At 35.7% G+C, this 72,089-nt stretch overlaps 2 protein-coding genes across 3 annotated transcripts; both read right to left on the minus strand.

Annotated features, from left to right (window-relative positions):
• Nucleotides 1–16,599: 16,599 nt before the first annotated feature.
• On the minus strand, nucleotides 16,600–18,092 carry LOC113352507. The gene is made up of 2 exons (XM_026596319.1): nucleotides 17,522–18,092; nucleotides 16,600–17,093 (listed from the first exon to the last, which is right to left on the minus strand). Exons 1-2 carry the CDS (start codon nucleotides 18,090–18,092, stop codon nucleotides 16,600–16,602), a joined length of 1,065 nt encoding a protein of 354 aa, XP_026452104.1.
• A 2,022-nt stretch (nucleotides 18,093–20,114) lies between these two features.
• Nucleotides 20,115–25,495, minus strand: LOC113350022 (acylamino-acid-releasing enzyme-like). 2 transcript variants are annotated; one of them, XM_026594084.1, is made up of 18 exons: nucleotides 25,327–25,495; nucleotides 24,821–24,996; nucleotides 24,399–24,708; nucleotides 24,080–24,298; nucleotides 23,760–23,996; nucleotides 23,574–23,651; nucleotides 23,309–23,447; nucleotides 22,947–23,098; nucleotides 22,779–22,858; nucleotides 22,578–22,687; nucleotides 22,400–22,478; nucleotides 21,643–21,820; nucleotides 21,470–21,530; nucleotides 21,243–21,365; nucleotides 20,767–20,967; nucleotides 20,566–20,634; nucleotides 20,376–20,452; nucleotides 20,115–20,302 (listed from the first exon to the last, which is right to left on the minus strand). In XM_026594084.1, the coding sequence occupies exons 1-18, from the start codon at nucleotides 25,452–25,454 to the stop codon at nucleotides 20,239–20,241; spliced, it is 2,481 nt and encodes an 826-aa protein (XP_026449869.1). In that variant the 5' UTR covers nucleotides 25,455–25,495; the 3' UTR covers nucleotides 20,115–20,238. The 2 variants fall into 2 exon arrangements, with proteins under 2 accessions (XP_026449869.1, XP_026449870.1); XM_026594085.1 differs by having other exon boundaries at nucleotides 24,821–24,992; nucleotides 25,327–25,421.
• Nucleotides 25,496–72,089: the final 46,594 nt, after the last annotated feature.

Below are 72,089 nucleotides of genomic sequence, written 5' to 3' on the forward strand. Positions count from 1 at the left end.
ATCACCTAATTTTCTCATCCAATCTGCTACCAAGACAATATCACAACCTCCCAAAGGTAAAAATCTCAGATCTTCTACAAATTTGTGCCCTTGCATACTTCATTGAAGTTGAAAAGATATTCTGGTGCTACTTGTTTTGTCCCCATTAGCAATAGTGACTAACATTGGAGCAGTAGGAGTAATAGTACATTGAAGTGTAGAAGCTAAATTGCTATCAATGAAGCTAGTGGTGCTGCCAGAGTCGAGTACAATTGATACCTTCTGCTTGTTGAGAATACCAGGAATTCTTATGGTGTCGCCTGTAACAATGCCAGTGAGAGCAAGAAGTGAAATCTCAATATCAGAGTTGAGAGGAGACTCAACAGCTTCCTCAAATACTTCTTCCTCATCTTCAGTATCATGGGACTCAGAAGTGTCCATTTGGAGCATACATATTGTTTGTTTTCCTTTGCAAAAGTGGCATGGCCTATAAATTGCATCACAGTTGTAGCACAAACCTTGATCTCTCTTCTTATGCATTTATTCTTGAGTTAGTCTCTTAATGGTAGGGCTTGCAGAATTGGATTTGGATTGAGAAGGAGAAAAAGATTTTGGTGTCACTGGTGCAGATTTTGGTGAAGTGAGAATTGTCTTAGGAGGAAAATTGGGTGAGGAAAATTGTCTGTTATGTTGAAAAGAAGTATCGAATGATCTTGTGAATGGCTTAGTAGCTGTAGATGCAATATTAACTTTCTACTCTTGCAATCTAGCTAAAGAAAAATATTCAGATAGAGTGGAAGGGTGAAACATAGAAAATGATTTACCAATCTCCTCCTTGAGACCATTAAGAAAACTCATGATAAAATAGGTCTCGTAAAGTGAAGGATTCATGTTCAACATCAATACCTTCAATGATTCAAATTGTTCATAATAATCATCCACTGTTGAACCCTGAATAAGTTTATTAAAACTGCCAACAAAATTTTCCTCAATGGGATTTTCAAATTCGAGCAAAAATATGAGAAGCTAAGTCAGGCCATGAAATACGAGGTCGATTGACCTGAAAATTTATAAACTACCTCTCAAATCTACCTTCTAAGTAAATTAAATCAATATTTACCTTTAAGTGCTCTTCAATGTCATTGATTTTGAAATACAGCTGACGTTTCTGAATCCAGCTTCTCGGATTATCACCATCAAATCCGGGGAAATCTAGCTTTGGTATATGAGAGTGGTGATATTGAGGATTTGGGATATGTTGAAACTGTGTATGATTATCATTGTGAGATCCAAATGGTTTCTCAGTGTTGTTTTGAAGAAAATTCGATTTCTCAAGCAGATTCATAAGATTATCAAATTTAGTAGTTAGAGCATCAACTGAACCACTTAGATGTGTGATTTGAGTGTGAAGAACAGTATGAGATATCTTCAATTATGCGACTTCAGTTTCAACCTCCTTCAAAGTCATGGTGAAAAAAAAATTGATGATTTTTTTAGGTGGAAAAAACGGCTCTGATGCCAATTGTTGTATACTTACAACAAATTAACAACAGAAATGGTAGAAATGATGGATAAAATGAATTTAGTGGCTCCTAAATCAGAGATCCAGGCAAATCTGGCTGAAAAAAGCGCAACCAACTTAGTTCATTTATTTTCTCATAATCTTAGATAAGGTTTCTTACAACATTTGACCAATCCACGAAACCCTAAGAGGTGCAATGGATGGATGACACGTGACGAGTATTAAATTGGCAGAACTGATCGTACCGAGGCACTCATACAAAAGGATAAGGGCAACCTAGTTCTAGCCGTTACATCTAAGTATGCAACACTTTATCAGCATGAACTCTAGATGCACTAGTGTTCACAATTAATTGCACCTCAGCTACCCGATCAGAGTCTAATAGCAAACAAGAACAAAATCATGCATAGCAGAAAAGATCAATTTAAGTTCAGAAACATGAAAGATGTAAGCAAGTTAAGTTATCACCAGCTTTCTTTTTAGTCTTTGTTTTCTTTTCTGCTTCAGGCTTAGGTAAACTAGGCTTATGTGAACTAGGTGATACCTGATCTTTCAATCTCTGCGACTTCCTTGATGAGGTTGCTTCATGATCTTTTTGACACACAAATAAATAAGTTATTCATATCAGGTTATGCAGTAACTTTGGTAAGCATAACCTGTCATGCACATTTAATGTATTATGCATAACATGTTATTCAAATTTTGTTTGTTGCATAACATGTGGTCTTTTCTATAGAATTTGTTATGCAGACATGAATCACAGACACATGAAGAAATGTAAATGCATGCCATAGACTTTCTTTTTCTTCTTGGCAGCGTCGTACTTTGCGTTGGTTCTTGTCTCCTTTTGGTGCTGGTCACCATCAGTTTACCATTTTCCTCTTCTAAGTTATCATCATTAGCAGGTAAAAATGATGTTAAAACTGAAGTAGATTAAAATTAAAAAGTAAAACTTAAAAATGTGTACTATGAAGTGTTTTTTTGCATATTAAAATGTTAGACAGGGTGTTATGAAGTGTTTTTTTGGTAAGCATAACTTGTCATGCATCTGCATAACAAGTTATGCACATTTATTTTATGCTGCATAATTTGTTATTTTCGGCAGATTTTGTTATGCAAACATGAATCACACATGAACTAATGAAGATGCATATCAGAGACTTTCTTTCTCTTCTTCACAGCATCGTGCTTTGCCTTCATTTTCATCTGCTTCAGTGGTTGGTCACTATCAGTTTCTCCTTTTTCATCTTCAACATCAACAGGTAAAAATGATGTTAAAATCGAAGAAGAAGAAAGTGATAAAGAAAAACAAATTATGGATAAACACATTTATTGGAAAAAAAAAATTGAATAATCTCACCAGAAAGTGATTTGCTATTTTTTCCGGATTACCGGCTTCTGGTTCATCATCGGCAGTTACTATAACAAAACTTAAAATTTAAAAAAAAAAAATTGGAAAAAACAAAATCAAACACTAACAGATGAAGCTAATGATAAATCTCACCGGTTTTTTATGTTTCTTCGACTTGATTTTTCCTTCGGTTTTCCATTCTTCGTCTTTTAGGTCATCACCATCAAGAACAAAAGTTAAAATCGAAAAAAATCAAATCTACTGAATAATCGAATAAACTAGTTTTAATACCTGATTTCTTCTCTTTTGACTTCTGAAGACGTGTTTTTGTTGGTGTTTCATCCATTTTTGTTGAGATGAATTCTAAGGTTTGTACATTGTAAGTAGTTTCTAGGGATTTTTAGAGTTTGAAATTTTCTAGGGTTTAATCAACTTCAATCATCGATTTAAATGATCAAGTTCTTTGAATGATGGGGAAAAAATTCACTGCAGATCCGTTATGGAGTTAATGGACGAGGAGAAGAAACTGGTGAAGAAGAAAAGAAACGGGTGAAAAGGAAATAAACGTTGTGACCATTCAGGGAGTTAATAAACGTTTTAATATTTAAATATAGTAGCTCTGCGCTTTTTAAATATTTTTTAAAAAAATTGGGTGCGACTGGATCTGAAACTAATTATGGGCCTGACAGTAAGACAAAAAAATTGGGCTTGCGCCTAATTAAAAATTTTCACATTCTTTTTTCATTGGTAAAGAAATTTTCAATTGGGCGGTATAAGGTGTGTCACCTCCCTACGAAGTTTGTTTTTAAATTTTTTTAATTTATTTTTTTTCTTCCGTAAGAACACTCCGACATATTCTTACCTAATTCTCAAAGTGGCCAAATGATGAGTTATAGCCCTTGCTCTGAGTGTTTTTCTAATTGATTCAAGTAGAAAAAGAATTGGTTGTGTAGAAAAAAAACTAGGAAACGAAAGAAATAATTCATCTACATTATTCAGTCTCTAGTCATGCCACCAAACAATGAAAAGTTGAATTATAGATCAGAAGTGGTCACTTGGGGAAAAAAACTCGTATCAGACAAATGAAATCTGCCACAAAAAAATATCGAATGTAATAGGAGTGTGAGTCTTCTACAACAACTCTGTTACGTTACCTCGTATAGGAGATTGCTTTCAGCAACTCCACCAAATTTCATGAAAAACACATGCTACTACATTGTGCCTAACCGATGATCTTCTAATCATAAACGTCAAAAAAAGAAAGAAAAACAAATCTCTTGAAAGTCTCACTCATATTATGATCTTGCTTTTCAAAGGTAGCTTGTCGAAAGAAAAAGAAACTAGAAAATCAAAGAAGGAAAAATCTCATTCAATTTAGTGAAGGAAGATCAAAGTTAGATTTTGATCCGGTTCTTCTAGCAACTTTTCCAACAAAGGAAAACTTACTTATTCTCGTGGAGGCCATAAATTCATCTTATTTAGTCGAACATCAAGAAAATCAGTCAATCACAAGTTTTCCGCCATAAGAAGAAATGTGGTGTGTTCGGAACAAAATGGGATCACTAATCCAGAAGCAGGTGATGGGTTGTCAGTCTGTCATAATTAATTATTACATATTTATATTCACAAATACTTTAATGAGTATAGTGATTAGTAAGAGTGCACTACACATTTTCACTCACAAATCCTTTAACGAGTATAATGATTAGTAAGATCGCCCTAAATACTTTTACTCATCGCGAGCATATCCATGTAAAAAAATCCTTATACCATCAAGTAGTGAAAGAGCCACTACCTGAGTTTTTTTCACTTAAAATTTTGGCACAAAATCCACTCAAGTTTAACCTAGTGAGAGTGATGATGATTGTAATTAGGTTGTTCAAAACAACCTGGCACAAGAGTCTCTCAGGTTATGTATCCATGCAAGTTCATGGTGACATTCATTTGTTAGCAGCTACATTATGTTAATTGTTATTTGGTTTTTCGACGTTTACATATCTCATACCCTACTATTCTTTCTATTTGTAGATTATTAGTTGTTTTAGTGTATCACCATGTATGTTGTGTGGCATGATGATGTTTCTCGGTGAAGTCAACAACTAATGAATCCTTGAATCGGAGTAGCGGTAGATAGTTTGATCTCAATGAAATAATACCAATTATATATCAAAACAACCATCTTTCTGGACAAACTGTTTGATATTGTACATTTGTGGCCCAAAAAAAAGAAACCGTTGGAATGTGAAAAATGGTTTATTTTTCCAATGGAAGATTTAAGGGGGAATTTTTGTTCGCGAGGCTAGTCACTGGATATTCATTATCATATTCCAACATGAATATGAGATGCACAATGTTTTATCCTTAGCTACTATAAGAATATTTGGTGACCTGGTCGACTTCAAGAAATGAGAAGCTTCTAATGACCTACAAAGTTGGTATCTAAATAAGAAATATTCTTCATTGCAATTCACAACCTATATCCTGCTTAAGTTTTAAGTGACAATTGATATTGTCTCTTTCTCTTATCATATCAACGGAAGTTTCTCTATCACAGTTAAAGCAAACATTATATTTAGACAACGACTTAGATTCAGTGCCAATTCAAAAAATGAGAGGGTTTTGTTAATGGTGTTAACTTTGAATTCCACAATTTTCTATTAAATTCCTATAGATTTTGTGATTTCATTTACATAAGCTCAAGACTATATATATATCCAATTTGACATTGTAAAACATTAAACTCAAGTTCCGCAAGCTGAAGCTGATGTGTTCCAAGCTGTTATGCAACATGAATCTTCTCAAAACCATCCTCAGCCTGGAATGATACACCAGGACATGGAACTTTCGGAGAAAATATTTCTAGTTCATCATCTGAGCAACCTGCTTCCGAGGTAAGTTGCAACGATTATTTGAAATAATTAGAAATGATAATGCTAGTCAACCAGATAACATGAGTCTGAACCTAAATGATCCTGTAGATATAACTTCATCTAATTTTCTTGAAGCCTTGGCACAACCTTTCCACATAAACATTGATGCCCATAATAATGGACATATGTGGAAGGTTATGCCTAGGAGAGCTATACCTGGTCAATTGTTCAATTTTATATCTTACCAGTGGGATGAAGCTTAATCATTTTAGCAACAACTTGTCAACAAGTGAATGTCTAAGAAACTGGAATTTGATATTGTTTATACCTAAATTTGGTTTCAGGGTAAAATAATGTACTGTCGAAGTACTTTATTTAGGTTCGGGGATCAAAATCGTACAAGACGATCCTAAACCAAGATGGGTTGATCTTAGGGGAGGGAAAGCAGAGAAAGTTGAGGAATCATAGTGGTGATGAATTGTGTGTGCGTGAGGTTGTCGATATCTATGAAGAAGCAGAGCTCTCTGAATGGTTGTAAAGTCTACTTATAGTTGTAAGGGTCGACTGTTTCCTCGTAAATAGTGGAGGTAGTGAAGGAATGGAGAGATGAAGATCGTGGATATAATGGAAAATTCATGACCGCTATACTAGGGAAGTTTATAGACTACCATTCCATCATCTTTTCAACTGCTTTAAATTGTCACCACTCGTTACTTTCTCATAATGGGATTTTGCCACGCCGCATGTTATTGTAAATCACTAGACCAATACCCCATGAATAATACACCCATGTAACATGTTTTTATTTCTCGTAGGAATTAGTGGAGTCATAGAACACTTCTTGTTTTGGATGGCTAAGCTCGGACAAGGCCGAGGAGGACGGGCTTGCTAGCTTACCCAAGATAGATTGTTCCCACGGACATCACAAATTGGTCCCACGGACACCATAGATTGTTCCCGTGGACGATATGGGTGAAAGCATGGGCCTTCTAGCGCTAGTCAAGTTGTCTTAGCAACTTGGCCGTGGAAATTTGGGGCCAAGCATGGCTGCTGACTGGTGGGAACGACCAAACTAGCTGCTGGCAGGAACGACCAACGTGGATGCTGGAAGGAATGGCCATCATGGCTGTTGGGGACGCAACAAGCGTTCGCTTCCAGGTACGGAGCATTAACGCTGCCATGGACGGGGTGAGAATTAGCGGTATCAGGTATGCGACAAGCATTGGCTGTTAGGGACGCGACAACATTGGCCCCGGGGACAATGCCCAAGTTGGCGCGAGGAATGAACAACACTGGCCCCAAGGACGCTGGCCAAATTTGCTTGGCAACTTGGCCTGGCACCTTGGCCATGGACATGTGTAGTTGGTGTTGGCACTTTGTTAGTACCCTGGAGTGTATATATATGAACATGTTCTAGGAAGTTCTGCAGCTCGAGACGATGTTCAACATTACTCAATATATCATGTATAATCAGAGAACATCTGGAGAGTAATTGCAACCAGCACCAATGGTATTCTGCGACGAGATCGATGGAAAGTTTTTGAATTTGAATTTTCCTCATGATTTTCTGTACTTCCCCAGCCTTATTCCATAAAGATTCTAACAATTATGTTGACGATCAAGATACCTCTAGCTTCCTAAAGCATTAGAACACTTACTGTAAACACCATTAACAATACCGGATATAAGGCAAATGCCATTTACATGAAGAAAACTTCGCAAACTCAAAGAGAACCAAGAAAAGAATGAGTTAGCCACTAAAGATCAAAGAATATCAAAAACAATGAAACAATGGAAAAACTCAACTGAAAGTGCTAAAATAAACATTTAATAATGCACTAGATACTGAAACAGTCTTTAATATCATGTATCAAATGAAAAGATCCAAGAAATTATGAAAAGAGGGGATAAATTTCATAAACACTTAGCACTGAGTTGACTCATTTTGTCGCCGATTTGCAGATAATAGAGAAAGCTTTTATCCTTTCCGTACCAAAAAAAAAAACAAACTACTGATAGAAATTTCACCAGTTCCAGATTTCAAGCAAAGAATGTGTGTCTAGCCTTCATCCACTAATTTGCAACCTTTCATCTCATCAAAGATTAAGTAGACGGACACCCGAAATTGTGGCTCTCCTACTGGAGGCTAGCTTAGCTGCTCAGAACCTAATTACTGAATCAGGTCTTAGGTCTCACCAATTGGTTTTTTTTTCTCCTTGTTCTTCCTTCTCTTCAAATTTGAAAACCGGGAGTAGAACTATGTACAGACTGCCATCCAAAGGGACAAGCTTCGCACATTCGAAAAGTTTTGTAGACATGTTATTCAATAACTGGATTTCTTAAGCTTTATTGAGCCGACCAATTGGAGGACCCGAAGGGAGGGAGTCCCTCTTGTGGAAACATTTTTATAAAATGTAACCTCACATAAATTTTTAATTTTATAAAAAGATTTTCGTAGTGTACACTTGATAATACCAAAATATCCTTCCCTTTTAGTCTAATTCAATGTATTGAAAGCATGAAGCGTTTTTCATTTTTAGGAAGCGATGCGTATTTCGAAGCATGGAGCGTCGCTTCATGATTGATGTTTGAAGCGGATGTTTTGTTATAAATAAATTAGTCGTAACTAGTAATTATAAATTTATTAGGAAGATAATATATATATAAATTTTATATAAGTCTATTATTATCAAAAACAAAGCGTGTGCACATCAATTCAACCTTCTCCAGGAGAGCGGGAGGTGGGGTGTTTGATTCTCCCTAAAACATTCATATTTTTCTTTTAAAAGCTTTAAAAATTAGGCGGGAAAGGAGTTGACTAAGTCAAAAAGCGCATTTCACATAACCGCTTCAGAGCGAAATGCTGAAATTTGAAGCGAAGCGTATGCTCCGTGACCGCTTCAGAGAGAAATGCTGAAATTTGAAGCGAAACGTACGCTCTGAAGCGTGAAGCCTACGCTTTTAAAAACCATGGTTCAATTAGTACTATTGTGTATCTTATCTTTTAGGGGTATAATTGGCAACCAAACTTTAATATAACATATCTAAAAATCCGTGCCTTGGCATTTTACAAATTTTATCTCGTTGGAAAGGTTTTAAAAAAACCTACGCAATGAGTACAAATAACAATATCAAATTCCGAGTTTTTACGAAAAAATCGGAGGTATTTATCATTTTAGGCACAATTTTAGAAAATTAAATTTATCTCCATTATACAAACCACCACAAAGGATACATAATACTTTATGCAGCCATATCTTGGTTTGGGAAAAATATCGTTTGGTCCTTTTTTAGGTGGGCCCATGTCTGTTTAGTCCTTTGGTCAAACGCCTTTACTGTTTGGTCCATAATTAAAAAAAATACCAAACAGACAATAATACCCACGATCTCCTAAAAACGCGTCAACTGTCTCTCTCCTTCTTTTCAGTTTCATTTTCAGAGAACCACAACTTCTTCGTCTTCTTCACTCAAAAACCCAGAGAACGAACATCATCAAAACCAAGAATCCATCAAAATCAGTTCAACTTTCGCAAATCAAAATCAAAACAGTCTTCAAAATCAGAAAACCAAACCCAGAAAATCGAAAAACCCTAGAAAAATTGAAGAAATCAAAACCCTAAATGGGTAAATCGAAGAGGAAAGTAGTAGTAGATACATCTTCAGACGAAGAAGTTGAAGAAAGAGATAGCCAATTAGTTGTTTTTGAAGGAGATAGTCAAGAAGAAGAAGAACCAGTGACAAACAAATCAAAAGTAAAGAAAGCAGCGAAAGGTAAAAACACTAATTCGAAGTTGATTTTTGATCTGTTTGTTGTTGAATTGAGCATGTATTCCAATTTTTCTGTTGTATGCATGTCTCTCCTTTGGTGTTTGCTGGACTTCATTTCTATAATGAAGTCTAGAAAAATTGTGCTAAGTCCATGTTTCTCCTTTGGTGTTTGCTGGACTTCATTTCTAGAATGAAGTCCATAAAAATTGTGCTGAGTCCATGTTTTTCCTTTGGTGTTTGCCGGACTTCATTTCTAGAATGAAGTCTAGAAAATTGTACTGAGTCCATATTTCTCCTTTGGTGTTTGCCGGACTTCATTTTTAGAAATGAAGTCTAGAAAAATTGTGTTAAGTCCATGTTTTCCTTTGGTGTTTGCTGGACTTCATTTCTAGAATGAAGTACAGAAAAATTGTGCTGAGTCCATGTTTCTCCTTTGGTGTTTGCCGGACTTCATTTCTAGAATGGAGTCTAGAAAAATTATACTGAGTCCATATTTCTCCTTTGGTGTTTGCCGGACTTCATTTCTAGAAATGAAATCTAGAAAAATTGTGCTAAGTCCATGTTTCTCCTTTGGTGTTTGCTGGACTTCATTTCTAGAATGAAGTTTAGAAAAATTGTAATGAGTCCATGTTTCTCATTTGATGTTTGCTGGAATTCATTTCTAGAATGAAGTCTAGAAAAATTGCGCTTAGTCCATGTTTCTTCTTTGGTGTTTGCTGGACTTCATTTCTAGAATGAAGTCTAGAAAAATTGTACTAAGTCCATGTTTCTCCTTTGGTGTTTGCTGGACTTCATTTCTAAAATGAAGTCTAGAAAAATTGCGCTAAGTCTATGTTTCTCCTTTGGTGTTTGCTGGACTTCATTTCTAGAATGAAGTCTAGAAAAATTGTACTAAGTCCATGTTTCTCCTTTAGTGTTTGCTGGACTTCATTTCTAGAATGAAGTCTAGAAAAATTGTACTGAGTCTATGTTTCTCCTTTGGTGTTTGCTAGACTTCATTTCTAGAATGAAGTCTAGAAAAATTGCGCTTCAAGATTTTACAGTTCATTATCTACATTCTTATACCTGCATATTCTACCTAGATTTTGTACAAAAATGAAGTAAGCCGGTGTTAACATTATCTAGATTCATTCTTGTGTTGGTTCTTCTTTGAAAGCCTCATTTTATTAAATGAACTTCGAAATGCTTGAGAGTTCACCAAGTACAAATAACTGAAGTATTGGTCCTTCTCAAGCCACACTTTATCTTCTTTTATAAGATACTATTTAAAAAAATGTAACCATTAATCTTCTTTTCTCTTGTCTTTAAAAAAATTGTAGATAAGAAGATAAAGTGTAGCTTTGCTGGAGCCATTGCTCTTGTTGCTAAGATTAAAGCTCTTCCAAAACATGAGGCTTTGAATGAAGAACAGAGAGATGCTTTGTATAGGAGTCCGTTGGGGAGTGTAGCCAAAGTATTTCTGGAAGGGGAGATTGTTGCTACTTAATGGATTAAGTCAATACCTGCTATCCAAGTTGTCTACGATGCACATCAGTTCATTCCTGAAAAATGACCATACGTTCGTTTTCAAAGTAGGGGAAGAAACATATGTGCTAAGATCATCACCTGAAAAGTTGTCATTAGTGTTTGGAATACCATGTATTCCTGGAAATAGAATAGAAGAATCTTTCTTGGATACTATAAACGTAGCTAACTACACTACTGGAAGGTTCTATTGAACCTACGAATTTGTTCCACCTAAAAAGAAACTTTCTAATATAAAGAACACAGAATTGAAAGAAAAAATCATTGATTTGATTAGGAATAGAGGATCTACTGAAGATCTTGTAACCATGTTTGAGCTCTTTCTACTTTCCACTATTTTTCTTACTACTGGTGATGGAGGTTCCGTCCACACCAAGTACCTAGCCTGCCTAGAGACAATAGATAGAGTATCTCTGTCGCATCTCATACAAAAGTATTTGATGGAAATATTGAGAAGAGGTTCTTCTGAAGGGTGTTACCTTTACTTGTTGGTGAGATGAAAGACTGTTCATTTTGTCATTTTGAGGTTTGATGTTGAAATGAATTATTGCTGATAACTGACCAGTATAATTCTTCTCTTTTACAACCTCGGTTTCCTGAGCATTCAAAGAAATTAAAACCCAAGTGGCAGGTGAAGAAAATAATAGACTACCGTACAAGATTTGCAAGGTGGAATATCGATACCATTTCCAAACACTTAACGTCTAAGATGAATGTTGATGATTTTGGAGAGGTAAAAATTTAGTACCATTATATTTTATTCAATTTCATATAATGAACTATGCTGCTTTAAGATAAAACTGGGAATTCATTCCACAAAATGAACTCTGACTGTTAATGTCAAATCATCTGATGTTCTGGTTCATTCTCCTTGTATTGTAATGGATACCTACAAGGAATGTTTAATGAGTGTGTTCATTGTGTGTAATGAACTCTTTTTTTGTGTGTGTGCAGCTCTCGGATATGTTCTTGGAAGAATATACCGATGCTGAAAACAATCTCCTGCAAAAGAAAAAATCCAAGACAAAGGCTGAATTGCTTGAGGAAGAATTCAGTCAAATGAATGCCCATATAGAACATATGAAAGCTACACATGTTCAAGAAATAGAGGACCTGAGAGGTAAACATGCTCAAGAGATACAACAGTTGACAAAGAAGCATACTGAGGAGATGTTGGATCTTTTGTTAAGGCAGGAAGACCTTGACAAATCACTTGCAGAATCCACAACTTCGAAGACACTCTTTGATAGAAGATGGAATGCCTTGAAACATACTTGGCTTCAAATAAACCTGAAGTTGATGCATTGCTAGCTCAAGGAGGGAATGTGGAGAAATTCATGGAAGACCAAGGATCAGAGTACATGCGTACTAAACTTTTCACTAATGAGCATAAGACTGTTAAAGATATGCAATCAGATGTTGTTGTTGATGAGGACGTGAAAGATGGTGTTGGAAATATGAATGATGATGTTGGAATTTCAAACCCAGATGTTGCTGTGGATGATGGAATGCAAGCAGTACTAGATGTTGTAAATGAAACTGTTGGAGGTTCTGATCATCTCTTTCCCTCCTTATCTGTTGGAGATCCTTCTGTAGAAGTTGATGCAATTGATATTCATCAAAAGCTCCTTGATGAGATGACTGAAGTAGAGCTTCCTTCAATTCCAAACAACACCGCAGATCCTTTGAGTATTGATCAATGTGTGAACCTGGGTAAGAATTCCAATTTTTTTTCTTCCTTCTGCAAATATTTTCGTATTACTTTTCAAGCAGAGGTTGGAGTTCATTCTCATGGATGAACTCTGGCTACAGTATATAAGTTGGACTTCATTCTGGAAATGAACTCCGACTTTTCAAGCAGAGGTTGGAGTTCATTCTCATGGATGAACTCTGGCTACAAATATAGAAGTTGGAGTTCATTCTTCTGAATGAAGGTGTATACCATGTTTGATGTTTGATGAATAATACCATGTTTGCTGGACTTCATTTCTAGAATGGAGTCTAGAAAAATTGTACTGAAAATTGTTGTTTGAGTTCATTCTTCTGAATGAAGGTGTACACCGTGTTCTATGAGTTCCTTCTTTATAATGAAGGTGTATACCAAGTTACCTCTTTTATGTTTGCTGGACTTCATTTCTAGAATGAAGTCTAGAAAAATTATAAAGAGCTCATTCCTATAGTGAACCAAGTTTCTCCTTTGATGTTTGCTGGACTTCATTTTATAGAATGAAGTTAGTAGATCTATATGATGATGTTGTAGAATGAAGTTATATCTAATTATGAGTTCATTCTTTAGAATGAAGGTGTATATTTTTTTGATTTATGCTTCTTGAATTACTTGTAACAGCAAGTGACACAGATGATATATTAGATAGAGAAGAGCATGTGAGTATGCAGTTTATTGATGACAAGAATGAGAAGAATGAGGATTTGAATGATGAAGAAGCTGACACCGTCATCAAAGCTACACTAAAGGCGATCAATAATGACTGTAGTCCTCCTAGTTTCTCGATTGGGATGACGCAGTACCAGCCCACCCCTGTGTCACAAGAAGCAATTGTAGTGGTTACTAGGTCAAACAAAGCAAAGACAATTGCCGCAGATGTGGAAACAGTTTCGCAAATAGTTGCAGAACTGAATGAAATAGGCCTTGGTTCATCGGAGCAGACTCAGAAGACACCTGTGAAAGTAGTACCGGAAGAAACTAGTAGAATGGCTACTAGATCAAACAAACCAGTGAAACCAATAGGGGATGAATTCATATCAGGATCAGATTACAGTTTAAAGAAAACAAGATTCAGACTGATGTTGAACAAAGAAAAGAAGGTAGTGGCAAAGGTACCACCTCAAGTTGATAGAGATAAAGAAGTGAAGAAGAAGAATGTACCACAGGCGCAGCAAGAGATAAAGAAGAACCCTGTTGGTAAGAGGAAAAGAGGATCCGAGCCTGCAAATGTTCAGGGAGCAACACCACAGGCGCAACAAGAACATCGGATTCAAGAAGCAGCACACAGGCTCCTCGAAGAGTAAGACAAGAAATCAAGCCAAATCTACCAGAACTGAGAGGATCTCCTTTGTACCACAGATTTGATAATGCTGCGCTGGCGGTATTTGGTGATTTCTTCGGCAAAGCTATGACTACGTATGTTTCTCTTACTAACTCTTTATATGTTTCTCTTCAATAATTCTTTTTTGGTATAAACTTTTGACAGTTCTTTTTTTTTTATTTTTGCAGTCAAGCAGCTTGGAAAGCAGAGAATCACAAGCAAATTCCAATTTCAGTTCAAGGGAGTGAAATCGTTTCTCTGTTGTTCAATGATTACTTGGATACCACCTTGCTGGACTACTATATATACAGAAAGTATAAAGCTGCAAACAACGATAGAATGCTCAATGATAGCGAGGACAGTGAGACTCGAAGAAAGTATATCAACTTCGAGATTATGAATTCAACAACATTCGTAAGTGTGTTTCTTCCTATCCATTGATAAAAAGTGAACTGTTTGCTTGCAGTTTGTCTGATTTAGAGAAAAATGCATGCCTATGAAGGTTATTTGATTTTATCTATTTGAACTGTATAATGAACTGTATAATCCAGCATGCATAGAATGAGAACTGCTTATCTAATTCATTTCTCTTTTTGTTTTTCAGACATTTTTTGCGTGGCACAATGAACTTAAGAGAACAGAAGAAGTTGATCAGTTTATAAAAGGCATGCCTGAAAAAACCGAAAAGCTGCTCATTCCTATGAATACTGACCCACACAGTGGTAATGCAAAATCAAAAGGGTCACTAGGTGAACACTGGCATCTGCTGGTTTTTGACGTCGGCAACTACACATGGGAGCATTACAACTCCATCAAAAAGGGAGAGCTTGGTAAGCAATGCAAAGCTGACGCAAACAGAATGGCTATGTACTGCATGAAACACATCAACTTGTGGCTACAAGCTCATGGTAGGGTGAGATGCAGCAACGTCAACTTTGAAAATTCCAGGAGTGCCAGATCAAGGAGCATATCCAGATTTCCTGCTGTACACCTGCTATTGGATCAAGAGAAGTGTCAAGCCAACCATAAACAAGTCGCAGAGTGTGTTGAAGAAAGCTGACATGATAGAGAAGATGCAAGCAAGAAGAGTTGGGATGGCCTACAAACTTCTTACTGCATCAGGAGATGAAGAGAGCTGGGGTGAATTTTCCAACTCAGAATACCTTAGCAATTGCTTACTTGGAACAGATTAAACAGACAAAACTCTTTTTAACTATAGTATATTGCAATAGATTAATTCTTATTGCAACAGAAAACTCTTATGTCTAATATCACCTGAATTACCTTCTAATGTAATTGATACTCTAGTGTTTTTATCATCTATCATATTTTGGATAGTATATAACATCAATGTTCTATCTTATGCCTTGTCTTTTTGTTTATTTTAGCGAATCTTTTTGATGTTTTGTGGATCATTCTGAATTTTTGATGTTTCTTCAATGAACTTTATGGAATTCAAGTCAGTTCTAGGAAAACTAGTGTTCATTCCTGAAAATGAAGTTCATTTCAGTAAATGAACTGATAGAGGGGCGGTTCATTCCAGATAATGAGAAATTATGCATTGTCTTACTATCTAATGGATACCTATTAACTCTAGTCTTCTGTCTTATGTATACCAGTTCATTTACCAAAATGAACTCTATTGGTTATAGGAAAACTTGTGTTCATTCCTAAAAATGAAGTTCATTTCAGTAAATGAACTGATACATATCCATGATAATGAAAAATACATATCCCATAGAGTTGATTTGGTAGTAAAAATACCATAACCTGCTACAAAATATCAGTACATACATATCCAAAAAGAAATAATATCTAAAAAAAGCATTTCTAAGGAAAAAAAGGGAGTTCATTACAGAAAATGAAGTTCATTCCAAAAAATTAAGTGCATATCAAAAAGTTTAAAAAAAAACTACAACCAGTGCATAATCAAACAGGTAAGAGAAGTTCATAAAAATATAAAAAAACATAAACTAGAAAAAAAGGTTCATGCATACTACTCCAGCATTAATACACGACAGGTAGCTTTGTTCTGGTTCCCAATCTTCTTGAAATTTGAGCACTTCATAGGCCTCCTCTCCTTCTCATAAGCACCACGGATGCGCTTCTTTGGTGGTCTTCCTGGAGATGGCCTTGGAATACCAGGTAGGACTCTCTCTTCAGGTTCATACGCTTCTGGCCTGTCGTAATTGGGAATGGGTCGAATTGCAGGAGCATACTTATGGAGAAAATGATTCGAACCAAAGTAAGGCTGAACAAACCTCAACATCTCAATACCACTCATAGTAATAGCAGCAGTGGCGTGAGCACAGGGGAAACCAAACACTTTCCATCTCTGCCAAGTGCACGTCATATGCATCAGATCAACAACATGAGAGCTAGGAGAGTGAACCTCATATATACCATTACCTGACTCCGTAACACTCCATGGACGCCCTATATCGACATGTGACTTGAGTAGAGCTTTATAGATGGGAGTCAAACTATCACTATAATTTCTACCGAGCTCACGCCTTTCTGCACTCATCCTCATAATCTTTATCCTAATATCATAACAAGAGCAGCTGGAGGCAGATCATTTTCAGGAAGAATCCAGTTATTGAAAGACTCTGCAATAGTTGACGAGTGTGTCTCATACCTACATCCTACGAATAAAGCATTTGCCCAATGCTTGGGATCGATATTTTTGATGTACTTGGCAACCCAACCACATCCTATGATACACATCTCATTTAAAGAAGACTCATATTTAGCAACATTGTAGAAGTATGCAGCTTTATGGAACAAATCTTGAACTTGGTTATACTTCTCATGTGATTTCTTGATGGGGAGGTTATTCTTCAAATGATGGAAACAGTAACTATTATAAGAGTTGGGAAAATACTTGGGAATACTTTGCTTCAGCCCTTCATGAAGATCAGTGATAAAGGTGATAGGACGAGAGTCGACAAAATGCTGCAAGTTCTCCATAAACCACTCCCACCCTTTAATGTCTTCTACAGGAACTAAAGCATACGCAAAAGGAAAAAATCCTACAGAATGAAAAGAGCACAAAAAAGAACTAAAAGTGTCAGTTCATTAAAAATATCTATAACAAAAATGAAAGTTTCATTCTTAAAATGAAGTCCATTCTGTAGCATGAACTGTATAATCAAAAAATCTATAACTTTTCTACACTTCATTCCAAAAATGAAGTCCATTCCGTAACATGAAATGTAGAATAATCAATATCTTTAACTTTTCTACACTTCGTTCCAACAATGAAGTTCATTCTATAACATGAACTAAGACCTTCTTCTTCAGAAAATAACAAAGTAAAACATAAACAAAAGCAGCAGGAGTTCATTCCCCCCTTATGAACAGCTAAAAAACTTAACAGAGAAACTTCATTCATTCACATTGCTCTTAAAAATCAAACAACAAACTAATATGAGTTATTCAGAAAAGAAAGAAAATTTACCTTGGTTTCCATTTACACCAGTGGCAGCCATCACTGTTCCCTTGAATCTCCCATTGAGAAATGTTGCATCATAGTAAAGCATAGGGCGAATGAACCGGTATCCTTCCATACAGGCAGCAAAACATATGAAAAGCCTCTGAAAACGTTTAGTCTCTTTATCATACTCAAACTTAATATAACTGCTAGGATTGGTAGCCTTTATTGCTTCAACATACCAAATAAGATCTGTATAATTTTTTAAATCATCGCCATATATCACTGCCTTAGATGCTTCCTTCCCTTTATAAGCATGATGGTATTTTATGTCAATACCATAACAACTCTTTACCTGAGCAACCATATCATTAGGCTTTATCGACGGATTTGACTGTATTTGATCCTTGAATAGATGCTTAATCAATTTCTTCTTCACAGGTGGGTACTTCAGCTTATAAGCACCACCAAATTTATGCTCCCCATTGAATTCCTTGATAGCAAAGACACTTTTAGCGGTATCGATTGGAATACAGTGCAGATACCAAGGACATTTTGGCATTCCTACCACACTTGCCTGTGAATCTGAGTCTGTCATTCTTAACCTTTGCAACTGTATAGCCAGACTTGCTGCAGTATTTGCTGACAACTAAGCGAACCTCATCAACACCACCATGAAAAACTTGACCAACACCTTTAAAAATATCCTCCCAACCTTCGGATAAAAGAGGTTTCAATTGCTCATGACCTTTCGTCAGGTATTTAATCTTAGACCTTGAAGAGAATAATCACAATTAATGAGAGCTTTATCACAACGACTAATAAATCTTATGCTCCGAGGAGTCAAGTTTCTCCAATAATCACAAACAGATATTTTAAAGTCACGAATCATAGTATCTAAAGAAACTTTCAACGGAATACCATCCCCTTTATAGTACACAACAACATAACAACTGGATAGGGCCATACTGAACCTGAAAAAAGAACACACACACACACAAAATAGTTCATTATTGGAATGAAGCTGAAACAAAATAGCTTCATTCAATAACATTCTAACAAAAATAAAGAGTTAATTCCACGAATGAAGCCTTAAACAGAATGATCTCATTCATTGACATCTTAACAGATAAACAGAGCAGCAACAATACTTCTTCCATGACAAAAAAAGAAAAGTTCATTCTCGGAATGAAGCCTTAATAGAATGACTTCATTCGTTAACATCCTAACAGATAAACAAAAGCACCAACAGTATTTCTTCCATGACAAAAGAAGAGTTCATTCTCGAAATGAAGCCTTAACAAAATAAAGATTCTTAACAGAACAACACTAATAGATTCTTCCTTAAACAAAATAAAGAGTTCATTCCAAGAAATGAAGTCTTAACAGAACAACACTAATAGATTCTTCCTTAAACAAAATAAAGAGTTCATTCCAAGAAATGAAGCCTTAACAGAGTGACTTCATTTCGTTAACATCCTAAAAAAGATAAAAAAAACAAAGCACCAACAGTACTTATTCCATGGTAAAAGAAGAGTTCATTCTTGGGATGAAGCCGTAACGCTATTAATAGCTTCTTCCTTAACAAAATAAAGAGTTCATTCTAACAAATGAATCCTTAACAGAACGACTTCATTCATTCTAATCAAAGAAAAACTTAGCTGATCTATAATTCAAGGAAAGGATTAACGTGAAAACTCACCAGCAACAAGAAGAATTCAAAATCAAACTCCAAAAAACACCGATCTACGAATCTGTAATTCCAAAAAATCAAATCCAACCAAATCAATCTTCACTTCAAAAAAGTCTTGAATCAAATCTTCAAAAAAACCTTGAATCAAATCTTCTGTAATCCAAATCTCGAATCAAATTCACTCCAAATCAAAACACCGTAATCAAATTCACTCTGTAATCAAATCAATCTTCATAATCAAGTCAATCTGCTGTAAATCGAATCGATCTTGGTATCAAAAACGAAATCGAGGAAGATTTTGTAAACCCTAGGAAAAAAAATCTGCAGCAAAAGAAGAAAAACGAGATTGGAGTAGGAGAGAGAAAATTTTCTTGAACCTGAAATTTATTGTTGTTGTTTCTTGTTTATATATGTCGGTAAAAGGACCAAACAATAAAATTTATGACCAAAAGATAATTTTTGCACGTGCATGGGTGTTTTGGTAACATAAAAAGAATATTCCGTGTGGGTGGACCAAATTATAATTTTCAGGACCAAACTATAATTTATATTGCTAAAATGGACCAAACAGTGTACTAGACTCGCTCTAATATATTATTCCTAGGACTGTATGGTATTTCCTTGTGTTGGTTTATGCATCAACTAATTTTTCGTTGCAACTAATAAAACGATGTACTCCCTCCGTCTCAAGAAAAGTGTTACTTTCACTTTAGGCACAATTCTCGAAAATTGAATACATGACCATTATGCAAACCACCACAAAGGATACATTATGCAGTCGAATTTTGGTAAATGCATCCACTAATTTGGTTATGAAACCACTAAAACGATGTATGTCTCTCAAAAATAACGGTGTTTCGTTTTTCTTCGGTCGGCCCTCTCCACCGTGGCAGCGGTGTTCTAGTCATATGTATGCCTATGAGAATCGGCAAAACATAACCCAATAACTTCATATTCACAATTTCACATTGTGTACAAGTATTTGACGGATCTGACATTAAATTTTGAAGATAACATGTATTTCAAAGATCACATGGATCACAACTCCCGCTTATTGAAAATGCTTATTGAACCAGACACCAATGTTTAGAAAGCTTTCAAAGTCAGATTGCGGCCTGCAGCAAAGAAACAAGAATCAGTTTCACGAGTTTTAGAACAATGTTATGGGAGTCAATGTCTGAAGTGAACCTGTCAATTCCATGGACGTCGTTCGGAAACACAATCACCTTAACCTCAACTCCGTTCTCCTTCAATGCTCGTGCATACTACACAATTTTTCAACCAATGATGTTAAAGACTTCTGGAATCATGTAATATCAAACTCCCGAGCTGCCAATTTTAACTGTGTTAGACTAACGGACTACATGTAAGGTCTTACTTGCAATCCATTTGAAACTGGAACACGCAGATCCTGTGCGCCTAGAAGGAAGAGTGTTGGTGTTTTGACCTGAAGCAAACAAGCACAAAGCTGAACCACCAAATATATGAAAAAAATGCTCTCTTTCTTACTACTCGAACATAGTATCAGCACAAATAAACTCGAAAGATAATCTCAAACTTTAATCATGATAGTAAGTACCTTTGAGAGGTGTGAAATAGGAGACTTGTTGTACAGCACATGTAGATGATCAAGTGAAGGTGCCTCTGTAAAGTAATTTTTTCCCTCGCTACCACCATATGCTTCCACATAACACCAATCGGGGATATCAGACGTACCAACCATCAATGCAAGATTACAAACAGGATTTCTCGCAGCTGCTACGACAAACCTATCTGGTGCCTACACCAAGAGAACCAAGACACGTATAATAAAGAAAGTGAGAACTCAAAACTACTCATATGAGCCGATAAGGAAAAAGAACTATTCATAAAAAATGGCTTAATTCTAAAGGTTAAAGAAGATGATAACAGCCAATAGTGAATTGGATTCTGTTGAAAGAAATGGTAGAAGCAATAAGTCTGGGCTACCATATATACACAAACTGATATCTAACTAGAGATATTCTAATATATGTCCTTGTCTCGGAATCCAGAAGATGCAAAGTGCCAAACTACCTGGCCGATCAAGTGGGTCGTTAAAAAGCCCCCATGTGAGCCTCCAACAACAGCAACTTTAGATGGGTCAGCAAGACCCATTTCAATGACATGGTCTAGAGCTGCAAGTACATCATTGACATCCTGTCCACATCAAGAAATATGTTATTTAGGTATAAATAAGGGAAGAGAGAAAAACCCTTTGATATCTAAACCAGAAAACATATCCGAGACATATAAGTAAACACCTGTGATCCAACTTTCCCTGGGAGTGATTGTAATGCCTCCTCTCCAAATCCCAGTGAACCTCTGAATAACTACCAGCAACTCAGCAAGAAATCACGATAACAAGGATACAGTAAGGGTGGTCGGTATCTCGCCTAACCCCAGAGTGACAGAGGAAAAAATATTTTGAGCTCACCTATAATTAACTATGAGCAAGCTGTAACCTAATGTAGATAGGAACGCATGATTTTTACTAAAGTTAGTCAACAAGAGAGAATGCGGTCCACCGTGAAGGATTACAATCAATGGATCACATGCACCACTTTTCCTGGTTTTAGAAGAAACAAGTATGGCTTCGTAGGGTGTCTTGGCACCTGAAATGAATTGAGTACACATATGAATTAATATTGATGCTACTTCCATCTGCTGCAACAAAACACATAAACACTTACAGTATCTTTCTCATCCAGAAATTTATTTAATAGGCAGATATACTTCCTACATTAACTAAATCTCTGAAATAATCAGTCTAAGTATTATACGCCAGATGTCTTCAATAACCTGCGACTGAAAATTTCTATAGGTACTAACAACCACAGAACACCTGTGATGCGCCATCACTTTAACTATTAATAACTGGAGATTATGCCTATGTTGTCTGAATCTTTATACAATCAAGTTAGTGTATATGCCTAAATTAATCCAATTGTTGGCGCTTACAAGTAACAATCACATGTAGGCATACAGAGATTGCCTTCTTAGTTTTTCGAAAACAAATAAGTGCGAGTTTTCAGTTGGGAAAACGTTACAGTTTGGATGTGCAAAGTCAACATAACTAGCTGAATTAGCTACTCAGACTTTTGATTGAGACCGAAGTGAGATATGCAGAAACTCATGCAAGATGGGTGGATCTGATTAACATTATTTGGTGTTAGTGAATGCCAAAAAATTACCGTCTGTAAGGTCTACAGAAGCATCGCGAACTGGAATCTTCATTACACTAAACTGGAGGGATGATAGCATAGATCTAACCTGTAGCAAATTTGAAGAACAAGAGGTATGTCAACTTAAGAAGGAAAAAAACTGAGGTGATTGCATGTATAACATGAATAGCAAAATGATGAGGCTAACCTTCATAGAGCATTTAGAAACAGGACTTGAAATATCTAGCCAATTCCATTCCTTCCTCTCAATAGAGTACCCATACTTGATTTCAGGAAGCTCTACTGGACTACTAGACACTTGATAGAGAAATAGAAAAAGAAGGAAAAATCATATACGAATGTCCGTTTGATTAATTTAAGGGATAAACAAGATCGGTATTTTATGTACCAGAGAGAATATTGTCCCCATCTAAGGCAAGAATATTCCACGAAGCACTTGAATTAGGAGTAACTCGAGATACTCTCCCACTATGTTGAAAATATGAATATATTTGTCAATTATATTAAGGGAACAAGGTTTGAGTAGAGCAGAAAATTAAAACTATGTTGATAGTACCTCAACACATTAACAGAAATTATTACTTGACTGCTGCGCCAGTAGGAAGACATGATCATTGTCTGTCCATCGGAAAGCCACGGGTTACAGAGGAAACTTGAACAGTAAAGTCCTGGGAAGCAATTCTCTTCGGCACACTTTACAACGGGGACCTAAACAACAAAGAAAATGTTCATTCATTAGTACACGTTGCTGAATCTTTGGCGTCAAGGTGAACTCACATCCATCTCATGACACAAGGGTATATCTGCCAAAGAAACTCTATGTCCTGGGCAGTGTGTGGATGCATCTGCCAACTAATTCTTTCCATCTTAAAGAATAACACAAATGAAGTTAATGCATAAGAAAAAAAAACAGCTTACCACGTCAACCAATTTAAGAGATATATGAGGCTTCCCATCACTAGGCCAATCAATCCTGTGGAGAGAGTCAGTGGCAGAATGTGCTCCAGTATCCACAGCACTCTTTGCAGACAAGAAAACAAGGAACTTCCCATCTGGGCTGTATATCATTTATATTCCCCTCAGCACTTTCAAAGTGTTTCGAATTTGTACAAAAGGTATTTTCTCAATATACCAGATTAAGTTGCACAATAACACAGCAAAAATTGGAAGTCATATAGTGCACCTGAATCGGGGAAAGAATGCACTACTTATGTCTTGAGTAAGATTGATGGCGGCAGTCATATCTTCAGTTCTGTCACCTCTGGAACATAATAACGCTTATGATCACAATCTAAACAACATCAGGTCTGCTAACTTAAAACTAGAACCAGGAAGGGTGAAAGACATTTAAATAGAAACTGAAACCTACTTGGTTTCAAGTTTATCGGTTTCTGGTTTGTGAACTGATGCTTTGACTGCATACAGAGCGCATGGTCTATTATAACAGTATTTTATACCAAGCTTTCTCACAATCTTTTCAGATCCACAATCTGATGGCCACCCGACAAAAACCAAGTACTTGTCCAAATCATCATTCTTCGGCGCCCATACAACCTGTCCTACACTTAAGGACTTGGAAATTCCATCAACAATGTGTACATCTCCACTGCAATCAAGACAATCAAATTTAATCATACCCAAAAATGCATGTGATTGTCAGTTAAAGTCTAGACTAGAAAGATGTGGGACCTAATAATATTGACAACAAATAGTCCAGGACGCCTTTTCCCCGAATAGGTTTCACCCCAGTCCTCTTCGAAATCTCCTTGCCCTTTCCAGCTATTACAGTCCTCTGTAGAACCTGTTTTCTTGTAGCCGAGACCATCAAACACTGGCTTGGATGGAAATGGATCCTCAGCAACATAAGCAATGAGAGTTTCATCCGAGCTCCAGGAAATTCCCTCAAACCTGTGAAGCAAACAAGCTTTGCGAATTAATCACAGCGATTTAATTCTCACTAAAACACCACTCACAAAAATAGAAACTGAAGAGGATCACTAGTAACCACCATCCATCGGTATATACTGAACCATGAACAGATTTTGGGATATGTATTTCCTTCTCCATCTGAGATGGTCCCCAGATTTCAAATTGTGTTGGACTATCATTTTCCTGATTCCGTATGACAAGCATTTTCTGTCCTGATGGTGATGGAACAATTGTTGATACGCCTGACATTTCAACAGGGAATGGAGCCCATTGAAAGCTTACAGAGCCATTACTTTCTTTTGCAATATGAGAAGATAGAACATGAGTGCGTTTTTTGTTTCCTAAGAGATTTGGTTGGCCTATTGAAAACATTGCCCGAGAACTACCTCCTGCAGTACAAACAAATAGTATTAGTAAGATAAACTTTTCATTATGATGGCATTATAAGAAAAATAAACTGTGCAGCTGAAAAAACAAATGACAGAAAAGAGATTTTCTTACCATTATCCGATTCAAAGACCCATGCCCTGTCGATGGTAGATAATGAGGCAAATTCTTTAAGTAATTTAGATTGGGAAGCAAGTTCTTCCTCATTTGCCACATCCAAACCCTGTGAGACTTCTTTGGTAGAAACAGAAATACGTGCATCCATAGCAATCAATGTCGAAAACTTCTGTCTATGTAAATAGTGTAACTAATTCAGTACAAGCAAGATAGAAAAACCACTGATTACAGATTTCATAATCGATATCAATGAGGACTTTTAGTGTAATCATCGGCAGTTTTATTAATTCAATTCAATAAGACATTTATAAGATAAACAACAAAACCTATTTCCAATCCTGTATCCAACCAAAAAAAAAACTGAATTTTTAGTTGAGTAAAACTTAAAAACCCAAGTCAATAGAGACAGAACTAAAGGTGAGTTTTAATTACTTTTATCACTAAAAATCGTACCCTTCGAAACATTTGCTAATCATGAATAAATAGAGCTGAGATAGACTTACTTATGGTGGGCAGTAGAAAATGGTGAGAAAGGAAGACGATTAGGGGTAACTACTGAAGGAGAAGGAGGGCGAAGAAAATAGGAGAGCCAAACTGAAGTGGTTGCAGTGTTGGAAAACACTCTCGTCATGGATCAATGTCTCTCTTTGGACTTATGGATAAATGCAAGCGCCTGGGTGCGTAATGTGCCTTATTCTCTAATCTAATCATTGTGGGTCATTCTACTATGCTATATAATCCGCGACAGATTTGGCTAAGACAATTTGTCACCTGGTTATACATTCTAGGAACATAACTCCATTTCTAGTTAATACAACTGACAGAGAAACATATCATCAAATGGGTTCAAATTCGATATCATATGGACTCTAAAGAAAAATTGTCTAACCTTATATGGATAGGGCCCATATAAGATTGTCCATGCATCCTCCCTCATTATATTTAAATATGACATGTGTGTTTGCCGGGGTTCACCATCTTTTGGTTTTTATCTTGGTTACGGTAAATGATTTTTTAACTAAAATCTCACCTATATTTTGAGTCATTTTCTCTGTTACCTATTCTGTTCTTAATTGACACTTCCTAGTCTTTGTTATACGATTGAGTTTACCAAATCCTACTTAATGTCTTTTATCTCAATTCTGTTGGATGTCTTCCTACTTGATTTCGAAATGCTTCCATCAAGTTAACTATCTGTGATAGTCAAATGGATTTTTGTATATTGTTTCTAAATTACATCTCTTGTTATAACCTTTGCAGGATCTTGTCTTTTCTAGTTAATTTGTGTTTCTCGTCTATAATCTAGATACATGAATTTGAGACTTCTGGACTGTATGAAAGTGTTCTTAATAGCTTGGCTCAACAAGATTTGATTTCAGACTTTAGCTGTTGCTTTGGAGTTCACTTATGTTGTCATAATCAATTCATTGAGCATATTTAGAAGGATTTTTGGAGGCTACGGGTGAGTTTGTTAGGCCCGTAGGGGCATCCCATTACTATGGCTACCTGCGGAAGACCTCCTAGAATGATGACTAATATCCTGACTATCTAGTCCGAGTTCAAACTGTATTCTTAATAACTGTTGGTGAACTATTTATGAAAATTGCCCTTTACGTATCGTTTTATATTTCGAGTGGTGGAATGAGAGGATAATCTTGTTGGATGGGTCTAAATCCAATCCGTTTAGAGGGTAATTCTGGTCCGTCACATGCGCTAGGTGAAATTTTCCGGTCCATACAGTTGCGCAGAATTGTGTTTGCGGCTAAGCAGGTCCAATTTATTTTATCTTTTTTATTGAATCTGTATTATAAGTTTCATTTATGTTTTATTATTCTGTTGTGTAGAATATAAGTTCATTAGCTTCTTTGCATCCTTGACCTCCTTTTTCATGATATTAGTGTTGACAGGTGATAACGATTTGCTGGTTTTTGAGGAAAAGTAGAGAGACAACCGATTCCTCGAACGAGCACATTGCCTAAACCTTTAGCAAACAAATGCACTGTACGGGAGTGCTTTGAGTTCGAGAGATCAATTTGTATGACTCCAGCCTAAACCAAGACAATGGTCGTTCCATAGTCAATTCGGTCACAAAGAGGGATGAAGGTCGATCTGTAGGAGGGAAGCTGAGAAGTGTGTGAGATCAATGATAATCAAGGACTGTGGATGTGTTGTACACTTTTGCAATTTTTCTATGAACTGTTGAGTTCGAATAAGATAAGTTATGATCGATTAAATCTGTTATGCTGAGAGTTCTTGTTCAATGAGAATGCTTGTTGTTCAATCGTGGATCGAGAAACCTATTTATATTGCAAGAGTAGTAGACACATTGATCCTAGTAAGTGTGACGGTTGCAAAAGAGTGGAAGAGTGGGGAAACAGAATCGTGTTTGAACCGGTTCCTCATCGTGTGGGAGACTTAGTTGATTTTCCATCCACTACTTTGCTAACTCCTTCAACTGCTTGCACGAATTACTCACATTTATCATTGTGGGTGTACACACGTGTTGTAGGCCGCCAGACCAAAACCCTAGTGAATATCCCCCATGTGACATGATTGATGTCTCATGAATTTGGAGTCTGCATGACAGACGTGTATTTAACTGGTCGATTTTTGACTTGACTAGACATGAGTCTTAGCCTTGGTGAGTCGATCATAATGGACAAATGTGATATGCTCTGAGACTCGTACGTGATAGCCGACCATTGATGATGGATTGGCGTCCGAGCATGCGGAGAAATGTCCCTGAACAAGGATTCGTTATTAGAGAATCCTGAAAAATATGAATTATTATTATTTAAAATAATAATGGAGAGACGTGGGACCGGCTGGCCATGATCGCCAAGGGACTGTCCAGGTCCGGTCATGGTGGTGCACGATCACCACGTCCCTCACGCATCAATTCCTGAAAGTTTCAGGTCTGTTGGTCGTTTGAGCGATTTTCTGAAGAGTTTGATATTGACTGAAACTTTCAATTTTGCACGAATGAGCAAGTAGGACTTTGCTCGTACGTCCAAAACTTTTAAGAATTATTTGTCGTGAGAAACCCAGACTGACGTGGGACCATTTGAATTTTTGGCTTTTTTGGAGATTTGAGCAATATTGGAGCAATACGGAAACCAAAAGTTTGCTCAAACGAGGAAGTTTCATGAGATGAGAGAAGAAATAATAATAAAATAAGGGATTAGAGAGGCGTGGGACCGGCCATGGTCGTGGCATGGACGGCTGGCCGGTGAGCCCGATCCTGTGACGCTCTTTCTTATTTTTTATTATTATTCTTCAACTTGTGTGGAGAAATATGGAAAACTAGGGGTTTTTCTCAAACGAGGAAGTTTGCTGAAAAAAGGGAGTCTCAAGAGATGAGGAAAATAATAAAATAAGGTTAAAAGAAAAGATGGAGGGGTATGGGACTGGCCGGTGGTCCTGGTCCCATTCGCGTCTCTTAATTCCTTCTTTTTAATTTTCCTTTCCTATTTTGCATAGGTATCCATGCTTCCTCGTTCGTCCATATTTTGGGTGCTCATTCGTGCATTATAGATAAGTACGCTCGCACCATTTTCTCGGGGCTTACTCGGTGGTGGCCCAAATGCCCGAAAAGTGAATATCTATTACTAATGCATGGAATTCAGCTGAGAAAATCCATGAAACAGAGTAATGAGATATTATGATAAAAATATTATTTTCTAGGAATTCAATTGATGAATATTGCGAATAGAATTAATCAATTGATGGCTTTATACTAGCAGACAATCTGTCTAGGGGCGTTATATTTATTCGAGAGTCGAGGTATGAGATAGTGGAAGCATCATACTCGCTCTGAATGTTTATTATGTATAGTCAAGGAACGTTGCGACATCCTGAAGACGTTATCCCTCTATACTAGTGGCCAATCTATCTAGGAGCCGTCCAATCATTAGGATTCCATAAATATGTATTCTATATAGTATATAGTCATGGAATATTGTGACATCCTGAAGATGCCACTGCTCTATACTAGCAAGCAATTTGTCTAGGATCCGTCCAATCATTTTTTGATTCTATATAGAAGTGAATACTGAATTGCTCAATTGATAAAATATGCTGAAATTTTAGTTGAGAGACTTTAGTGACTGCATATTCATGTGTACTCTGAGAGGTTTATACGCTCAGTCAGAGATCATGACATGAGATTTCACGTCTAAATCGTAAAATATGAATTTCGCACATTCGCTTGTAGCTAGGCCAGAATATACAAAATTATGATTTTACGATTTTAGCCTTTGTCGAAAATCCATCATCAACAGTTAGTTACATTAGTCATTATAAAACGGGATCCATATTCTCTTAGGCTTTGTGGTGTTAGCCATTCGTATCCTTATTGGATATAGATTTAAGTTTTTACTGGATCCTTTCGCAGTAGTTTACAGTAACCTTTAGTTCCTACTTATGGTAAGGTATTTAGTGGTGTCACTTGGTTTGTAGCATAAATTCTTGTACTAGTATTTCTTTCTCATATATTGCTATTGTTAATCAAATGTTGCTAGTTCTCGTTTTCGACTGATTTTCTTTTCTTAGATTGTATTCAAAAAACTAATATCAAGTACTTTAGTGATTTGATATCATCTTGTACATTGGTTTACAAGTTTTGTCTGTTCTTCTTTCTTTGCATTCTCATTATCTTGTAATTATTCTTATTGTTTTCTTAGTCAGTTAACAATATATGGTGTTAGTATTTCGTTTAATATACATGGTTAATTCATCTTTGTTAGGAATTATGAACGCGTTTATGAAAAGACATGATGTTAAAATCATATTTGGTTATGTATTATCTTGGTCCGGTTTTACAAATCGTTACTCATCTACTTGTACTTCCCGGAGATACATTTGTCATCTTTTAAGTTCTTGATTGCATAAAAGGCTAAGGCATCATTCCTAATCGCCAAAAGAACGGATTTCATATCTTATACAAATCATCTAACATTCTATTACTCATGTTGTTGATATAAGGGCTTAGGGCCATATATTGATAGTTTTATCACGAGAGAAGATGGTCAACTTCCACAATTTTCTTACAGTGACATATACACCGCCAGCATTAGAAGACACCGCATTGCATACGATGGAGAACGAATAATTTCTATGACATTGAAGAATTATGAATGCATTTTTCTCTTTTTAGGTAGTTTGAATCTAGTTGTTACGTTATACTCTTTTTCCTTCGTCAAGGTTTTACAACTATGGGTTTTCCTTGGGAAGGTTTTAATAAGGCAACATATGCATACCCAACTTTTTTCCTCAATTTTTTACATTTTCATTTTGTGTATTTCAAATAAAGCTGGTAATCTGGGAGGACATTGGAGGTACATCCCTGTCTTGGACAATTTCTCATGAGCTAGTTCTAATCATTTAACTAGTTCTTTTTTAATACAAAACACGATTAATTCTCAAAAATGAAAAACCATTGGAGATGAATTTTCATTAAATGAGAGCCTAAAATCCTATGTGGCGTACCGAAATCTATATTTAAACTTACGGTTGGAGATACTCTTAAATAAAGTCTAATTTTCGTTTTCCACGTTTGTCAACTAAGGTTTTAAATCCATATATTTACATAATATCATCTCCAATAAAAAGATTATGAAGACTAAGAAATGATGACATGGACAAAAGGTATAAGAAAACGTCTTATATGGACTTCAACATCCACGTCATCATTTTTGTTTAAGAACATAAACTAAGGAGATATTATTTGTGTTAAGAGACTTACCTATAACCTATGTAAAAATATAAATAAACGGCTAATCAGAATCTCCATGTGTGATTTTTTACACAATAATATATATGGTATGGTCTGAGAAATAAACAGAAACGAAATTTAGTTCAAGCTGGTGAAAACAATCTGAAACACTTCCATTGGATAGGGCACTTGGAAGCCAAAATAGTTTTAGAACCCATATCAGAGGAGCCGAGGAAATGTGACATATGCGACCACATAGGGTTTAGCTCTGACTAGGGCTTTTTTTTTTGCCGAATCAGGTACCTCATGTAAGTCTTGTAGCCCAATCCCATTTTTAAGGTAAAAAGTTGATTAAAAAACAAAAACATCATCTGTTAGGGTTCGAGCCATCCATTCTAACCCATTCGAACCACCCACACCCATTAGGGGTGAACAACGGATGGATGGATGCGGATTTGGTACCACCCGCACGCAATCCATCCAAGTGAATGGTTTTAATAATATACCAGTGTCTAATTCATTACCCGACGGCTACAATATCCGCGGGTGAGCTGAATAAGTGTGGGTGGATTTGCATAACACACCACTAGCAGACCTTAAGAACTAATATATATGATATGGATAACCTGAACAGTGATGTAACAGAGTAGTGCAGTAACATCAAAGGAAAAATCCGAAAGCGAGTAAGGGGTCAAGTCTAAGATTTAATAAGTATGAAAAGCTGCCAAAAGGGGCGACTAGGCCAGGGGCTTTATGAAACTACAACGGATCCCTCCTATTTCCTATAATATCATATATATTTATGAATAAAATAAAAATTAGCTTGCGGACCATGTATCTAGTGGATGGGTGACGTTTCACCGGCCTCCAACCCGTGAAAACGACCGGTTTTGAAAATTCACTCACGTCCAATCCACCCACATGTGAACCATGTATCCACCCACTAAATATTAGGTTGGGCCAGATGAAATCCGCGAATATGGTTGTTTTGCTCACCCCTAACACCCACACCCCACCTAGACCAAGGTGGAGAAAAACAGAGACATCATATGTTGATGTTCGAACCATCCATCTCATTCGAACCACCCATACCCACATACCCACCCAAACCAAGGCTGAGAAAAACAAAAACATTGTCATTTTTTAGGTTCGAACCATCCATCCGAGATCCTATTCTAACCACCCAACTCACCTCTTATGGTTAAGATCATGTACTAAACTGTTAGAGCACTTCTCGGACGAACTCGCAAACGTTGCTATCTCAAACTTGTTTGTCAAGTTTAGTTGATCAAAACTATAAACTTGATTTCTAGTTTACTTACAGCTATGTCTCGGATTAGGATAGAATGTGTAGTTGAGCTTTAAACTTCACGGCGTTAACCAATTGAAGACGAAAATCTACTGAGGATCTTGGAGGAACTTCATCAACAAAAGGTATGTGTAGACTAAAACTTATCTATCACTTAGAAGTATATTCTATTTTATCTTATAATAATACTAAGTCGTATATCTGTATAGATTTTTACATTATACACATTTGATATTTCTAGCCGAGTTTATCTCGCTTATCTATTTCACGAAATATGTGTTGGAAGATTTTTCTTTAGCTATGTTCATCATATTCTTGACGAGTTTAGTTGGAGACAATTTATTTGCTGGAAACTAAATATTAAGTAAAAAGATGATCATGTGAAAATTACCTTGAACATTTATATGATTTGTGTGAGACAGTCATTTGATGTTAGCTTGGGAAATTTTGTATTAATCATTCGATCACTTGAAAGTTACTTGAAGCTAATGGTATGTGTGAGATTACCACTATCATCTTCCAAGGATGTTTCAATGATTCAAATGAGAGTTTATAACAATTACCCATGTCTGGATACAACACAGTATGCATACCTAGTATGCGGACTCTATTGTGATGATTCAGGTCTGGAACTCTTGTTTGCGTACCTAGTATGAGAACGGGTTTACCTGAGTTGGGTCTGGAACGGTTGTTCGCGAACCGGGTTTGCAAACGGCTTGACTAGGCCAAGGTCCGGAGCTGTTGTTCGCGTACCCAGTTTGCGAACATAGTGGTTAAATTTTGAAATCGGTAATGTATGATTCTCTTACTCATAAACTAAAACGTTTATGATTTGAGGAATGCAAATTAACTTTGCAAACCGTGGCTTAATGTTCATGAATTGATTCTTGTATAAGTACCTTGTACGATTACGAATCAATCAGATTTCGTTTCAATTTTGTTCATGAATATTTCTATGAGATAGTGAACAATTGAACAACTCTATTTGAAACACAATTAGATTCATTTGATTATCTTTCATGACTGATTGATCATCATATTTTATCTAGAAGTGTTAGATGAATATGGTTAAGTTAAAAGTGTTCATATGGCTAACTTCGGTTAACTGTTATTGAGCCAACTCAATATACACGTTTAGGTATGGTTGCCCATATCTAAATATAAGTATATTTCATTTGTGTGTAACAAGGTAAGACCATCTAACAATGGGGATTGATTGCTTAATTTCTAAGAAGACTTAGCTTGAATCTTAAATCGGGAGTTCATTTAACGGTGAATATTGAATGCTTTGTTACTAAGCTATCTTAGCTTTGATTATAAGCAACCCTGATTTGAAGGCTATATAAGGAAAACTCTAGCAATTGGAAAACCTAATCCCGACACTTTCCTGTGTCATAGTTGCAAACTAGAGTCGATTCTCCTTTAACCTAGGTTTTTTCCAAAACCATTATTAGGTTAACGACTTGAAGACTTCATTTGGGATTCGTGAAGCCAAATCCAATTATTTTCTCTGTAGTTGCGTATTCTGATCTTACTTGTTCTATCATATTGAGTTTTATCTTCTCTAAGATTTACTCGAGATTTATCTCCGATAGGTAAGATATAAAAAGTAATCACAACAGTTCTTCGTCCTAGACTCTTGTGATTCCGCAATAACTTTTTTGTTTATCAGTTAGGTTATTGTGAGGTGACTGATATTTCTAGGCTGCTCTTCGGGAGTATAAGTCCGGGGTACTAGTTGGTTCATGTTCACCTTGATCTTTGTATCAAAAGAAGAAACAAAAATAATAAAAGATACACATTTCTGTGGGAGACATATTTGTTTATAAGTCGTCGACTTTGGGTCATAAAAACTCTTAGTTGTGGGTGAGATCAGCTAAGAGAATCAAGTGCGCAGAATCCGACGTGGTTTTAGATGCGTAAGGAACGCGGATGTACCTTAATCGGTGTGAGACTTTGTTAGGGTCTCCACTACATTCCAGTCTGAATTTAACTTGTAGTATGCTAGTGTCTGTAGCAGCTTAATACCGTGACTAGGTCCCGGGGTTTTTCTACATTTGCGGTTTCCTCGTTAACAAAATTTCTAGTGTCTGTGTTATTTTTTTTCCGCATTATATTTTTTTATATAATTAAAATATCATAGGTTGTGTGTATTTCAATCAGTTGATACATCCGACCTTGTTTGTTGGATAGAACTTGATTGAAACTTGGGCATTGGTCTTTGGTACCGTCCAAGTTATTTCTCATATCAATCAGGCTCACGGATTCCTATCTGTTCGACTTGATGATTGTATTGAGAAAGAGAGATAAAGCTCTTTGATACATTTCTTGATTGAGTCTCGCTTTTAAGTTGGTGCTCTCGGAATTATATTGGAGTTAAGTCCATACAGATTTCCGAACGAGTTATTGGGTGTGGTTGTTATACCCCCGTTTTTTCATAAACCATTAAGCTTAACCTGCTCACTCTAGAATGACTAGTAATGTGTATTTACATAATACATTTACATTAAAAAAATTCCTTATTTTGGTTTTCACCAATCATTCATTCATCGTGCTAAAAAACTGAATAGATTTAAGATACAAATCTCGTCACCATTGACGATTTTAAAATGAACAGGCTTGAATAATTTTGTTGCGATTAACGGTTTTATAGTGGAAGGATCTGATGCGTTATGCCAACATCTAGAAAACCGCTTATTACTAGTTAATTAATATATATAATTATGAAATTTTATTAATTTCAGACATCGATAATGATTATGATTCACGATTCAAAGTAATGAGTCTTGTTAGAATTGCAATACATCCTTAGCTACATTTTTTGAGTTTTCCTTATAAATTTTTTATTTCTATTAGCCAACAAAAAATAAAATAAACAAAACAAATTATTGCGTGAAAAAAATATTGTACAGTATAAAAGGCCCTATGAAACTCAAGATCCGCTCTGCATATCAGATTTACTTCTCTAACTATTTGCCTGTACTGGAAGGGTTCTGTTAGACCATTTCTCGGTTGAACCCACCAAGCATTGGTATGTCAAGTTTGGTTGTCATATTTTAGTGAATCAAAACTCATGTTAAGAGTCACTTGATTATGTACTAGAGTCAGCTACGTATAGGTTAGCTTGAAAGTATTAGGATATGAGACATTACAAGTATTGCGAAGACTTGAAGATGTGAAGAAGAAAGGAGCTACAACGACAACAATCATCCTTCCACTTGAGGTTAGTGATATTTGACTTGAACTGTTTCATTGCCTAATGTATCTTTCAAGTCGTGCATATTGAAAACATAACTACGAAGCATATTTGAACTCTAGATAGACATAGTATTAAGGAATACAATACGAGGTTTATTGCTTAACCGTTAAACTTTGTAGATAAGACATCCCCATAATCATTTGAATGCTATTGTGATTATGTATGGGTATGAGGTGAGGATTTCATCCAAGGTAACAATGTTTACATGTGTTCTAAGGAAGTAAGTTCATAAATTTGTTTGTGAACCGAAAAGGAAATTACCAGGTGTTATTGGTTTTGTTATTCATTGCATATCTTATGAACAACCAATATGTGTGATTGAGTATAACCGCTCACAACTTGTTTGTGTTATTGGTAGAACTATTCACAAAGGCCTGACTTATGTATTGGAATGACTTTTACTGGTGAAACCTATCTTAAGTAATCACCTGAGATGGTATGATCGGGTTTGTGTTATGTCTGACCAAATTTGGGAAAGGGGAACTGATCCTAGTAAGAGGTGCAGTACATCACAAAGGGGAACCGCTCCTTGTATGAGGTGCAACAAGGTTTATAGCAGAAAAGGGAACCGATCCTATGGATATGTGCAACACGTTTTTAGGCAAAGGGGAACTGATCCTATGGACATGTGCAACACATATAAGTTAGATACCATATATATGTGGAGAATCGATCCTAGTACCTAGTCAACTGAATTTTGGAAAGCTAGTGTGACTATGCACAATACTCACATGGAGGTAGAACTGAAACTTGTTTTGGTAGCACTGTTAAACCCATGATTGCGATTGAATGTTTGTTTGATCAATCACATAGTTCTTGAAAGTCAGATAAACCAATTCTAAACTTGTTTAGAAGTGTGGAAAATCGGTTTCAAGGTTGTAAATGTGAAAGAGAACTTACAAAGTATGGATGTCGACATACTTTGAGCACGTGTTGTGAATGTTTATTTCTTTAATTGTTCAAAGTTATTCCTTAATAGATAAAGGAAGAAAATCCCAGGATCAAAATATAAGTAAGTTAAAAATCTTTTAAATAAGGTTATTAATTTCATTTTGTAGGGAAATATAAGAATTAATAATGTGCATTTACTAATTATATTTTTCGAGAGATTTCGATCATTATTTTTGGACAAACATTTCCAGGAATTACGGAAACCGAATTTGTGCTTTAATGAATATCTTGAGAATATTTTCGGTTTTGGAAATTCCTTGGTGTTCAAACTTCCTTGTCTATAAATACTTGAAGTTTGCCTTTCTAGCAAACTAATCCTTCATAACAACAGACTTCCTCTTTTGTTGTTGTTAGTGTTGTAGCCGCCTATTCGGAGAGGAGAGTAACCTAGTTATGCGAAATCTCTTACGGCCGCTCAACTTAAAGTCTTCTTTGGGATTGAGAAGCTCTAGCATGTACCATTGGTGGGAAATTAGATAATTTCCGTATCTTTTGTTTTCGATTGATTTGATTGACTAACGGTGGTTGAAATCTGATTGCACCTAGTTTGTTTATGTTTGAGGATCTTCTCTTCTGATATAAGATTCACTCAAACTAGTTCAGAGTTTCGACAAGGATCTTTAGAATGTTGTTAGTTCTAAAGACAATCTTGTGATAATCCATTGTTAATAGACTCCGTTCTCTGTGTGATTGATCACAAGAGATTCAAGTGATTGTGTGTAGGATTTTATTGAAGATTTAAGAAGATTTGAGGAAAAAGAAGATATTGAAGATCTGACTTGGGTTTATAATCTTTGGTGTGCACAAACTATATGTTTTGGTAAAAGAGGATCCAATTAATAATCGTTTTATCCTTGTGGTAGATTGGATTGATTAATTGAGTAGATCGGCATCAATACAATTCTTTGGATTAAGAGTGTTGTTGGCTTAATCTTAAACGATTACTTCGGTAATTGAACATAAGATAAATCTAAGGACCTGACGAAGGAGTTTATGTTAAGATAAACGGAAGAGCCTTTGTCCGACTCATATCACTTGGTTGAATAGAGTTGATACCAAACAGATTTGTTGTTCCTTTACTGTTTGGAATACGAACCAAAGTAATTGTTCCAAGTACGTGACTTATTTATAAGTTGGAGGCGTGGGAATACAGACGGAACTAGGTGAACTATAGGTTTAGTTTCTTGGTCTCAACTATACGAAGTTAGGTGTAATTTTGTGTAGCGGCTTAATCCTGAGAGTATTCAATTCTGGACAAGGTCCCAGGGTTTTTCTGCATTTGCAGTTTCCTTGTTAACAAAATATTTCTGTGTCATTTACTTTATATTTCCGCATTATAATTATTTTATCATAATTAAAGTAAATTACACAAACGTTAATTCCTATTTACTTGATAAGCAATCCTATTGTGTTTGGTTAAGTCCGAACCTTTGTATCAAGTAAAGCAAGACATCAATATTTCTGAATTAACACTTGATGATGGCATCTATGGTTCAATATCTGAAGACATCATCTCTAGAGATTCTACGAGACAAGTTAATCTTGTTAATAATGTAGAAACCGATGACGACTGGAAAATAGGTCTACAAGAAAGGTTAGATGAAATTTCCGATGATGATGACTCAGATTTTGAACAAGAAGTAGAAAAGGATATCTCTGAATACTCTAAACTGCTGGAACCGATGAAAATTGAAAAGCTGAGAACTTCGGATTTTCTTAGTTTTATAACTCCTCTTTGTCGTGAGAACAAGAAATTGAAGAAGGTTTTTCAAGGATATTATATTGGTTACTAGAACAGTGATTATCTTCTTAAAGATCATACAAACGATCTAAATTCTAAGAAATTAGAATGTGAAAATCTTCGAAGAGAACTGTTTTTGTCGGAAAAGAAACGTGCTGAATTGGAAGCAATGTTTAATTCTCGACAAGTACAGGGTGTTGAATAAAAATCCGTTGCTAGTCTCTCTCAAACAAAATTGTTACAGAAAGAGTGTAATGTTGCTCTTGAAAAAATTCACTTGTTGGAAGAGAAACTTTTTGAATCTGATGCAAAGATTAACTCTCAACAAAATAGTTTTGAAGAGAAAGAAGGTGTATATCTCTCACGAGAAAAACGCCTTGAGGCTGATCTAGCCGGTGCTCTTGATAAAATCAAGATGTTGGAAGAAGAAAATTTAGAACTAAAAAGATACAATGAAAGCTCAACCAACTTAATATCAATGTTGGAAGAAAGTAGAAATCATCATGATACACGAGGATTGGCCTATAAGGGAATAAATGCTTCAAATATTAACAAAGAGTTAAAATTCTTTAAAGATACAAATTCTTCTAAACCAGAGGCTTCCACTGATGTAAAAGTTGCTCGTAAATAAGGAAAACCAGTCAAGCCTAAGAATCATGTTCAACCAAGTACAACAATCAAAGAGAGCACTTTTGCCAATATCAAGAAAGCAACAACGTTGAACAAGGATAATAAGAAGGAGAAGAAGAAAACTCGTCGAGCTCCAATGCAAGAGGATCCACAAAAAGGTAACACTAAAACTCATACTTCGTATATTTATACTAAGCATTGTTATTATTGTGGTAATAAAGGAACTTGCAATGGGGATGCAAAATTCTTAAGATGGAAGATGCACTTTCTATTGTATCAAACGAATTGGCTAAGTTTTATCCTCGTAAGAACTCAAATCGGTATTGTCCTAAGTTTAGGAAAAAGGAATTATTATAATGATAGTTCAAATTTTGCATATCACTCGACAAGGTTGTTTCATAAAAGACCCAGTTATAGAAAGAGAGATGACTTTTTAAATGCAAAAACAAGATCTGATCTTCCAACTTGGAGAAAGGGTGTTTTGCAAAATATTCAAAAGGACAATGATTCTAATGGTATGAAGGAGAAATCTGCTCCTGCGAAACCTAACTCTAAATGGGTCCCTAAGTCCTCCATATCCAAGAAGGGACCAAAAGTTAGTCACAAGAATGACTCTCAGCTCTTAATTGATCTTTTTGAGAGACTAAAGAAAGACATTATGTCTGAAATCTCTTGTACTAGTAAAGGTTGTGATAATCACACTCTTCATCACAAGTCAAAGAAGAAAAACAAGATATGGAACAAGAGAAAACAAACCAAGCAAGAGGTCAAGAATGATGATTTTGTCTTAGTCACTCGTGACGAACAAGACAAGGATCAACTCAACACAACCTAGTTGTGTTAGAATGTGCATACTCACCTTGGTGCTCAATTTTTTGAAAGGTGAGGAAGCACATGAAACTGAGCACATGATCTCTCGGTTATTATTTGACTAATTAACATCTTTAAGAGATTTCTTTTCTTCTATACTTATACTTTCTCTATCTATATTTTAGGTTTTGAAATAAACGGTAATTTTGAGTTTATGATGTTGATATCTACTGATCATATATGTGTAGCACTTGTTTTTACGGTTCAAACGATCCAAAAATCACTGAATTCGGACATCGTATGCAAAAGTTATGTCGAAAACAGTCTAGTGTTGTGATCTGTCACAAGTAACTCTTGGGAACCGATCCTAGTACCCTGTCATAGTGAGAGAACCGATCCTAGTACCATGTCATGGTGAGGGAACCGATCCTAGTGAGAGGTCCCCTTACGAAGAAGTGTAAAAACTGTTTTGCACATAACTTCTTCGTCCGAACTCGGAATGACCTCATTATTTTTGCGTTGGTTTCGTAATTCAATTTCCTAAAATATTTTGGTATTTTATGTTGAATATTTATGGTTTATTGCAAATTGATTTATGGGATGCCTGATTTCGGTTTTACTACCTTAATATTCGATCTCATATATTATGAATCCTTGTGGTTTGGGTGACTTTTTGATTTAGCGGGATAAAGTTCTAGCCCATGTTGGTAGGCTTTATCAAAAAATAATGAGGGGTTCTGGTAGAAACAATATGTGAAAAAGTCACAATATGTTGAATCGGTTTTGGTTTAGCATAAAAGCATATGTGTTTCGACGGTTTTCAACTTTTGCTTGCGATTGTTAAAACCGATTTTCAACCTTTGTCTAGTAAAGGTTGGTTGTTGTTATTCTTTTGTTTATGCATAAGGATGACAACATGATGATATTTCGATATCAATTCTCCCTGGACGAAGATGCAAACATATTGGAGAAATGGATGCGAAATTTGAGGTAAAAATGTTGTTAGTTAATTGTTTTCCTATTTAAGAAAAGCCTGAGTTTATATATATTTATTTCTTTTACTTAACAAAATTTCGGTACGATTGATGTTTATTCCATGATGTGTGTGTGGATGTGTGTGATTCAATTGGTTCTGGTTAAGAAAAACTATTGTTATCTTGCTTTATTGTGTGGTATCAATTGTTTAAGCTTACAAAATTTCTGTACAATTGATATTGTGTGTGATTCAATTGGTTCCTGTGAAGAAAAACTATTGTTATCTTGCGTTTGTATGGTATCAATTGTTTAGGATTACAAAATTTCGGTGCAATTGCGGTGCTTTTAATGTCTATATTGTTTCAATTGCTTCTGGTTGAGGTGAATAATTATGCAAGTTGATTTATGTTAGTTTGTATAAATTATTTATGGCCTAACGAAATAAAAGGTGTACGGGATGAGTTTTTTAGTCCAATTCGATTCCGGATAAGAGAAACTAAGTTAATTCAGATCTTATTTAGACTTATCGAAGTGAGGTTTTGGTTATTCAAGTCTAATCGAATGCCTTAACAAGAAATGCTAGTTAACTAATGATTAATGATTTTTCGGGGGTTGTAGTAATGAAGGTTCGAACTCTAAGACTTGTGAAGGTGAAGGATTTTTAGATTTATAAAAATTATATACAAAAATATTGAAAAATTGGTAGAGAGGTACTGGGACTAATGATTCGGCCACTCTTCATAACATAGGGCTCAATGATTTATTCTCAACAATAATCGCTCAAAACATATATGGACTCTTATTTTGCCAAAGTAGATTCTCAAAAAATTGATTGTAAATGTTAATCATGGAACATCAAATCACCTAAGCTAAGCATGACCCATCTAATCAAATAACACCCAATTTAATCAAATCATATTTCAATTAATTTTTAATGCAAAAGTCTTAAAAAGAAGTAATAAAATTACCCATGTATGAAGCTCGGCCTCCCCCGTCGTACCAGTGTTAGGGTTTAACTCATCATAGTAAAAATGCTCTCAAAATAATTTATTATGGCTCAAAAATAGTTTACAAATGATGAGAATATGAGAAATACAATAAAACCAGAGAACTACGACCCTCAGTGATAAAATAAGACTGCTGAAGCACTGTCGCAAACGCTGTGGAAAATAAGACTTCCTTATTACGACCCACAGGTGTTAGTTGTTACTACCGTAGAAAAACGACTGTTGTTGCATGTCCGTTCTTCGTGTTCTTCATGTTCATCAGCAGCAGCAGCAGCAGCAGCAGAAACCGAGTTTGGGAAAACTCGAATTTCTTCTTCTCTGGCTCTCCTCAGCCCCCCAGACTCTCGACACCGCTTCTACATCACCCTAAGAGACTATTTATACCCATATCACGCATTGAATCTCGTCATAACTCCAAATAATCTTCATTGAACACAAATATTTTCCACGGGCAATAATTTCTATATTTTCTTTCTCCACGCGTTTCTGAGATGTTTCGATCATTCCAATATCTTCTAAATATGTATATGAATCCTCAGAATTATTTTTCTTGCCTTTAGTCTCCTTTAATTTCCATAAATCAACTTGAAACCCTATTTTCCTTTTTTAACTGTTGTGAAAAATATCCGGCGATTGGGCCCAACTCAGGCCATTCCAACACTCAAAATATATTCATATACACATAAGGAGTCTATCCCTTGAATTTCAGCTCTTTATTCTACTCATAACCCTTTCAAATCATGCCCGTAAAATCTGCCAGTGTATGAAATAATTTTCCCTCCAAAAATATTTTCAAATTCTGGGAAGAAAGTGACCTCCCCCTAATCCATTCCTGGGGTCCCTTTAGCAATTGGGGCGGAAATAGTAATTTTTGGGGCTGAAACAATAATTTTTCTGGGGTTCCTCCGGGACATTTCTGGGGTTCTTCCGGTGCATTTCTGGAGTGTCTTTAGTACTTTATCCTAGAGTGTAAAACACCACTTTTTGAGCCAATTTTTGCCGCAAGAGCTTATTTCTATAAAAATACCTATAAAGACATAAAATAAAAAAATAAATAGAAAATCGAGTGCTAACAATACATACAATTGAGACATATTAGACACATAAATGTGTCTATCAACACCCCCAAACTTATTATTTGCTAGTCCTCGAGCAAAACTAATATTGAAAAAAATCCTAACTCACTAGGTGTCCCTAGTGACCGAGTTAATCTCGGGAGGGTTTACCAGAGGTGTACCCACAAAACAAATACTCCAGACCCTAGCTATCTACAAAGAACCTTGGAAGGCACTAAAGAATCTCCTTGGTTGGCATACTTATTGACTACAAGAGGAAGTACCCTGATGCAAAATTCCAATTGATGTACACGAGTTTTCACTCAAGCATACTAAAATTCATATATAAGTGACAGAGCTCTACTCAGATAGTTGCACTATGGACATCATATTCGGAGTCAATCTAATCACATGGAAAGATTAAGAGATGGATATAGAAAAACATAGATGGTTTTGATGTTTACTAAGTGAACGGCGTTTCCCATATCTGTCTGAAGGCCTCCGCCAAAATGAACCTATCCTAATGGATTGAGATACTAGTCTGACTAATATCAACACACTGGCATATACAAGGGTACCAGTGGTCGATAACCTAACTCTAGGTCAACACAACTGGCATATACAAGGGTACCAGTGGTCGAATTTATTGAATTTTCCTTTTGGTCGAATGGTCTGGTCTCTTTTTTTTTTCTTTTTTTTTTTATAACTCAATCACTCTAATTCATCCTAGCATTGGTAACAACTTGAATCGTGGTTCCCACCTATCACTTAGAGAAACATGGTTTAAAAACAAAATAAAATAAAAATAGAATTGAAAAGGACTCAACGAGATATGGTAAAACTATCATGTTATTTCTAACACCTGAGCTCTGTGCTTTTATGAATACACTCTTTAGATGTTTCCATCTATTCAGATTGGTTCCTCAACTCCTACAACCAAAATGCTTCCATCCACTTAGATTGGTTAGTGCCATCCTAAATACGCATAAATTTCTAGGATCTGGAGTTTATTTATTCATACTGCAACTAAAAAGTTTCTCCCATACCCCCAAACTTAAATCTAACATTGTCCTCAATGTTCTAAAGATGAAATTAAAAGCATGAACAAGGAGAAACTGTTACCATTTGAAGCAAAAGAGATAAGGAAAGATATTACCGTGTTGCATGAGATTGGGTTACCTCCCAAGAAGTGCTAAGTTTAAAGTCTTCAGCCAGACATCGGAAGGAATTAGTCACCTCATAGAATCAAAAAGTAACAACCGAAATAACTGTGGGTCTTCAAAACCAAAAAGAGCGGACCAAAGGAAACTACAATAACCCAAGAAAGTGAACAAGGATAACATGCCCTTATCTAGTTTCCTGATTAAGATATTTATATCTAATTGTGGTTCAGGTTCTAAGAAAGGGTCTAAATAAAATATTTTCATAGGTTGCGTTTCTTCAAAGGTGGGATCCGAATCATTAGGTCCTAGAGTCTGGAAAAACTCAGATATGATCTTAGAAGCGCACAATAATAACCTAAATAACTGAGGATCCTCTAAGTCAATAAGATTTGACTTACAATATTGACCAAAATGAGAGTAGTGGTCATTCTTAAGCAAATGTGTCGATTCTAATTTCCTAAAGCATTTAGGTTTAGTCTCACAACTTAATATTCGACACATTTGAAATATAAACGTTCCCACATTTGAAAGAAAACTATTTGGTGGGAAAACAAAGTCAATCTGGGTATGATGGGTTTCTAACGACTGAACTTCTTCCTGGACATCATTAGGTTCGGGAAAACGAGTATGAAGGTAATCTTGCAAAATGGTCGAGGCAGAGATATCAAGTCCTAAGTGTGGGGACTTTCTGAGAGTTAAAGGTAAGGCACTAGGAAAGTGATAATCACCCCCATACTTAGAGTTTTCAGTGTCTCTAGATAGACCTCTAATTATTTCTTGAATTTCTGTATCTTCAGAGTCCTTAAAATATTCAAGAGATTCTTCTAACTTATTATCAGGTAGTGCATCTTTACTCATCTCTACGGGTCTATCTTCTTCTTCCAAGACTATTGTTTCTAAGTCGCTAGACTCTAAAACAGTATTTTCGAAATGAACCCGTTCCTCTAAACCACTATCAGCTTCGTAATCAAAAGGAAAAACTACATCGTCTAAAACGGTGGTATCCCTAATCAAATCCTCGTCCTTTTGAATAGGTGAATAATCATAAAAATTATTTGGATTTGAACTAGAAATGATATAATCACTATACAGCTCAATTGGATTACTAGACTCCTGATCACTATGCCTACATATTTCAGATTCTTTATTACTGCTATCCTCATCATCATAGTACGAAGATGATTGAACCTTATCTAAATAAGTAGTGTCTTTTATTCTAACCTCGTCCTCTAGATTAGGCAAATATTCACTATTTACATCAAGGGTAAAATTGGAAACACTATTTTGGAAATTTAGATCTTTTAGAGAAGTTCTATTCTGGGTCTCTAACAAAAGCTTTTTGGGCCGACTCACATGAATTCCTGACGTAATCTAGGAAATCAGGTAAAGAAAGTTCACTCATTGCATTATTTTCGTCCATAACTAAGTTATTCATTTCAGCGAACTTACGTGCTGTCTCAGCTAACTTACATGTCGACTCAAGTAAAGAGGAATTAGCAGAATTTTTCTCGTATGACTGATGGTTGTGAGGATAGTGATTGGGCTCACCATGGTATGAACCATAACCTTGAAAAGTTTGGCGTTCCCAACCACTATTCCCACCATGGTAATAAAACTGATGATGTCCATATTCAAATTCAGGTCGATATTCATTGTATTGGCTTCTATCATACCATCTCGACATTCTTAATTGCAAGGGAATTCTACACAATCACAAACAAGGCTGACTCGACCAAATCAAACCTATAAAATCTAGCAAACAAAAAGCATGATGGCTCCACTTAGATTGTTTCTAGACCAGCTTCTATCTTTCGAAAGGGAATTCGTTACAATTTAAGCAAACCTCTCCGGAATCAATCCTAGTCAAAGTAAGTTGAATTGAGGAGAGGGAAGCTCAGTGGAGCTTTGATACCCAAGGCCTCACCGCTATCACAAGGCGGCGCAGTCACGCATTCAACTCACAGAAACCATCATGAACTTCGAGGTGTGCTTAAGAAAGTAACCAATATCCTTCGAAATTTTTTCCTAATAAGCGCGTTACCCTATCGGTCTCGTTCTAGTCAAGTTTTAAGCTTGGGTTCGCGTTAGGTTTCGTTTTCCTAAGGCGGGCATGAAAGGAGCGGTGATGAAATCCGAACCCTTATCTTGTATTGGCCAGGACTTTCCCTTTACTAGGAATTTAAAAACAGTCCAAATTCGTCCTCAATCAATGAATCACCTTAAGGAATACAATAACTCGCTTACAGGAGATTCGCGAGTGTTTCGATGGACTTACCTCCCGTACCAGACGGGGGATGAACCGTTGAAGTCGACTCGGGCCACGACTCGTATGTCATGTACGAACCCGAGGGGCTGAGACGATATAGTAATCGTCGTCCTTCCCTGCACACAATTTATATAAATTTTTTTTTTTTAATAATACCCTTCCGTAGGGTAAAAAAAAGAATAAAGTCCAATTGTTTAAAGTCCAAAGTCCAAAATAAATAAATAAAAAAATTACAGTTTTCCTCTCACACTCTAAAAAAAAATTTAAAATTTAAAAATTAAATCCTAAAATTGTCCTTTTTTCTTCTCTTTTCGCTTTTCGCTTTAAGCTTTTTCCTCTCCAAGTCCTTAGTGCTCCACTTCGAACCTGTAAATCAAAGATACAAAAAGAAACGTAAAAAGGAACAAATAATAGTAAAAAAAATAAAAACCTAAAAATTCTACCTAAGCACAAATCCGCGTCGGCGGCGCCAAAATGATTAATGATTTAATGGGGGTTGTAGTAGTAGCGGTAAGGATGGTTCGAACTCTAAGACTTGTGAAGGTGAAGGATTTTTAGATTTATAAAAATTATATACAAAAATATTGACAAATTGGTAGAGAGGTACTGGGACTAATGATTCGGCCAATCTTCATAACATAGGGCTCAATGATTTATTCTCAACAATAATCGCTCAAAACATATATGGACTCTTATTTTGCCAAAGTAGATTCTCAAAACATTGATTGTAAATGTTAAGCATGGAACATCAAATCACCTAAGCTAAGCATGACCCATCTAATCAAATAACACCCAATTTAATCAAATCATATTTCAATTAATTTTTAATGCAAAAGTCTTAAAAAGAATTAATAAAATTACCCATGTACGAAGCTCGGCCTCCTCCGTCGTCCCAGTGTTGGGGTTTAACTCATCATAGTAAAAATGCTCTCAAAATAATTTATTATGGCTCAAAAATGGTTTACAAATGATGAGAATATGAGAAATACAATAAAACCAGAGAACTACGACCCTCAGTGATAAAATAAGACTGTTGAAGCACTGTCGCAAACGCTGTGGAAAATAAGACTTCCTTATTACGACCCACATGTGTTAGTCGTTACTACCGTAGAAAAAACGATTGTTGTTGCAGGTCCGTTCTTCGTGTTCTTCATGTTCATCATCATCAGCAGCAGCAGAAACCGAGTTTGGGAAAACTCGAATTTCTTCTTCTCTGGCTCTCCTCAGCCCCCCAGACTCTCGACACCGCTTCTACATCACCCTAAGAGACTATCTATACCCATATCACGCATTGAATCTCGTCATAACTCCAAATAATCTTCATTGAACACAAATATTTTCCACGGGAAATAATTTCTATATTTTCTTTCTCCACGCGTTTCTGAGATGTTTCGATCATTCCAATATCTTCTAAATATGTATATGAATCCTCAGAATTATTTTTCTTGCCTTTAGTCTCCTTTAATTTCCATAAATCAACTTGAAACCCTATTTTCCTTTTTTAACTGTTGTGAAAAATATCTAGCGATTGGGCCCAACTCAGGCCATTCCAACACTCAAAATATACACATAAGGAGTCTATCCCTTGAATTTCAGCTCTTTAGTCTACTCATAACCCTTTCAAATCATGCCCGTAAAATCTGCCAGTGTATGAAATAATTTTCCCGCCAAAAATATTTTCAAATTCTGGGAAGAAAGTGACCTCCTCCTAATCCATTCCTGGGGTCCCTTTAGCAATTGGGGCGGAAATAGTAATTTTTGGGGCTGAAACAGTAATTTTTCTGGGGTTCCTCCGGGACATTTCTGGGGTTCTTCCGGTGCATTTCTGGAGTGTCTTTAGTACTTTATCCTAGGAGTGTAAAAACACCAGTTTTTGAGCCAATTTTTGCCGCAAGAGCTTATTTCTCTAAAAATACCTATAAAGACATAAAATAACAAAATAAATAGAAAATCGAGTATTAACAATACCTACAATTGAGACATATTAGACACATAAATGTGTCTATCAACTAACCTAGTACTTGTCTTGTTTAAAATTGAAAGGTCTAAGTTGAAAAATCGGGGGTCTAAAAACACCACCCAATATTTCGCTTAGCAATCTGTATGGACTAACTCCGAAATACTTTCTAGAGAATCAACTAGACAGTCAGACTCAATCTACGTAAAAGTCTCTCAAGGAGTTAATATCTCTCTCTTGTTTTGATTTACTCAAGCTAATAGAAATCAGCGAGTCTTTAATCAAACACAAGGAATGACTTGGATGTTACCAAAGACCAATATCCAAGCATCAATCAATGACAATCAACAACCAAAGGTTGGATTACTCTAATTGATGATCTAACGCAGAACCTGTATTATTTCAATTATAAAGATAAAACAATATCATGCGGAAATAGAACTAACACAGACACCAGAAATTTTGTTAACGAGGAAACCGCAAATGCATAAAAACCCCCGGACCTAGTCCAGATTGAACACACACTGTATTAAGCCGCTACAGACACTAGCCTACTCCAAGCTAACTTCGGACTGGACTGTAGTTGAACCCCAATCAGTCTCCCACCGATCCAAGGTACAGTTGTACTCCCTACGCATCTGATCCCAGCAGGATACTGCGCACTTGATTCCCTTAGATGATCTCACCCACAACTAAGAGTTGCTACGACCCAAAATCGCAGGCTTTGACAATAAACAAATCTGTCTCATACAGACAAGTCTATCAAAGGATCAATCTGTCTCCCACAGATAAACCCTAAAGGTTTTGTTCCATCTTTTGATAATAATCAAGGTGAACAGGAACCAATTGATAATCCGGTCTTATATTCCCGAAGAACAACCTATAGTTATTAATCACCTCACAACAATCTTAATTGTATGGTAGGAAACAAGATGTTGCGGAATCACAAACAATGAGACGAAGATGTTTGTGACTACTTTTTATATCTTGCCTATTGGAGATATCAATCTCAAGCCAATCAATCTGATTGTACTCGTACTATATAAGATGCAAGATCGGATCACACAACTACGATAAAAGTAGTATCGATATGGCTTCACAATCCCAATAAAGTCTTTAAGTCGTTAACCTGGTCTTAGAAGAAGAAAACCAAAGGTTAAAGGAGAAACGACTCTAGCACGCAAACTAGTATCACACGTAAGGTATGGGGATTAGTTTTGCAAAATACTAGATGTCTCCTTTATATAGTCTTTCAAATCAGGTTTTGCAATTAAGTTACCTTGGTAACAAAGAAATCAATATCCACCGTTAGATGAAAACCTGATTTAGATTCAAGCTAATATTATTTAACCGTTAGATCGAAAACTTAGCTTGTTACACACACTTGACAATGCACGTTTCTAAGTTAACCGTACCCAAACTTATGCACTTGTTGGTTCAACAATAGTTAACCAAAAGGTTATCCATATGAGCATTTCATATCAACCATGTTCTTCTTCACCATAACTAGTTCAAATAACTTCAAGATGAACTAGTTAGAGAGTTGTTCAATTGCAAGGAAATCTCATGTACTACACAAGACACAATTGGAGCAAAGATGATTTGATTCACTTGAATCGGTTCATGAACTTTTATAGTCACAGTTTGCAAACTGCATTCCTTAGTCTTTTTAAGTTTAAGTTCAGAAATCATCTTCAGATATATAACCTTCTCAAGTTCGCAGACTAGGTTCGCGGACTTAAGTTACCGGGCAGAGTTTACAAACTCCAGCAGAAATTCTCGGGTATGAGAACTTCGCCGGTTTGCGGACTTAGCTTCACGCAAGTGGTTTTTCAACTCCATCAGAAATTCTCGGGTTTGAGAACTTCGGTAGTTCGTGGACTGAGTTCGCGGACTTGGCTCACGCCATTCTTCCGGTTCTCTTGATCAACAAAGTTCGCAAACTTTTGTTTAAGGAATAGGATTTATACATAAATGTGTTTCCACAACAATGCTTATGTCCACCATTGGTTATGTAATCTAAACTCTCATTTCAATCATTGAAACATTCTTAGAGAACGTTATATAGTTGTTACACCATTTCTCATCAAAGCAATTTTCAAGATGATTGAAACATATCATGACTTTTGTCACATGGTAAAGATAAACTTGATCGAAGAGAAAAGCTTACCAACACATATTTAGAGATATAGATAGGCGAGGTATACTAGGCTTGAAATACCAAATGTGTATAATCCAAGTATATATATATATATTGCATACGACTTCTTGTCTCAAAGAGTAGGAGATAGAGTAGATAGACTTTTGATTGATAGATAAGTTCAAGTCTTCACATACCTTTTTGTCGAGAAGTTCCACAGGTTCCTTGAGTAGTTCTTCTACTTGTATGATGAATCTCCATGAAGTCCTTGAGATCAACTATACTTTCTATCCTAGCTCGAGACTTATCTATAATATACTAGAAATCAAGACTTATAGTTTTGATCACTAACATTGACAAACATGCTTGAGATAGCAACGCATGCGAGTTCGACTGAGCAATGCTCTAACAATCTCCCCCCTTGTCAATTTTAGTGACAAAACTATCAATACATATGGAATACAAAAAAGATAAAGAAACTACAGTAGCTCCTATTCCACAGGTCTAATCTTCAATATTCCTCGAAATCTTCGTCACTTCCAAGTACTCCAATGATCCCCAAAGGTTGTAAGTTTAGCATCAACGTTGTTGAATATCTGTAGCTATAATAATGAGAAAACATAGTTCTCGATCACTGTTATACAGTGTCATAGTATTATTACACAGCGTCAAAGTTCAATTGTATCACAACTTCAACAATAATACTATGGTGATATGTATAACTCCCTCTTAGTCAATACTCCATCTCATATGGAAACCACTCCCCCTTACACAATGATCCGAAAACCATATGTATTTATAGTGTGGACTACATATTAATTCTCCCTATTTTTGTCAATAAAATTGGCAAAGGTACAAGAACAGGATCATAATGAAATTTCCGAGAGAGACATTTCATGACAAAAGGAAAAAAAAATACATACCAACTAATTTAGATGCAATCATAAAGCCGACGCTAAATGCATTCATCAAGGAGTTTAAAGATACAAGATAACCCCTCTAAAATTCCACAGCCGCATACCCCTCAAGATATGACCATTAAGCACAAGTTCAAAAGAACTCTTCCCCATTTGATGTCATTCCCGAAAGAACAACAAGAGAGACCTTAACTTTGAAAGAAAAGAAGGATTTTTATTGGACACCAAAAACCATAAGAATGATTTACTATATCCAAAAACTCAATCAAATTAATCACAAGTAATCCCATGATTAATTTAATCGGAATACGCAATCAAATTAAACACAAAAAGTTATCAATTCAATTGATTGTGCTCAACATAAGAGAACTTATGGAGACACGAAAATACTCAACTAGATTTATTACAAGAGAATCCATAATTAATCTAATTGGAATACACAACCAAACTAATTACAAAAGTAATCAATTTAATTGTCATTTTGCTCGACATAAGAAACCTTATGGAGCAATAACTAAATAACCAAACAAGATGATTAATTTAGTTCAATATGCTCGACATAACATACCTCACGGAACACCAACTAAGCTAAAAAATCAACTTGGTTGTATAGTGTTCAACATAAGATACATTAAGGAGCCTCACAGTAATACATAAAATATGGATCAGGGATGATCAATACTGCTGAATACACAAGGATTCATTCTATCTTCGCATCACTATTTGCATAACGATATTAATATACATAATCCTTTAAAACAAAAGATTTTAGCCTATCTTCCATCAAGATAATTGACAATATAGGCTTAACTTTTGTATTTGTCAAAAGTCCATTCATTCTTTTATCAATACGTGAATACCGACCACGAACGACTTTACTTTTGACAAAGTATGGGACAAACATAGTAACACCAATCCCATAACAAATTGCAATATAACAAATAATAAAGATTAAATACTGCAAAAACATCATCCTCCAAATATTTTTAGAATTTAATACTAATAAACCTAAAAAAGAACAAGAAGATGAAAAATAATAGCTATGTGTAGTCACAATCATTGCTATTCAAAGAACTAGTTATTCTTCCAACTAAACCAAAAATAAGACATACTAGGCAACAAATAAAACAAGCTAAAGGAAAACAGACTCCAGTCCTATTCCGAACACGACTAAGATCATATGGACGGTTCAGAATCTTCATGAGACAAAGGGTCTTTTAACTTGTGAACAACAACATTCATTGCAACATCGGAGAGGTGATTCTCTTTGCGAAGATCATCGATGTAAGACTTTATGAGACCAAGGTCAACAATAACCTTTTCCAACTCAATTTTCAATGCATCAAGATTTTTCAGAGTGTTTTGCTTCCCCGAAGTACTTAAGAAAGTCATGAACAACTTCAGCAGAAATCATATCATCCTTTTCAGCATCCTCATTAACATAGGCAAAATAACATGAAGCATTAGGATGATCTTCATCTACAAGGGTTCTTTTCTTCTTGGAATCAACAACACAACCTTTGTCAAGGAACCCTCTTGCAAAACCACCATAGCAAGATGAAGAAGAAGACATTCTTGACAACCCAGAAGCCAACCTAGAGTATGCGTACGTGACTTTCGTAACTTAATAGGTTGATATTTAAGGGTCTCTTAGGGAAGGTATTATAGGGTTTTATTAAACAGTTGACTCGTCCCAGAACACGGATATCCGTTCGAGTACAACATGACCTCCCAAAAAAAAAATCTTAAAAGGGACTCTTGCAACAAAAGACTCGAAAAATTCCATAACTCAGGGAGGCAATTTTTGAGCATAGTTGAAGCAAGAAACAAGATTCAGAAGAAGACTTCCAAATGACACTTTACAAACAATACTTTAAGCACAGTGAGTATGCAATTAAAAAGCTTAGCTATAAACGATAAGAAGATGGCTCAACTTAACAGACGGAAATGCCAAAAGTATAACTGAATATTAACACATCTTACTCAACAGGGTTTTTATGAGTAAGCTCTTCAACCCTTGTGATTAATTAGCACAAATATGATCCACAAGCTCATCAAGAGATTTGTGTTTATGATCAAGTCTCTTTTTCCTCCTGAATCTAGAGAGGGACTCCTTTTTATGTGAGAAGTTATCATAAAACTTACTGTCATCAAAATACGAGACATAGTTTGAGTTCTTACCAGAAGAATTTTGGTTTGAGGAGGAGGACAACCTGTTGACGAATTCTTTATACCCTTCAATTATCTTTTTAAGATTATCTCTCATTTCATCAATTTTTCTTCTTTCTTCTGAACTTCCTTTCTCAACAGGAGCAACGTTATTCCAGAGACCACGACACGATATTCCTTTAGACGATGTTTATTAAGAAGTCTGTTTTGTTCTTGAGTGTTCAAGGAACTCATTGAACTGACTTTCCTGGTAACATACACAGGGTAGGTACAAAAACCAATTGGTTTAGTCATACGAATGTCAGTTACACCTTTAAGAATTAAATCTAAGGTGTGTTGAAGTTGAACCAAGGAGTTTTTCTTCAACCTAGAGGTTCCCTTTCGTTTAAGAGAACTCTTTGTCTCACAGATAAGACATACTTTCTGATCATCATAATGATTAGATAGTAAAGTCTTAATATCATCGTTAGAAGATTTCTTCCCTCCATTTGATGTGCAATATCCTTGAGTGATGGTGACTTCATGTACATCCGTTTTACTAGAAGGGGCTTCCGTTTTTACTTCTGAGCATGAACCATCTTTAGTTGTGTCAGAAGTACTTGGTATATTAGATTGCTTTGATCATCCTTGAATAGAGAGGTTACTCAAGCGATGTTCAATTTCCAAGGCATCTCTTATAAGGCTAGCTTCAAGAGACATACACGAAGAATGAGCTTCAGTATTACCTTTGGGTTTGCAATCTCTTATTACACTAAGTAGAACATTGACATGGTGCTTCAACCGATTGAATCTATCATATTGGATTCTAACTAAATTTAGAATCAATTCACTCTCTTCAGATGAATCTCGTTCATTAATGGAGAAGATCACTTTTGAAGGGTAATAGGAAGTACACATGTCAGTGTTAGTCTGTCTCGTCAGTACAGAAGGTTCATCTATATTCGAGATTGTCGAACCCTTCTCTTTATTAGAGTTAGACGAGATAGAACTTTTATTTCTGGTAAAGCGTTTATCAGAGATAATACTCTTGTCCATAGAGTCAGATCACTACAAACACAGATTTGTAAGGTCTTAAACGTGTTTGCCTGCTCTGATACCAATTGAAAAAGTGGGGGTCTAACAACACCACCCAATATTTCGCTTAGCAATCTGTATGGAATAACTCCGAAATAATTTCTAGAGAATCAACTAGATAGTCAGACTCAATCTACGTAAAAGTATCTCAAGTAGTTAATATCTCTCTAGTTTTTTGATTTACTCAAGCTAATAAAAATCAGCGAATCTTTAATCAAACACAGGGAATAACTTGGATGGTACCAAAGACCAATATCCAAGGATCAATCAATGAAGATCAACAACCAAAGGTTGGATTACTCTAATTGATGATCTAACACACAACTTTTATTATTTCAATTATAAAGATAAAACAATATAATGCGGAAATAGAAATACACAGACACCATAAATTTTGTTAACGAGGAAACCACAAATGCAGAAAAACCTCGGGACCTAGTCCATATTAAACACACACTGTATTAAGCCGCTACAAACACTAGCCTACTCCAAGCTAACTTAGGACTGGACTGTAATTGAACCCCAATCAGTCTCCCACCGACCCAAGGTACAGTTGTACTCCCTACGCCTTTGATCCCAGCAGGATACTGCTCACTTGATTCCCTTAGCTGATCTCACCCACAACTAAGAGTTGCTACGACCCAAAATCGCAGGCTTTGACAATAAACAAATCTGTCTCACACAGACAAGTCTATCAAAGGATCAATCCGTCTTCCACAAATAAACCCTAAAGGTTTTGTTCCGTCTTTTGATAATAATCAAGGTGAACAGGAACCAATTGATAATACGGTCTTATATTCCCTAAGAACATACTAGAGTTATAAAATTGTTCCACAAGTTGTTTAATTATAATGATACAGTTTTACCATTTAACAACTTGCTCAATTGTGGAACAATTACCAAAAAAAAAACAACAACGAAACAATCATTTGAGAAACTTGTCGACGGTTGAACCATTTAACATATTCTATAAATCTAATATAAATCTAGGTTTATAAAACAAGTATAAACTAGGAGAAGCTTAATTCTGTTATGTGAACATTACAAAGCTAAAGTAAATATGCATAATTACATATTAAAACCTCATGATCTAGAATGAATTTCCATGCATCAATACCATCAACATCAATAGTACCTAATCAAAACTGTAAACTTGCAATAATTCAGTACCAGGGGTTTTGAGAGTTACCTTTTAAAGTTTCTTATGTTGATTTTTAGCATCAATATCATCAGTTTCCATGCATCAATATATTTATTTCATTACATGCAACAAAATTATAAAAGCCATTAGTAAATGAAACAAAAAACAACATCCATTAGTAGATCTGTATCAGAGAAGGAGACTCGAAACAAAAAACAACACCGATTAGTAGATCTGTACCAGATAAAAAAGATTTGAAACAAAAAACACAAATCGACCAATATAAATAAAAAAAGTTAACAGTTAAGTACAAATCAACGTCATTGACAGTTAAGGAAGATTAATTTGAATCAAAATCAAATAAAATTTAACGCAAATTTATTACTAAAACCTTAAAAAATCAAAATGAATTGAAATGTAAACTTTTTGAAACAAATTAATCGATGTTTTATTTCGATATTTTCTGCTTCGATTGATCTTCGGTATCTCAATAATCCTATCAAAAACTAGTTTTTAGTTTGATTTCTCTGATTCTTTTGAGTTTTTTCATGTCTAGTTTATAGGTTTTGGAGAAAAGAGGGAGAGAAGGAGAGAGTGAGACACATAACCGAAAACCTGAAATTAAAATAACCTGTATAATTAGATGTAACATTTATGTCTATTTAAGTAGCGCCATTTTAGTAATCTACTAACTCGGGTTTGGGCTTCCGGATTCTTGAGTGTATATATTAAGTTGGAAAGGGTATTTTGAAGGGGTGGTATCCTAAGGGTATATAGATAATGTTCCCTTGATATAAATTCCAACGAACTTGCTTCATGTAAACACCATAGAATAAAATAAACCCCTCACTTAGCTTTCTAGATTTATGACGATGCTACTATGGATTCTAAGGCAGATGATCCATAATTAAAATATTGGAATCTAAAACTCAACTCAAAAGTTGCATTTAAATTTATTGGTAAAGCCCAGTCAACATTGCCACACCAACTAAATCAACATTGTTTGCTAAAACAATCGGTATTGTGTTTATCCACAAAACAATACCCACGGTGACATTCAGAATTGCATTCAAGGTTATACTAGTGCCGACTTTGACGTGGTAACCCTAAGGGGATACCAAATTTATGTGCACTAGTTTTTTTTATTAGGATAAAGGGCACTATTGATATTTTACCATTAGAAAAGATACTCCCTTAGGCAAAATCTAGTCCCATTTAATCTTGGGTATCCCAAATTTATGAGAGTATCCCCCAATTTATGAGAGTACCCCCAATTATGGGTTCTTAGTTATCGGGGCCCTCCATATCAATGTCACAACAGTAGTGTTTGTTGTGTCACCCAGCGGCCAGGATACATTGGTTTATCCTAACTAGCGGTGATTCTTCCCCTCCTAGTGTGGTTTTCTAGATTTGATCCAACGTTCATCCACTTTCACGTGCCACGCGAGCATCATAAATACAGCGTTCTTCCCGAACGTCTTTATTTCCTCTCTGTCCTTCCACTATTCCGATGCGTAACTGTTAGAGCATAGCTCGGTTAAACCCACCAAGCTTTGGTATGTCAAGTTTGATTGTCATATTTTAGTGAACCAAAACTTACTTAAAGAGTCGCTTGATTATGTATTAGAGTCAACTTCGTATAGGTTAGCTTGAAAGTATTAGGATATGATACATTACAAGTATTGCGAAGACTTGAAGAAGTGAAGAAGTAAGGAGCTACAACGACAACATCATCCTTCCACTTGAGGTTAGTAATATTTGAGTTGAACTGTTCATTCCCTAACGTATCTTTCAAGTCGTGCATATTGAAAACATAACTGCGAAGCATTAATGATTACACCCTTGTTAGACGTAGTATTAAGGAATAAAATACGAAGTATAACGTTTATCTTTTGAACTTCGTATATAAGACATCGACATAATCGTTTGAATGTTATTGTGATTATGTATGGGTATGAGGTAAAGATTTCATCCTAGGAAACAATGTTTTACATTAGTTTAAAGGAAGTAAATTCATGAACTTGTTTCGTGAATGGAAAGGGAAATCACTAGGCTTATTGGTATTGTTATTCATTGCATATATTTTGAACTACCAATATGTGTGATTATTACAACCGCTCATGACTTTTTTATGTTCTTGGTAAAACTATTCACAAGGCCTGAATTTTGTATTGGTATGACTGGCGGTACATTTATGGAGATAGAATTCATGTCCATAGAGTCAGATCGCTACAAGCACAGACTTGTAAGGTCTTTAAACGTGTTTGCCTACTCTGATACCTATTGAAAAGGCGGGGGTCTAACAACCACACCCAATATTTCAATTAGCAATCTGTATAGGCTGTCCCGAAGAACAACCTAGAGTTATCAATCACCTCATAACAATCTTAATCGTATGGTAGCGAAACAAGATGTTGCGGAATCAAAAACAATGAGACGAATATGTTTGCGACTACTTTTGATATCTTTCCTATCGGAGATATCAATCTCAAGCCAATCAATCTAATTGTACTCGTACGATAGAAGATGCAAGTTCATATCACACAACTACGATAAAATTAGTATCAGTCTGGCTTCACAATCCAAATGAAGTCTTTAAGTCGTTAACCTGGTTTTATAATAAGAAAACCAAAGGTTAAAAGAGAAACGACTCTAGCACGCAAACTAGTATCACACGTAAGGTGTGGGGATTAGTTTTGCACAATACTAGATGTCTCCTTTATATAGTCTTTAAAATAAGGGCTTGCAATTAAGTTACCTTGGTAACAGAACAATCAATATCCACCGTTAGATGAAAACCTTATTCCGATTCAAGCTAATATTTCTCAACCGTTAGATCGAAAACTTATCTTGTTACACACACTTGACAATGCACGTTTCTAGGTTAACCGTACCCAAACTTATGCACTTGTTCGTTCAACAATAATTAACCAAAAGGATATCCGTATGAGCATTTCATATCAACCATCACTATAACTAGTTCAAATGACTTCAAGATGAACTAGTTAGAGAAATGTTCAATTGCAAGGAAATCTCATGTACTACACAAGACACAATTGAAGCAAAGATGATTTGATTCACTTGAATCGGTTCATGAACTTTTATAGCCACGGTTTGCAAACTACATTCATTAGTCTTTTTAAGTTTAAGTTCAGAAATCATCTTCATATATAGAACTTTCTCAAGTTCACAGACTAGGTTCGCGGACTTAAGTTACCGGGCAGAGTTTACAAACTCCAGCAGAAATTCTCGGGTATGAGAACTTCGCCGGTTCGCGGACTGAGTTCGTGGACTTAACTTCATGCAAGTAGTTTGTCAACTCCATCATAAATTCTCGGGTTTGAGAACTTCGGCAGTTCGCGGACTTGGCTCACGCTATTCTTCAGGTTCTCTTGATCAACAAAGTTCGCAAACTTTGGTTCAAGGAATAGGATTTATACATAAATGTTTTTCCACGACAATGCTTATGTCCACCATTGGTTATGTAATCTAAACTCTAATTTCAATCATTGAAACATTCTTAGAGGACGTTATACAGTTGTTACACGATTTCTCGTCAAAGCAATTTTCAAGATGATTGAAACATATCATGAATTTTGTCACATGGTAAAGATAAACTTGATCGAAGCGAAAATCTTACCAACACATATTTCGAGATATTGATAGGCGGGGTATACTCGGCTCGAAATACCAAATGTGTATAATCCAAGTCTATATATATAACATACGACTTCTTGTCTCAAAGAGTAGGATATATAGTAGATAGACTTTTGAGTGATAAATAAGTTCAAGTCTTCACATACCTTTTTGTCGAGAAGTTCCACCGGTTCCTTGAGTAGTTCTTCTCCTTATATGATGAATCACCATGAAGTCCTTGAGCTCAACTACACTTTCTATCCTAGTCCGAGACTTAGCTATAATAGACTAGAAATCAAGACTTATAGTTTTTATCATTAACATTGACAAACATGCTTGAGATAGAAACGCATGCGAGTTCGACCGAGCAATGCTCTAACATAAGTTTATGGATAATTAGAACCTGATGAGAAAAATAGAATTATCTTTATTTTGGTCTTATCGAATTAAGCGGTTGTTTTTGAATAATCAGTTTAGCAAAGGGACTAAGGTGCTTAGTTGATTTGTGTTTTTCAAAACTAAAGTGGAAAAATTGTTTCGGACAATTGTTTCCTTGGTAACATATCAAAATAAAACTACTTGTAGTTTTGGTTTTGATATTTGTTATCAGAACATGATGTGTGGAACCCTCGTGCCTAACTTTACATGTTGCAAGTCTATTGAGATTTGTAAGATTCTTTTCGTGTTGTCCTTTACTTTTTCGTTTCTTTGTCATTTTTGTGACAAAAAATGGGAGAAATATATGGAGTAAACATGTGATATTGACATCGATTTTATATTGATTGGTATCGCTAAGGAAAAGAACAATGGTGCTTGAACGTTTATCTAACGAAAGAGTGAAAGCACAGACTAAGGTGGAGTAACATGTCATATGAATTGGTATAACAAAGATGTGCGGGTTAAATATATACCTATTTTCCTTAGGGAGAGTAATAACTTTGTTATTATAATGTCAACATCGGAATTTTCAAGGATTGAATGTAAGCAGTTTACTGTGCTATTGGATTTGGGAATCAAGCGTATGTGTAATGAATTCTTGTAATTTGTTTATCCATATGATGTAAGAGTTTTGTCACTAAAAATGAAAAAGGGGGAGATTGTTAGAGCATTGCTCGGTTGAACCCACCAAGCATTGGTATGTCAAGTTTGGTTGTCATATTTTAGTGAATCAAAACTCATGTTAAGAGTCGCTTGATTATGTACTAGAGTCAACTTCGTATAAGTTAGCTTGAAGAAGCAGGGAGCTACAACGACAACAATCATCCTTCTACTTTAGGTTAGTGATATTTGACTTGAAATGTTTCATTCCCTAACGTATCTTTCAAGTCGTGCATATTGAAAACATAACTGCGAAACATATTTGAACTCTAGATAGACATAGTATTAAGGAATACAATACGAGGTTTATTGCTTAACCATTAAACTTTGTAGATAAGACATCGCCATAATCATTTGAATGCTATTGTGATTATGTATGGGTATGAGGTGAGGATTTCATCTTGTGGAACAATGTTTACATGTGTTCTAAGAAAGTAAGTTCATAAACTTGTTTGTGAATCGAAAAGGACATTGCCAGGTGTTATTGGTTTTGTTATTCATTGCATATATTAGGAACATCCAATATGTGTGATTGAGTATAACCACTCACAACTTGTTTGTGTTCTTGGTAGAACTATTCACAAATGCCTGACTTATGTATTGGTGTGACTTTTATTAGTGAAACCGATCTTAAGTAATCACCTGAGATGGTATGATCGGATTTGTGTTATGTCTGACCAAATTTGGGAAAGGGGAACCGATCCTAGTAAGAGTTGCAGTACATCACAAAGGGGAACCGATCCTTGTATGAGGTGCAACAGGGTTTATAGAAGAAAGGGGAACCGATCCTATGGACATGTGCAACACGTTTTTAGGAAAAGGGGAACCGATCCTATGGACATGTGCAACACATATAACTTAGATACATTATATATGTGGGGAACCGATCCTAGTACCTAGTCAACCGAATTTTGTAAAGCTAGTGTGATTATGCACAATACTCACATGGAGGTAGAACTGAAACTTGTTTTGGTAGAACCTTTAAACCCATGATTGTGATTGAATGTTTGTTTGATCAATCACATAGTTCTCGAAAGTCAGATGAACCAATTCTAAACTTGTTAGGAAGTGTGGCAAATCGGTTTCAAGGTTGTAAGTTTGAAAGAGAACTTACAAAGTAAGGACGTCGACATACTTTGAACACGTGCTTTGAATGTTTATTTCTTTAGTTGTTCAAAGTTATTCCTTAATAAATAAAGGAAGAAAACCCAGTATCGAAACATAACTAAGTTAAAAATCTTTTAATTAAGGTTATTAATTTCATGTTGTAGGGAAATATAAGAATTAGTAATGTGCATTTACTAATTATATTTTCCGAGAGATTTCGATCATTATTTTTGGAGAGAGAATTTCCAGGAATTATGGAAACCGAATTTTTGCTTTAATGAATATCTTGAGAATATTTTCGGTTTTGGAAATTCCTTGGTGTACAAACTTCCTTGTCTATAAATACTTGAAGTTTGCCTTTCTAACAAACTAATCCTTCGTAACAACATACTTCCTCTTTTGTTGTTGTTACTGGTGTATCCGCCTATTCGGAGAGGAGAGTAACCTAATTAGGCGAATTCACTTACTGCTTCTCAGTTTAAAGTCTTCTTTGGGATTGAGAAACTCTAGCGTGTACCGTTGGTGGGATACTAGATAATTGCGGTTTATCTGTTGTTTTCGATTGATTTGATTGACTAACGGTGGTTGAAATCTGATTGCACCTAGTTTGTTTATGCTTGGGTATCTTCTTATCTGATATAAGATTCACTTAAACTAGTTCTGAGTTTCGACAGGGAACTTTAGACTGTTGTTAGTTCTAAAGACGATCTTATGATAATCCATTGTTAACAGACTCCGTTTTGTGTGTGATTGATCACAAGAGATTCAAGTGATTGTGTGCAGGATTTTATTGAAGATTTGAGGAAAAAGAAGATATTGAAGATCTGACTTGGGTTTATAATCTTTGGTGTGCACAATATTTGTTTTGGTAAAAGAGGATCCAATTAATAATCGGTTTATCCTTGTGGTAGATTAGATTGATTAATTGAGTAGATCGGCATCAACACAATTCTTTGGATTAAGAGTGTTGTTGGCTTAATCTTAAACGATTACTTCGGTAATTGAACATAAGATAGATCTAAGGACCCGACGAAGGAGTTTATGTTAAGATAAACGGAAGAGCCTTTTTCCGACGCATATCACTTGGTTGAATAGAGTTGATACCAAGCAGATTTGTTGTTCCTTTACTATTTGGAATACGAACCAAAGGAATTGTTCCAAGTACGTGGCTTATTTATAAGTTGGAGGCGTGGGAATACAGACAGAACTAGGTGAACTATAGGTTTAATTGCTTGGTATCAACTATACGAAGTTAGGTGTAATTTTGTGTAGCGGCTTAATCCTGAGAGTATTCAATTCTGGACAAGGTCCCGGGGTTTTTCTGCATTTGCGGTTTCCTAGTTAACAAAATCTTGTTGTGTCATTTACTTTATATTTCTGCATTATAATTATTTTATTATAATTAAAGTAAATTACACAAACATTAATTCATATTTACTTGATAAGCAATCCTATTGTGTTTGGTCAAGTCCGAACCTTTGTATCAAGTAAACATACTTCGTTGTTGCATTGTATCAATATCGTATCCATAGACGATCACACGAAGTGTGAACCGATTAGTTGTATTGTCTCGACTTAGTCCATTGAAAATCACTTTCGGAGAAAGGACTTATAGGTAGGAAAAGTTTTAGCTTGTGGTATATTTGGTTACCTTCGCCTTTTCAGGTTCCCCTTCGACCAGCATCCGCTTTCCAACTTGATATTGTTGGGATACCAACACCAATTAGGAGAGCTTAGTTATTTTAGAACTAGTTCATATTTTTTTACTTGCATTCTAAGTTATGTTCTATATAAATACATTGTTTGTTCTATGGTTTTAATCATTAGTTTGCTGGTTAATACCCAATTAAAAATATTAAGTTGGTTGAACGCCAATCAAATGACCAATTTATCTATCTTTAGTATTAATATCCTCTAGATCCGGTGTCGGATCCTAATATCTGGATGAGAGCATTCGATCCTACCCGAATTTTCTTTTTTCTCTCTATTGTCACCCATCATCATTCAACCGTATCTATCTAAAAAAGGAATTCTTGATTTATAGGCAACTTTGTTCTCTATCAGTTACAACAACCACACCATTGTAACTGCAACGACATTATTTGGTCAGGTATATGTTTGGTTGATTGATAATAATTTTATAAGTTTCCATAAACAAACTATATAGCTAGATTGTAGTTCGTTTTCTCAATTCCATTTTCACCTCCATTTATAAATATATCCAACTCATTTTCGATTTTATTTCATTTGTATAAGCATTCAGTATCATCAGTAGCTTATTTCCCGAACCACAGCTCGACACTGCTATAGTCGCATACCATTAGTAACAGTTGTAATTGCGCTTTTTACAACACAAGTTTTTTCTTAAATTTTGATAATGACGGGTATGACGCTGAATACACATCTCAATACGATGTTGGCAAATATACGTGCATATCGTACAACTATCATTATAAAAGTTGAGTCCATAATCACAGAAGTAGAGTTACGAGAATCGCATGCACTCAATACGGGTGCAGAAACAATAAATTTGAAGTTTCCTATTTTTGATGAAGATGATACAGAAGACTGGATTTTTTTTTTCCAGGTCAGAACATTATTATAGTTTTTATGGTATAATTGATGCCGAAAAAGTACACTATGTTGTTGTCCATCTCAATGGTGATGCAATTTGTTGATATCAATGGATGATATAGGATCTAGGAAAACTAACTTGGCCACAATTTTGTTGTATTATTCGTTCTCGATTCGTATCTCGTAAGCGTGCTCAGGGCCGATCCTGAAGGGTAAGCAAAACAAGTCCCACTTTGGGGAAACAAGGGGTAGGGGACAACCAAATACATCTTTTACATGTAGAGTTTTTGGTATAATAAATAATTAATTATGAACCCACAATTGGAGGATATTAGAAAAAAATGAAAAAAATATTATAAAGTAATTTGGAAAACCCCTTATCTAAAATAAATTGGCAATGACTAGATCTCCCTTAAGTATCCACCAAATGTGTTAAGATTAAAATTTTGATTTTATCATTTTAAGTGTTAGTTACATAAGAAGAGGAAGAGTTTTGGGAGATTTTAATGACCAAATCAAACCTACGGAAAAAATATTGAAACCAAACCAAACTAACAAGATTGAAAATGGTAATCCATTTTTCTTTTTTTCTGACAAAACATAGATTTAGTGAAGTTTAGACGATAAGAACAAAATAGAATCACATAGAAAGAAGTCCCATTAATGATAATTACATTGAAGTTGAACATGATTTATGCGCTTTGATATAAGTGGGAATTTTATAAACACCCCTACTATCCATGGGTCTTTTACAATTACCCTTTACCAATTTACAAATACCCCCAAGGGTATAATCGAAATTCATAATTCCCATTAATTCCCATAATTCCTCATTTAACCTTCCAAACTAACTTTCATTCTTCTTCCTTCTTCGTGACTTCTTATAACCCAGAAAAAAAATCATCACTCCAACAACAATCATAAAAAGATTTAAAAGGTAACTCTCAAAACCTCTGGTACTGAATTGTTGCAATTTTACAGTTTTAATTAGGTACTATTGATGTTGATGGTATTGATGCATGGAAATTTAGTCTAGAACATGAGGTTTTAATCTGTAATTATGCATATTTACCTTAGCTTTGTAGTGTTCATATAACAGAATTAAGCGGCTCCTAGATTTATACTTGTTTTATGAACCTAGATTTTTTTTGGTAATTGTTCCACAAGTTGTTTAATTATAATGATACAGTTTTACCATTTAACAACTTGCTCAATTGTGGAACAATTACCAAAAAAAGATAAAACTAAACAATCATTTGAGAAACTCGTCGACGGTTGAACCATTTAACATATTCTATAAATCTAGTATAAATCTAGGTTCATAAAACAAGTATAAATCTAGGAGCTGCTTAACTATGTTATGTGAACACTACAAAGCTAAGGTAAATATGCATAATTACAGATTAAAACCTCATGTTCTAGACTAAATTTCCATGCATCAATACCATCAACATCAATAGTACCTAATCAAAACTGTAAACTTGCAATAATTCAGTACCAGGGGTTTTGAGAGTTACCTTTTAAAGTTTTTTATGTTGATTTTTAGCATCAATATCATCAGTTTCCATGCATCAATATATTGATTTCATTACATGCAACAAAATTATAAAAGCCATTAGTAAATGAAACAAAAAACAACACCGATTAGTAGATCTGTATCAGAGAAGGAAGATTTGAAACAAAAAACACAAATCGACCAATATAAATAAAAAAAATTAGCAGTTAAGTACAAATCAACGTCATTAACAGTTAAGAAAGATTAATTTGAATCAAAATCAAATAAAATTTAACGCAAATTTATTACTAAAACCTTAAAAAATCAAAATGAATTGAAATATAAACTTTTTGAAACAAATTAATCGATGTTTTACCTTTGATTTGTACTTTAATCTGAAGATTACAGGTTATGAATACCCAACCATCAATTACAAACCCTAGTTTTCTTTATTTATTTTTTGTTTGTATTTTGATATTTCTGCTTCGATTGAGCTTCGGTATCTCAATAATCCTATCAAAAACTAGTCTTTAGTTTGATTTCTATGATTCTTTTGAATTTTTTCATGTCTAGTTTATAGGTTTTGGAGAAAAGGGGGAGAGAAGGACAAAGTGAGACACATAACCGAAAACCTGAAATTAAAATAACCTGTATAACTAGATGTAACGTTTATGTCTATTTAAGTAGCGCTATTTTAGTAATCTATTAACTCGGGTTTGGGATTCCAGACTCTTAGGTGTATATATTAAGTTGGAAAGGGTATTTTTTAAGGGGTGGTATCCTAAGGGTATACAGATAATGTTCCCTTGATATAAATTCCAACGAACTTGCTTCATGTAAACACCATAGAATAAAATAAACCCCTCACTTAACTTTCTAGATTTATGACGATGCTACTATGGATTCTAGGGCAGATGATCCATAATTAATATATTGGAATCTAAAACTCAACTCAAAAGGTGCATTTAAATTTATTGGTAAAGCCCAGTCAACATTGCCACACCAATTAAATCAACATTGTTTGCTAAAACAATCGGTATTGTGTTTATCCACAAAACAATACCCACAGTGACATTTAGAATTGCATTCAAGGTTATACCAGTGCCGACTTTGACGTTGTAACCCTAAGGAGATACCAAATTTTTGTGCACTAGTTTTTTTTTATTATGATAAAGGGCACTACTGATATTTTACAATTAAAAAAGATACTCCCATAGCCAAAACCTAGTCCCATTTAATCTTGGGTATCCCAAATGTATGAGAGTATCCCCCAATTATGGGTTCTTAATTATCGGGGCCCTCAATATCAATGTCACAATAGTAGTGTTTGTTGTATCACCCAGCGGCCATGATACATGGGTTTATCCTAACTAGTAGTTATTCTTCCCATCCTAGTATAGTTTTCTAGATTTGATCTGATGTTCATCCACCTTCACGTGCCGCGTGAGCGTCATAAATACAACGTTCTTTCCGAACGTCTTTATTTCCTCTATGTCCTTCCACTATTCCGATGCATAACTGTTAGAGCATATCTCGGTTGAACCCACCAAGCTTTGGTATGTCAAGTTTGATTGTCATATTTTAGTGAACCAAAACTCATTTAAAGAGTCGCTTGATTATATACTAGAGTCTACTTCGTATAGGTTAGCTTGAAAGTATTAGGATATGATACATTACAAGTATTACGAAGAATTAAAGAAGTGAATAAGTAAGGAGCTACAACGACAAAATCATCCTTCCACTTGAGGTTAGTGATACTTGACTTGAATTGTTCATTACCTAACGTATCTTTCAAGTTGTGCATATTGAAAACATAACTGCGAAGCATGAATGATTAAACTCTAGTTAGACGTAGTATTAAGGAATACAATACGAAGTATAACGCTTATCTTTTGAACTTCGTATATAAGACATCGACATAATCGTTTGAATGCTATTGTGATTATGTATGGGTATGAGGTAAAGATTTCATCCTAGGAAACAATGTTTTACATTAGTTTAAAGAAGTAAATTCATGAACTTGTTTCGTGAATGGAAATGGAAATCACTAGGCTTATTGGTATTGTTATTCATTGCATATGTTTTTAACTACCAATATGTGTGATTATTATAACCGCTCATGACTTGTTTATGTTCTTGGTAAAACTATTCACAAAGCCTGACTTTTGTATTGGTATGAATGGTGGTACGTTTATGGATATATAGTTCCTGTCCATAGAGTTAGATCGCTACAAACACAGACTTGTAAGGTCTTTAAATGTGTCTACCTACTCTGATACCAATTGAAAAAGCGGGGGGTCTAACAACCACACCCAATACTTCAATTAGAAATCTGTATGAACTAACTCCAATATACTTTTAAGAGAATCAACTTGACAGTCAGACTCAATCTTAATAAAAGTATATCAAGGAGTTATATCTCTCTTTCTCGATTCAATACTTACTCAAGCAAATAGAAATATGCGTGTCTAATTGAATACAAGAGAAATCACTTGAATGGTACCAAAGACCAATGTTCAAGTATCAATCAATTTCAATCAACAACCAAAGGTTGGATTTCCCAATTGATCGAATTAACGCACAATCTGTGATATTTCAATTATATAACAAAATATAATGCAGAAAAGAAATAACACAGACACCAGAAGTTTTGTTAACGAGGAAACCGCAAATGCAGAAAAACCTCGGGACCTAGTCCATATTGAACACACACTGTATTAAGACGCTACACACACTAGCCTAGTACAAACTAACTTCGGTCTGGACTGTAGTTGAACCCCAATCAATCTCACACTGATCCAAGGTACAGTTGCGCTCCTACTTCTCTGCTTCGAGCAGGATACTACGCACTTGATTCCCTTAGCTGATCTCACCCACAACTAAGAGTTTCTACGACCCAAAGTCGAAGACTTTAATAAACAAATTTGTATCACACATAAAATTCTACGATATATAAATCCGTCTCCCACAGAAATACCTACGAGTTTTTTGTTCCGTCTTTTGAAAAAATCAAGGTGAACAGGAACCAATTGATAAACCAGACTTATATTCCCGAAGAACAGCTCAGTATTATCAATCACCTCACAATAATCTAAATTGTATGATGGCGAAACCAGATATTGTTTGTGGATGGGAAAAAACGTTTTGCTGGTTTTTTAGGAAAGTTAAAAGTCGGGCGTGCGGACAAGACTCCTCGGTCGAGCAAACTGCTGAACCTCACACAGATGCACTGCAAAGGGAGTACTTAGATTTGAGATATCAATATGTAGGACTCCGGCCTAAACCAAGTCAATGGTCGTTCGAGAGTCAATTCGGTCACAAAGAGGGAGATCGATTTATCTGCAGGAGGGAAGCTTAGAATTGTGTGGGATCAATGATGATCAAGGATTGTGGATGTGTTGAAGGTTTATGAAAATTTATGAACTGCTAAATGTTGATTTCTGTGAATAAGGTTTTTAATCGAGTTTGTGTAAATGAATATCGATGATGATACCGATCCGTTGTCCTCGATTGGGATTTATTTATATTGCAAAAATGATGAACACCCTGATCCCTGTAAGTGTGACGGTTTCTTGAGTGAAAGAGTGAGAAAGTGGAAGATCGTGGTGAAACCAGTTCCAGGTCGTGCGGAGACTTAGTTAACCGTCCACCCACTACTTTGCTAACTCCTTCAACCGTTACACGACTTACTCACATTCTCATCGTAAATGAATCCACGTGCCATAGGCCGCCATACCAAAACCCTAATTGATATCCCCCATGTGACGTGATTGATGTCTCACGAATCGTGGAGTCTGCATGACAGACGTGTATTTGATTAGTCGCGTTGGCTGATTAGACAATGAGTCTAGGTCTTGTTGAATTGAGCATAAATGACGAATTTATCAATAGAACATTCGATAATTGAGCAAGTATTGCTCGACGAATTACTGGGTATCGATGGTCGAATCAATATTCGAGCAATTGAGCAAGTATTGCGAATTACTAAATATTGATAGTTGGGTGATTGAACAAGTATTGCTCAATTCGAAAAATTACTAAATGTTGATAGTTGGATCAATATTCGAGCAATTGATCAAGTATTGTTCAATTCGACGAATTACTGATAAATTACTGAATACTGATAGTTGGATCAATATTCGAGAAATTGAACAAGTATTGCTCAATTCGACGAATTACTTATTGGTACATAACCCACTAAAATATTAATTAAAATATTGGTAGGCTGCCGAATGTTATATAATTAATCTGCATGTTGTTTGTTGGATCAACATAAATTTATTTAGTGTTTGAACTTGCTCAGAATAATGATTCATGGAGCGTTTGTTCAAAACCCTAATTTTTGATCAATTGCTCATTAATTGACGAATTGCTGAAAATAGGTCATGAGCGAAGGAGGAACCGACCACATGGGGATACAGACGTCCATGTGATTCCCAATTTCTCAAGTGAGCATACACCAGGGTCCTGAGTTGACCGGTTGGTGAAGGAATGACGATTAAATGTCGGTTTCGTCATTTATTGAAATAGTGCCCGATTGAGCATTAGATGATAAAACCTAATTATGGAAAAGTGAGGGACCGACCAAGATGGCATGAAACCGGGCCTTGAGGGTGTGGGAACAACTGATGGTCGACTGAGCAAATCTCAAGTTGGTTGGGAAGAGTTTGGACCTATGAGCAATTGCGCAAATTAGGTCAAAATTGTGAAAACGTGTGGGACCGGCTCGTTGCAAGCCGTATAGCCTTTCTTGGTTGGTCAAGGGAGCATGATCGTGTCATCATAATGCCCGTGTCTCAGTCCTGAGAGTTTCGACATTTTTTGATGTGCGTTTGAGCAATATCTTGGATTTTCAGAAGAGATCTTTGACTGAAATTCTCGATTTTGCTCGAATGAGCAAGTATGCCTGTTTGATCAATATTTCGTGAATATTAAAATAATCATATTTTAATTTATTTTCGTGAGTAGCCTAGTCGGTCATGTGACCATGTTGACTTTGGGCCTTTTTGTGGTTTGCGCAATATTTGAGAAAATATGGGGAAACCATGATTTTGCTGAAACAGGGAGCTTCATGAGATGAGAGAAATAACAATTTATGAAAGATTGGGGATTTCAAGGTGTGGGACCGGCCATGGATAGGGAATGGCCGGCTAGCTAAGTTTCCCGGTCTCGAGACACCTTTCCCTATTTTATATTATTATTTTTCATGAAACCACGAAAATATGGAGAAACCATGAGTTTTGCTCAAACAAGGAAAGTTGTTAGAATGGAGGAGTCTTCATGAGTTTATGAAAATAACAAAATAAGGAAAAATAATGGAGGAAGCATGGGTCCGGCCGACCGGTGGGCCCGACCCATGGGCGCTTCTCCATTATTTTAATGTTATTATTTTCTCTCTCCTGTTTTGTGTGGGATTCCTCGTTTGTCCATATTTTTGGATGCTCGTTCGTACAATTGGGTGCTTGTTCGTGCATCATTGTTGAGTACACTTGCACCATTAGATGGGACTTACTCAGTGATAGTCCAGATGCCCGATTGTTGAGCATTTATTACTAATTTATGAAATTCAGTGGAGAATGATTCATGAAATTGAGCAATAGAAGTGAGTAGTTTATTATTATCAATCCATAGGATCCCGTGGATTCGACCATGAATTCGGAATAATAAAAAAAGTATTACCATACCACGGGATCGTGGATTCGACCATAGAATCGGAGTAATGAAAGTAGTTATTACCATCCCATGAGATCAGTCGTGGATTCGATCATGAAATCAGAGTAATGAGATTATCTATTACCATTCCATGAGATCAGCTGTGGATTCGATCATGAAATCGGAGTAATGAGATTATCTATTACCATTCCATGTCACGGTAGAGTTAATCCATTGCAGAAAGGATATTAGCCAGTTAAAGCGTCATACCCGTTCTGAAAGGTACATAGTCAGAAGACAGTGAGTGTTTCCGAAGTTCTGAAGGTGTTATTGCTCTCAATCTTACGTAGAATCGCCCGGATCTATACACGGTGTCTCTACATAGTCAGGGAACAATGAGTGTAACTGACGCCCTGAAGGCGTTATTGCTCTCAATCTTACGGAGAACCGCCCAATCGTTCTTCTATGTAGAGGGGGGTATCTCTCATGTATTCAGGGAACAGTGAGCATCACCGACGTCCTAAAGGCGTTAATGCTCTTAATCTTACGGAGAACCGCCCAATTATGTTATTCTACATAGAGGGCATGATGAAATGTGAGGCAGCGAACGCTCAGCTACTGGAGACCTTTCGAAAACAAATTCACCATGGATCGTAAAATATGAATCATCACATGCCCGAAAGCCTGTTAGAAACATGCAGTATCATGATTTTACGATTTTGTCCTTTGTTGAAAATCCACCATCTACATTGTGGAATCACAAACGATGAGCACTTTCATTTCAACCATATTCTTTTTTACCATAACTAGATCAAATGACTCGAATGAACTAGTTGGAGAGTTGTTCAATTGCTTAGATCGTATAGAAGTATACAAGATACAATCGAAGCAAAAACGATTTGATTCACTCGAATCGATTCATGAACTTTGTATCCACGGTTTGCAAACTTGCATTCCTTAGTTTATATAAGTTTAAGTTCAAGAATAATCGTTTTCGAAAATAACCAACTTAAGTACGCAGACTTAAGTACCCGTAATAAGTTTGTAAACAGTTCACAAACTCCAACAGATTTTCTCGGGAAGAGAACCTCCTACAGTACACAGACTGGGTTCACGGACTCTGTTCCGGTTTTCCTGAGAATCAAAGTACGCATACTTTGGTTCAAGGAATAAGGACTTATACATGTATGAGTTACCACACAATGCTTATATCCAACCATGGTTATGTAATCTAAACTCTCATTTCAATCATTGAAACATTCTTAGAGGACGTTATATAGTTGTTGTTCACATACTATTTTTCGTCAAAGCCATATTCAAGTAATTGAAACTTAATATGACTTTCGTCACTAGTAAAGATGAACTTGGACAAAGCGAAAGCTTACCAACACATCTTTCGAGAAATAGATAAGCGAGATAAACTCGGC

This window comes from Papaver somniferum, chromosome 2 (assembly GCF_003573695.1).
Source record: "Papaver somniferum cultivar HN1 chromosome 2, ASM357369v1, whole genome shotgun sequence".
NCBI classification, from domain to species: domain Eukaryota; kingdom Viridiplantae; phylum Streptophyta; class Magnoliopsida; order Ranunculales; family Papaveraceae; genus Papaver; species Papaver somniferum.

What these genes read in the sequence shown, in the direction of transcription:
- LOC113352507 (XM_026596319.1), bottom strand. Translation starts at nt 18,092, where the DNA reads ATGACAGACTCAGATTCACAGGCAAGTGTGGTAGGAATGCCAAAATGT. An exon ending in TGGTGTAAATGGAAACCAAG is followed by an intron (nt 17,094 to 17,521) that starts GTAAATTTTCTT and finishes TTCATTCTGTAG; the next exon opens with GATTTTTTCCTTTTGCGTAT.
- LOC113350022 (XM_026594084.1), bottom strand. Translation starts at nt 25,454, where the DNA reads ATGACGAGAGTGTTTTCCAACACTGCAACCACTTCAGTTTGGCTCTCC. An exon ending in GCATTCTTTCCCCGATTCAG is followed by an intron (nt 23,448 to 23,573) that starts GTGCACTATATG and finishes AATGATATACAG; the next exon opens with CCCAGATGGGAAGTTCCTTG. An exon ending in TTTCTAAATGCTCTATGAAG is followed by an intron (nt 22,479 to 22,577) that starts GTTAGCCTCATC and finishes AATTTGCTACAG; the next exon opens with GTTAGATCTATGCTATCATC.